The sequence below is a fragment of the Nanorana parkeri genome, unplaced genomic scaffold, assembly GCF_000935625.1.
Source record: "Nanorana parkeri isolate BGI_ZX_2015 unplaced genomic scaffold, ASM93562v1 scaffold48, whole genome shotgun sequence".
In the NCBI taxonomy this organism is placed as follows: domain Eukaryota; kingdom Metazoa; phylum Chordata; class Amphibia; order Anura; family Dicroglossidae; genus Nanorana; species Nanorana parkeri.
The window spans coordinates 935,117-1,006,087 of record NW_017306316.1 but is presented as its reverse complement, the minus strand read 5'-3'; the positions used below and the strand labels follow the sequence as shown (position 1 = coordinate 1,006,087).

Sequence of the window (70,971 nt, the reverse complement as noted above, 5' to 3'; positions counted from 1 at the left end):
GACATGACATTGGGAGGGTGCTTTTCCAGGGGGAACCCTGAATAAGTAGGGGTAACATTTACCCCTTACTCATTTACGTGGGGTGGGGACGGGATCTGGGAGCCCCCTTAATGAAAGGGGAAACCAAGATTCCTATAAGCCCCCCTGCCTGCAGACCCACGCAAACAACGGGCCAGGGTTGTGGGGAAGAGGCCTTGGTCCTCATCGGCATGGGGACAAGGTGCTTTTCCAGGAGGTCCTCCCCTTTCCTGCTCTGCCAGGCTGCTGGCTGAAATGGTGGATCAGAGAGTGTCCATTCCAATCAATACATGCCATACATTCTTGGTATAGATCATGCAAGTCCACCTATAGACCTTCTATACCTTTGAAATTGCACAGGTGTCTGTTTTGATGGTTAACTATCCATCCCTAATGCGTACTTTCAGGAATTTATGTGAATAACTTGTTTTCTTTTCTTATGCTGTGCATTGAAAAATGAAATAGTTTACATAAGTAAATAGCTATTTACCCAACATTACTTCCGTTTGTGCTTCGTGGGAAGATCTTTCAAACAAATAAACTCGCTGAATACATAGTCTTTTTGCATTATACTCTGACTGATTCACAAAATCTCGAGCAGTTTTATTTGTTTTTAATTTGACCGGTGAGAGGTAATTGGTTGCTATAGACATTTGCTCTTATTTTGCTCCCGTTTCCTTTGCCCCAGGTTTTGAAAATCAGCTCCACAGAGTTGGAATTGAATTGACAGATGCAGCTACTTTTTCTACTTTTCTTTAAAGTAATTATTGCTTTCATATGATTATTTTTATATATATATATATAATTGAAACTTCATTATACTTATGGAGCACAAATTAATGCAAACGCTATAAATTATGAATGTTGTTTTCGAAGAAAATCAATAAAAAGATATTGATCTCTCTCTAGATCAGTCGGCAAAGAGAGGAGATTAGAAAGTCAAGCTAGCAGATTAAATACAAGCGACAGTGTGGAAAAATAGCTTGAACGAGATGTCTTGTCTAAAAGCCGAGGAATGTACAACTGTGAATTTTACGGTTTGCTACATACATTTGAAAACCAGAAGATTACCACAAGGCGGGAACATACTGGAGCGGTTTTGTGTGGGGGGCTGTTAAGTGGCATTGCTAGGGGCCACTGATGAGACTCCAGCATGTGCATTGCAATAAACATTGAATAAAAGATGAGCACACAGACTCCATGCCAGCATCAAACTGGAGTACAGACCACAGAAGATAGTAACCCCCCAGAGAAGAGCTTACAGGCTGGAGTCATTTCAGGCTGCGTTGTAATGCATGTTTACTGTCCTCAAGAAGGAATACACAAGAGGATAGGCTGTCATGAAAGGGACATTATTCCCAAAGGAAGAAAGGGCTGAACTACCTTAGAGAAAAGCAAAGATTAGGAATATACAGTAGTAGAAGAAAATATAGTTTGTAGAATCTGTTCATTTAACCCATTGAATATTACAATGGTTCTCATCGTAAAGACTGGAGTAATGGAAAGGTGGTGGTTCAGATATGCGTCTTGAAACCAGCTGGTTAATGTAATCTGGTTACCGTAGCCAGCATCCTAACCTTTTTTACTGTTGTTTGTGCATGAAGTTCAGCAACCCCTCATCCTGCACCATCTCAGCTGTACAATACAAGTTGTGTTGTCAGTTGGGGTGTGTGAGGAGTCCGGAGCTCACACAGGCCCAGAGCTGACAACTGTATGCCAGGGAAAAGTGGGTTTTGACTAGGTGTTGAGTAGATAAGGTTCTCCGTGAAACACCAGTTGGCCTGTATCTCTGTGAAGGTTCTCATTTATTTGGTCATGGTATATCTTGTAGTAGTAGACACATTTGGACTTGTTTCGCAGCTTATCCAAGCGGCTTCATCAGCTTGGATAGGCTGCTAAATGTCTTCAGTAATGCAGAACAAGTCCTGTTGAATGTGACAAACTACTACAAGCTATACCAGATAGCCTGGCTGGCTTGGAAGATGAGTTCTTACTTATGTGTGCCTTTTCCAGGTGCCAGTACCAGAGGACTGTCAGAGCCAGCAGTATGGTTTATCCTACAGAGATTATGTTTTCGTCCATTAAGATAAGTTTCCTTGAAGAGAAGAATTCTGCACTGTATACATTTTCAGACAGAACTACTTCCCAGTTGTTCTGGATTTCCTTAGAAGGTCCCAGATTCCAGTGGTAGAGAACTCATGCTTTGGCCAAACAATTGAAAATGTTTGGACAGGGTTACATCCTTTGCCCCATGAGTTTAGGTAGGCCTGAGCAGAACCTAATTTGTTATGGGAAATACAATTATATTTTCTTCTTGTTTTGCATTGAAAATCTAAAAAATAACTAGGGAAATAACATAAGGTGTAACACCATATCTGTGCCTTGTATCTGTGGACCCCAGAATAATATTCATTATAAATAGGGTAAAATTGTATTTATACAAAATATTTTGAACCACCAGAGAAAACAAGACACCACACCCCTGAATTTACAAATCCAAAAACAAAACATACTAAATGATGCTTTTAAGGTGTCGTACCAAGAATGAATGGAATACAGACAAACACATCATATCACATATAACACATATTTTTTATCTTATTTGTTGAAAATACAAACTATATTAAAACATCTAAAATATATCCACTAATGCTAAAATATACATCAACAGCAGCTCCTATTACCATATTGTTTAAGCCTAAACCATGACATCACACCTCCCTGGACCGCACCAGCACATTATATGACAATCAACTCTTTTTTTAACATCAATTTTCCCATGAAAATAAACTGAACATATTTATTAATCATAATGTCCATCCTTATGTCATGCATTAATGTGCAGTAGGTCCAGCCATCTACGTGTTTCGGCAAATATTCTTCAGGAAGATAGGAGGCAGCCTATAATATTTGCATAGTGAACAAATACATAAGTGGTTACATCTTAACCTCGTAACTAATAAACGATGGGGAAACACACTTGCTACTTAGTGTGATGGGACAACAGGGAGTTCGAACAAGCCTCTAGGAACATCACCCCCTCCCAAGACACATTACAGGAGAGGTGATGTCCAAGCACAGACCATCCACCAAAGTGATCTAATGAGGGCACAAGGACCGATCACTCTCCATCCCAGGCGAGTGAGACAGTTCCCAAACATCGCCAATCACAAAAACTAATAATAATCAATATAATGATGTGAAAAAGAGCTGGCACTCATAGGAATCCTCTTAAAAGACAACTATGAGATGAGTGATTTCCACTCACCTCATAGTTCTAGCCGACCTGTGACAATGAGACTGTCACAGGTCGGCTCAGTAGATCGGGAGGTGAGCGAACAGATACCGGCGTTCGCTCACCTCTCGATCCTGTCACGGCTCTCTGCCGTGACAGGGGAGGGACTGGATTCCCCCCTCCGCGCTCCGATCCACCAGCGCTGACTGGCGGAACTGACGGGGGAGGGGGCGGGTACAGCTGGCTCTGCCTCTAGATAGGCAGAGCCAGCTGTCACTCACACAGCTGGGCGGATCTCGACATTGATATCGTTATCCGCTCTGGCTGCGGCGTCTCAGTATACCGCGAGCTGTAATTACCTAATTTGTTATGGGAAATACAATTATATTTTCTTCTTGTTTTGCATTGAAAATCTAAAAAATAACTAGGGAAATAAAATAAGGTGTAACACCATATCTGTGGACCCCAGAATAATATTCATTATAAATAGCTCGCGGTATACTGAGCTTAGGGTAACGGGAGGACGCTAGTTTGTGTACTCCCTTTACCCTAAGGAGAACTATGGGGAAAAGCCCTGACCCCATAGTTCTCCTTTTAATGATGTCTCTTTATTAAAAAGGCATAGAAGCAGCTACAATATAATATTTCAACATAATAATACTACAATGTACAGCATACACAATAATACTCAATGCCAATAATCCTGAATACAATCAGATATGGCACAAAATAATTTATATATAATAGATGTGTGTGTGTGCGTGTGTGTGCATGCGTGTGCGTGCTTTATATGATTATGAACTAAGTGTAAAATTTTAGGATTGGCCTGTTAAGTCTTTGTAAGAAACGTTATGCAGAGGTTTTCATCCGTTGTTTTTTTATTGCAGCTATAGGTAAAGAGAAACATATTGGTGTGATAAACAGAGGAAGTTGGATTCAAAAGGAGACCTTAATCTTTGCCACTTCTAGTACAGTGTTTCTATTCAAGAAACAACCATGCGTTCTCCTTTCCTTTCTTCTATTTGCTTCACAATAAAATACCATCTGGCATTATTTCAAATGATGGACAGATATTTTGTTGTTCATGTGGTCTATTTTCTACATTGCAGCTCTGCTTGCACTTTTACTGAAAAGAAATGAAACCTTGCCACTCCGCTTCCAAATAGCATCCATGCTTAACCCTGACCCACTATGAAAGTGCTGAAAATATTTTTATTCAGTTCAGCAAGTGAATAAAGCTTTTTCTTTTTATCAAAGTCAAACTTCAACTAATTAAGAAACCTAATCATTTGGAGAATTGTTCTATGTTTTAGCTAATAGTCCTGCCACCTATGGTACTGCAGAACAACTGCTGGATTGAAGTGTATGATGGAGCTAACTTGAGAGCTAAAAAAAAATAGATCAAGGTTATGAGCCTGCATTTAATGATAGGACAAACTAGAAAATGATTACACCTATCCTGAAACCTCATCATTTAGGCAAAAAAGAATATTACCTGAAAAGCTATATGTTAGTTCATCTAAACAATTTTGAGTGTTTTCATGAAAGATAGCCAAAGCATCACCCAAGGCTGGACAAAACCCAGAAGCTAGGTACGCAGTATACCATAAAAATCACATCTGCCTTCTACGCTTTTGAGGTGATCCTGATGAAATCCATTGAGAAGCATTGACTGCCTAAAATAGCCCTACTCATTTCACTGTTGGCTCTTGAAGTAGATGATAATTTTGGTAACTACAGTGATCACCGGACTGAGAAATGATGAAGATCCATAGTAATATGCTTTTTTTTTCCTTACTAATTCTTACAACAAACAACAAAATAGTCTCTTTGTGGTGGAGCTCCCCAAAACTTAGAATGTTTTTTTAGTAAAATAAACTTTAAATCAGCTGTAAACTCCAGCAAAATGAGATTTAGTTTGGTAAAGCACGGTGTATTATAAACACTTGCACATTTTTAAAAATAAAATTCTTGTTTTTACTGTTTTCACCTGCAGCCACATTGAAGCCACTTTCTGTCTATATAAATGCAGTCCAATGATGTGGGGGATTACCTGATATTGACAACAGTAGACAATAATCTGTTGAAACAGCCACTAAACAGCAGTCTCCATCAGAAGCCTGTGTGTAGGGTGAATCTCTGGGTCACGACCTGGAGTCAACATGAAGCAGAACCCATCTTCACCATAAGGATCTCTTGTGAACACCAGCCCTTAAACTCTGCACCTTGGTGAACCTTGAGCTACCTGCTCAGTACTGCAGCATTGGGCGTGCACCCAGCCACCTCTTGTACCCTGTTTGCTCTGGCTTTCAGCAGCCCTTTCCTGTTCCACAATGCCAATTCATATACTGTATCCTGTCTTTTTTTTCTGTGGCTTTCAACCTACACTGCCTGCACCCCTCCGATCACTCAAGGTGCCTCCGAACGTTTAGTTAGGGTCCACATCCTTGAGTCCAGATTCTGACGTGTGATAAGAAGGTGGAGGGGAGATATATTGGTAGGGTCTGTATCAAATATAATATGCTAGGGATTACGTTCATTTTAATTATATTGTTATGGCCAAACCATGTAAAGGCACATTTATTCCTTTTGGTGATGCCTTTGGTAATCGTTTGAGATAATGGGGAGAAGTTTAGGCAAAGACCCTTTCAATTTGCTTGGTATGGCAGTTCCCAGTATTTTATGTGGGATGAAGCCCATTTAAATGAAAAGTTGCCTATCAGATTGCCTACTAAGTGGAGTGGCATGGAAATTCCTATGGCATCTGTTTTGCTATAATTGATTTGGAGGCCCGAAAGAGAGAGACATTTCTTGAATGCTGAGACCTGTATAGGGATAGAGGTGGTTGGTTGTGTGAGGAAAAAGATTGTTATCCACGTATGTGGAGACCTTGTGGGAGCCCGAGGGTGTTTCATAGCCTTTGATATGTCTTGCCACGGATAGTGTGGAGAAAGGGCTCCATAGTTATTCTAAAATTTAGGGGGGACAGGGGGCAGCCCTGTTGTGTGCTGTTTGAAATAGTGAATGGCTCCAAAAAGGTCTCATACTTCAGCTTATGGATGTGAGTAGATGCCTCCGAGCCATTTCTGCATATGAGGGTCTAGCCCTATGTGAGAGATGGTGTTTTGGATAAAGGTCCAGTTAACCCAGTCAAACATCAAATGCCTTTTTTTAGCATCCATGTACAGAAGGACTTTGGAAGTCTGGAAGAATGATGTAGAAATAAAGACTATCCATGCAAATTAATTAAATGCAATAACAAGTAACTTTTTAATAAAATAATCTCAAATTCTGGTCATGTAAGGAATATAAACATTTTAAGCAGATATGTTTATGTTCCAGTCTTGTGCTGCGTGGGATGGAGGATTGCGGTGAGGCATAATATTTTCAAAATACATATTTTGACCAGGGTGTCCTGCACCCATGAATTCGTTTAGAAGTTGAGATGAACAGTTCCTGACAGTGTTTTCTGTGCCAACGCTCCAGGTCATCCCGATGATATTTACAGCTATTAAAACTGAATGTGATTCAAATGAGTTTGCCTAAAGCTGGCAAGAAAAGCCTTTTTTCTTATTATTGCTTCTGTTCAGCTTATACCATATACGCCTAAGTGATTATTTTTTGATCCAATTAACAAAATTGTACTTAATAGGGATGTCCCGATACCATTTTTGTAAGATCAAGTACAAGTACTTTCCCTCAGGTACTTGGCGATAGCAATTACTGATACTTTTTCTTTATGGGACATGCACCATTTTTTTCTAAAACACTAGAGACTAATGATTTTAGGGCAATTTCTCACCAGGGCTGCGTTTGCGTCTCACCAGGGCAGTGTACAGATGTCACCAGGTCATTCGTAAGGTGTATGGGCACCTTAAGTGCTTCACCTGAAAAAAGAATGAAGCCAGAACACCTAATCATACTTTTTTTTCCAGGCCTAGGTTTCTAGTAAAGTGGTGCAAAAAACATTCTGGCTGTTGGGCTTAGATGACCTGGGCTTATTTTCTTTTATTTCATCTCCCAGCTTGAGAAAATGAGATAAAATTGTAATATTTTAATATTTAAGCAGCTTTAGTGTAGAAAGTGTGGATACCCTTTTGATTAGATGACACAGTTTTTGTCATTGTATTGAATACAGAGATCTGTAGATTACACTCAGTTAGCAATTACTCCCTTCTTAGTGTCTGGATTGGGAGAAGCGGGAGTACATAGTTTTAAATGTGTTAGCTGACTAGAGCACGGCACTAGTGCCCCTAGATAGTGCTGACGATTTAGGAAATTCCTATACTGGTCAATGTCATCTAGGGGTGCTAGTGTCATCTGCCCGGCTTTATGTCAATAGAAAATTTGATAGATGAGTCCCATAGACTTTGTCAGAAGGAGCAGTAATTTGTTATGTAGCACTTTAAAGCAGGAAGCATTGCCATGGCTGCACCCATATACATTCTTAATTACAACCTATATACAGAAACAAGGATTTTAAACCAATAAATTGTAGGTGTGGATAAAACCTTTCTTTTTAGTTTGAGATGGAGTAGGGGTATGTTGAAATCTATGTCACTTTATTTTTAGCTTTGTCCATTGGTGTAGAGGAAATCTCTACATTGTGAGGGGCATTCCATATACAACTTTTTCCTAACTGCTGTTGAATTGCCCAAAATTCAGGCCACGGGTGGCCCTGTCAGCACCAACCCAGCACCATAAAAGAGGACTGAAATATTTATGGAGCCAGGTGGAAAATGGTCGGCCAAATTCCAGTGATTGCATCCCATCAGCGTGCACTGGCTGGCTAAATACAATGGTGGGCAGTGGACATACCTCTTGCTTTTTGGTGTAGATGGTAGAATCGAGTGATTCCTCTCATTTAGCCTACAGGGCTGAGCGAGAGAAGTCTAGCTGTGTATAGCTAGCCTTCGACAGTTGATAGTGGAACATGTATCACCATTGGAGGATTTCTGCTCACCTATTGTTTTGGTAACAACTGTAAAATGTAACATTTTATCTGTGACAGTGGTCACAAGGACAAATTGGGTGAATCTACCTAGTGGGGAGATGGACAATAAAACCCTTGTAGAGGTTCTAACCCTTCCCCAATTAAAAAATATATATAAAAAAACACAGCCTGCTAACATTTCAAACCTACAGCATCATGTAACAAATCTGTATCAAGGAAATGTCCTAGCTTGCTGCAATGTTATTTGCTAGACTGAGAATACTGAGATTTACTGCACAAACGAGATGAGGTTTGGAACATGCTGAAAAGTAACTGATAAAATCTAATGGTGGCCATAAATAAACCGATTATTTCAAGTCATGTTTCTGATATGAAGCATTGCTTGCGATAACTGCTCTTTCTGCTGTCCTAGGAGGCTAAATGGGATATTATGAAGCAAACGAAACGGTCAGTGTTGCAGATATATCGAATGCATTTGTTTTAGGATGAGTATTGCAGGGGGTCAGATTGTTAGAGGATGAGCAGATATCTCGCCAGCCACTGGCCACTGACAGATCAAGTATTGTACTGTCAGTGGCCACCCTAAGCTAAAGCTGACCAATGCAACCAGATCCTGAAATGATAGGTCTACTCACAAGTAACAATAAACCCTTCCACTCCAGAACAATAAAATATCAATGACTTCTACAATCATTTACCATTAGAAGTCAGATGTGCAGGCTTGGCAGTTCACTGTCAAAGCATATTACAGTAACCTGCCAGTCAATAGATAATACAAATGATAATTCCAGCCAATTTAGAAAAGAGGCATGATGTAATTGTATCCTGGCAATGGATTTCTAAAAACTAAAGAAGAAAAGGCTTATCCATATCATACTTGATGTATGGTGGCCTTCATAAACTTCAATGAAAAATTCCAGGAAAGGAGTATAGATTGCTTAAGTAATTCCCATACTCTAAAGTCTTTGTAATTAGCAAATATCATGTGAGAGACAGAGTATCCGAAGGGCTTGTGCACACCAATCGCGGTGTGTTCCAGAGCGGCAGCTGCTGGAACGCACCGCAATCACTCAAAAAACCTCTCCCTTCGTTCTGGGGCGGGAGGGTGAAGTCAATGGTACCGCAACCACGCCCCCCGGCCGCAGTGCGATCGGACGCGTGGCAAAACATTGCCTGCATTCCGGTCCACTGCAAATGCAAAAAAATAGAGCATGCAGCATTTTTTGCGTTTGCAGTGGAACGGAACGCAGGCAATGTTTTGCCACGCGTCCGATCACACTCTGGGCGTGGGGGGGGGCGTGGCTGCAATGCCACACCCCCTCCTGCCCCAAGAACAAGGGGGAAGTTTTGTGAGTGATTGCGGTGCATTACAGCAGCTGCCGCTCTGGAACACACCGCAATTGGTGTGAACAAGCCACAATTGTATAAATATGTATTAGGATAAGTCTTCATAGTTCCTCAATAAAGCATTCAGGGAAAAGATACATGACCATCAAATACAGCACAGCAGACAGTCAAGAGACAGCCGATATGAACCAGCTGAAAATGTGATAATTAGGATGTGTAACATTGTGGAGCTGCTCCATTAATACAGCAGGTGTATGCAGCAATCTACAGTATAGTACATAACCATCAGCCATACTGAGATGCCTGCCTGTATATCCTGAAATCTGATCTTATCCATGCCACCGTACATCTAGTATACGGCTTCCTATTTTGCAAATAAAAGAAAACTAATGCAGCCACCACATCTAAGTACAGGTAAGCTGAACTTAATACAATAATTTAAAATAAACACCCTTTAAAGCTAAACTCCAGGCAGATACAAAAAAATACACAAATGAATGCAGCTCTGTAATAATTAATATATAATTAAATTAATTTTTCAAATGCAAGAAGTTGAGTACCTAAATTTGACAGGGTACCAGCATCTTGCAGCCCCTGCATTAGCAGAGCTGAAGTGTGAGAGGAAGAAGCAGAGAGACAGGGAGATGGTCCCATCACTGTGCTTCTTCTCCTTTCACTGTCCTTTAGGGAGGGGCTCAGATGGTTGAATGATGCTGGCCATCAAACTGATGTCATCTAGTAGCAGTAAAAAGTACTGCAGGAGGAATCTCTGGATTGACAGTGAGTATTACAGCAAACACTGGTATTGTTATTGTGTCTTTGAATGGGATATTCATATTTATCTTATTATTTTTGGCTGGAGTTCTTTTCTGAGCACAATGCATGTGTTGCCAAATAGACAAATACATAACATGCAGAAAATACGTAAAATGCACGTATCATCTTATGAGAAGATTGTTGTTGAAATGAATAGTCTGCTAACAGGGTCTCTTTAAAGACATGGACCTGCAACAAGCGTTCAGATGAGGAAACCACAGAGTATTCTGTATATACATTTGTATAGTAACATTGATTTTGCACTCAAAGTTTCTTTTTTTCACTTTATTTCAGATTTCTGAGTGTTGGAATGGAACAGCCATGAATGGTGATGCACTTAATCAAGACTCTTCCTCCCAGCTTCCTGACTGGAAGGAGTTCTGTGAGCTTCATGCACAAGCTTCTGCTCTGGATTTTGCCCAAAAATTCTGTCAGTTTTTGAGAGAAAACCCTCATTATAATGTCCCCGGAGCAGAGACATCATTCTCTCACCATTTTGCTGCCAACTTTTTAGATTTCTTTAGTTTTGAGGTGAGCAGGGTATATGTTTCAGATTCTCCAACAAAATATAATATTGTTCCCTTTGTTGGACTACAAAACTGCCAGGTGCCTTTAGCAAGGGATTTTGTCCCCAGAAAAGAAGAGACCTCCACCGAGTCTTTAGACAGCATGGACAATCCGGTCACAAATAAATACTTAAGCCGGACTCAGGCCCGAGTCCACAAGGTCTCCTCCTATGGCCATTCACGAAGCTCTGAGGATGTTTCGGTTCATGGGAGCTCCAAGCCAAAATTTAAGAAGGGGTTCTCACTGAGAAACATGAGTTTGTGTGTGGTAGATGGCATGAAGGAAATGTGGCACAGGAAGTCTTCTCCAGAGCCAAGCTTGGATAATGTACAGATCAAGCGGTCAGAACGTGAAAGCTGCACATTGGGTAACAAGGAGCAAGTGGAGACACGTGAAAAATGGACTCACAAATTACGGCTGTCTAAAATGCAGGCAGCCAAAATCGATGTTGTAGACATTCAAAGGGAAGGAACTCTCAGGTACATGGTAGCGGATGACACAAACTGTGTTGGTAGCTCTCAATGGCAAAAATGTCGTTTGCTTTTGAGAAAAGCTGTGAAAATGGAGGGAGAAAGATTTCTACTTGAATTTTTTGTGCCTCCAAAGGTAAGATATCTTTTTTTTTATTTTTTTATGACTAATCACAATGTTGCTGTGCCATATGTAATCTAACAAAGAATCCTCTGGTGGTGGAGCTCTACTACATGATGGATAGATAGATAGATAGATAGATAGATAGATAGATAGATAGATAGATTAGATAGAATGCCAAAAACAAGAACTTTGAAAGATTGGGAATTCCTGGATTTTTTAAAATAATTTTGCTGGCTGATCCCTGCATGTTAAACAGGAAATATGTAAAAAAAAAATACGAAAAACCGGCTGTCCCCCAGCACCAGTACTCTCTACATCTTCTCCTCTTCTCTGTGGTTTCCTTCTTTGTCTACTGGTTCTTTGTGATTTGTAAGGGTGGGTTTTCTTTTGTTATTTTTATTACTTGTCCGTTTAGGTTTATGTTTATATGTTTACTCTTTCGCCAGATATGTTAAATTCAAAATGGTTACATCTCGTGGAGTGGGGTAATGTACCTGTGCCTTGGCTGTACATTTCCATTCCCTGTCAGGGTGTTTCAACTGTATATTTGTTACATTGTTTCATGATTATCCCCTGTCTGTGCTGCCATCGGGCGACCAGTTCCTTCAACTGTAAAAAAAAACAATTCCAGTAATTTCCCCTTGCAGCTCTGCAACACCGTCCTAGAGAGAATATTTAATGGTACTTGTGTAACATGTGCTTATACCTTGTTTACATCTAATGCCTCCTGCCTGGAAAGATGAGCAGCCAAAACCCAATTTCCTTTAGGTTGAAAGACATCAATATCAAAATGGCACATGAATTTAATGTCTTTTATTCTGCAGTTAAAGAGGATTTGAAGAAAGGGTGCAGAAAACACAGGTACATCAAATAAAGCAGAAGCAAGAAGATACTTGCATTGCAGGTCCTCAGTTACAGCTTTCTCTCCAGCAAGGAGAACAGTGAACAAGACAGTAGACCCTTCCAAATCTCACTCTAAGGCTCCATTCACGCCTAGGCATTTTGCAGCTCACAGCAAAGCCTGACAAAACAACCAAGACAAGGAATCTCATTCATTTTTATGGCCCCTGTTCACACCTGGGTGTTTTGTCACACAGAGTTTCCAATCTGAAGTCTACCGAAAAAGCGCTGTAATCTGCCAAAAAGTAGCTCATGTAGCTCAGTTTCCATCAACAAGCGTTTTTTTCTGCTTGCGAATTTCTTGAGCATTTTGTCATACTTACCTTTTGAGCGACAAAATGGCCAGGTGTGAATGGGAACTTAATCTCACAAGACTAGTAGTCAGAGGCAGCAGTGCATTAGAGGACATCACACTGCAGATATACTGCTATGAGGTTCAAGGCACGGGAAATGGAATTCCAGACAAACAGTATTTTAGGGTACTGCTTAGGCATAATTAACATTTCTAGATGTTTCCTATCACATAGCAAATCACTACTTTTTTTTAGTTCTGGTCCATTTAATAAATACCATGGTTGATTAGCAATTACTGTAATGACTGTACTGACAACACAAGGCCCAGTTATAAATGTGCTCCTTGGACTGTGAATTTAAAGCAGAACTAAACTATGGTGAAAATAGCACCCATGTAATTAGGAAAAGAGTGAACATATATAAAGGGGGGCTGGGCAGTGTTCAATCTTGGAAATACATGCGGAAGGAGTTAAAATTGCATTCCAAGGGACAGATTTCCAACTTGGCCCAGGATTGGAGGGCAGAGACAATAATTTTACAGAGTTAAGCAAACCATACTGAATTCAATATTGCATGCTAATTACAGTAATCCTAATAAAATACCAACAATATCAGCATTTTAAGCTAAAAGGGGCTACATGCTTTGTTCTTTTATGTTACCAACATATTTAGGCTAAAAGGGTCTACGCACTTTCTTCTTTCGTTGGATAGGATGCAATTTAAGTGCCGGGGATATCTCTCTGCCCATAAAACATCTTTGGATATTTTAAGTGTCTAATAAACTCTGGGAACATTTACATATTGTGATTAAACAACGTCATTAAGATGCTATCATTACTATCTGTGCTAGCCTTTTATTGACTTGCACTTTAGAATTGCCATCATGTGTTTTAAGCTGAAGGCTAAAAACATACATGAAATACACCATGGGAGCTGTTTTAAGGTGCCCATACACTTTACAACCCTCGCAAGACGCAAGTTGTAAAGTACTTTAAAAAACGTATGATCTGCCCATCTTGGACAGGCAGATCGTACTTGAGATCATCGCAAGCCTGCCCCCCTGAGAGGGGCGGCCTTCCGATGACTGTAATGAGGGGCGGGCTTACGATGACTGCAAACGGGCAGTGTGCGCGTGCGCACAACGGCCCGTTTGGCAGTCGTCGACCAGAAGGCCACTAACTCGCCGGGAATCGTATGATTCCCGGCGGGTTTTCTAGCATGCTATTTCGACGGAAGACGTGCGACCGTACAGTAGAAACGGTCACACGCCTTCCATACACTGCACGATTATCGTACGATCGCGGGATTTCCCTCGATTCTCGTACGAGAATCGTGCAGTGTATGGGCACCTTTACCTGCAAAAGTATCATATTTCTTATTATACAGGATTTATATAGCGACAACAGTTTGTGCAGTTCTTTACAATATAAGGAAGACATTACAGTTGCAAGAAAAGATGGTAAGGAGGGCCCTGCCCATGAGAGCTTATAATCTAATGCAAATGATTTGTATTTCTGACCAGCCAGTCCAGTTCCGAGATTTATACAGCTCTGCCACACAGGACAGTCCTGATTTTTCTCTGCTGCAGTTTAGTAACACTGACGGGTCTCCCCCCAGCCCGTAATGTATTAATGAATACAGAGCTGCATTATTTGGGTCTTCAGTATCTGCCGGGAGTTTAGCTTTAGGGCCCATTCACACCATTTCCATCCATCGCACGAAGATGGTGTGAACAGGCCCTTAAGGTTAAAGAGGCTTGAGCATCTACTGTGCATCTTTGATAATGCACAGTTTATTAGAGATTTGATCGAGAATTATTGGAGGTATGATACAACATTATCTGGCATTATCCATTTAATACTATGAAAATATACAAAACATCATTGTTGATTAGTAAATAATCGATGCATAAGAAGCATAGTGGAGCTATTATAACCTCAAGTTTGCTCTCTCCGTGGTACGCAGGGAATGTGTAGGGGATAGTTTCAAGGCGGGTCCTGGCTGGGAATTTAGAATATTATGAAGCCAAGGAGATCTGCATCCAGCTGCTGAATATCTGTGGACCTCCTACACTAGCCCCATAAAACACAGAGATATGTTACAGTGTGCTTTGTATAATAAGCGCATTATTTTGGGTCAAGTGTGTTGCTTGACTTGAAGATGATGTCACAATAACTGTGTGTTGCATGCTTCCAGCTTTACTGTCCTATTTGGAGCCGGAAAGAAACACAAAATTATATTATGAGTAAATAGACCTTTTTGAAATGTACTCAACACTTTATGATAAAAGATTTGTTTCTAATCAAGAAGAAGGAGATTGTTTTAGAATGAGCTACAGCAAGACATAACTTTGTTCCTTGTGAATATGTTACCCTTACATTCTGTCTTGCTCTTCTTAAGTGCATCCTGCTCACCATGGCTTTAGAAATACAGTTTCAAATTAATTATAAGTACTTGAAACCTTTATTTGCTTGCTGTATGCAGTCAAGGACCTGATACCCTAAATACGTGCGTGCCTGTGTCCATCTGTCCAATACATGAGTGCAGAGATATTTAAAGCTCAAGTGAACCCATGCTTAGAGGGCAGAGTTGTTGCTTGGATCAGTGTTTGGGGACGGACGGACATGTCAGCACATTGGAGAGCCGGGCTGCTGCTTTGTGTGTGAGAGCCTCATTCTGACTCTCCTATGTGCTGAGATGACAGGATGTTTTACACCTTCATGTAGCCCATGGCAGTAAAAAAAATAAGGGTGTATATATTACTGTATATACAGGCAGACTGCAATACAGTAATAAATAACAAAGGTTCAGTTGAACTCCAGGCATATAAAAAAATCAACCCTTGCAGTTGGGCTACACCAACACTGCAAGGGTTACATGCTCGTTTTGGGTCTAAAATAAAAAAAGATATATTCACCAGATCCTCAGTCCCACCTGGCTGCTAGACTGGCCCCACAGCCACTTCTCCACTGGCCTCCAGTGGTCTAAGGATCCGTGACGTCATCACAACCATTCACTTGAATTGGACGTGAGGACCCGAGGGACATTCCACCGTGGGACTGAGGATCGGGTGAGTATATGTTTTTTTAATTTTAGACCTTAGCCCAAACCGATCCCTTAACCCTTGCAGTGTGAGGGTAGCCCATTGCAAAGGTTCATTTTGTACAGCGTTTTTAAGACCTAGTCTGTGATGGCATGCTGAAAAGGAGAAGTTTTCATTTCTAATGGCTGTTCTGAATGGATGAAAGTTTAAGTGTATTATAAAGCTGGGTACACACGGAGCGAATTTCTGTTGAATTGGCCGAAATTTGATCTGTTGGACTCTATTCCCTCGTCAGAGGTTGATCATTCCCTCGTCAGAAGTCAATCGTGCATCATCAAACTAACCACTGAACTATCACCTTCTCAAACAATTCATCCCCACACAGCTACCTCCTCATGTATCACTTGCCCCTCCCTTTTAGATTGTAAGCCCTCACAGCCGGCTTCTGTCAGAATTCAGTGTACACAGTGGGAGCGCCATTCAGCCACGCTGTTTAGCGTGGATAGAGGAATCTGTCAAAATCTAACTGTGTAGCCATCATAACAGTTCTAGTTACAGTAGGTAAATAGTACATTTTTTTTATAGAAGTCCATGAATCAGACCAAAAAGAGGGACACCTGAGGAGGAAAGAGGAAAAGAGGGATTCGGTCCCAAAGTAAGGACAGTTGGGAGCGCCCTACGCAGCATTGATGATTGGAGCACTGCGCAGGGGGAGTGTCAAACCCCAGGAAATCCAAGCCGCTGTGTGGCCGGGCTTGCGATGATCGAGAGTACGATCTGCCTGTCCAAGATGGGCAGATCGTACGTTTTTTTAATCACTTTACAACCATCGCAAGACTAAGGTCTTGCGATGGTTGTACAGTGTATGGCCCCCTAAGTGCTTGAATCTCCAGGGTGCTGCCAGCATAGGAAAGTTTAGCAAAGGCTGCAGCACATAAAAAAAATACATGCCCCATACTAGTGTTTCATGCTTTACCGGTGACGCTAGTTGTAATGTTATAGCCTGGATAATGATTCCAACCATAAAATGGTTGCCTGCACTTTCTGAACAATATCATGTTAGTAGTGTTGAAGGATAGGAACAGAAATGTAGTCACAGTCATTTGTTAGTGTAGTGTACTGGGGGGTTATTGACCTCCTACTTGCAATATGTTCCATGAATTGTGTTCAGTAAATGTATCCGAAGACTCCTGGGAACCGAGGGTCATCTCTCATTCTTGTTCTGCTTTTATTTAACTAATTTACCATCTGCTGGCTCTGATTCACCACCTGACACCGCACTCTAATAAATAGCTCGCTCGTTTGTAGACATTCTCTCACATTTTCATATCCTACCCAAGTAGATTGCAGTATCTCTTAACAAATGTAAGCGTGTATGTTCTGTAAAAAATCTGCTTTTTACCCATTGCATTTTAGATGTGTTTTATTACACTGCAGTGTTAAATGCTTTGCCATTCATTTCCATGTAATGCTCATGTTGGTGCACTTCAAACCATTCAAAACCACACTGCACAAAATTGGTGACATTTGTTCCATTCATATGAATACATAACTCATGATGTGTTTTACATCTATTTTATCTGTGAGTATCAATGCAGGAAATGTGAATACATCCTAAATCGCTCACGCTGCCACTTGAATTTAAAAAAAAAAGAAGCCCATCCTGTGCCATTGGGTGAGGACTTAGGCAGGTGCTGGTGCTCTTGGAGCCCAATATCTCATTGCCTATTTTCTCAGGTAGATACTGGCCCACCTGTGGCCAGCTTTAGCAGCTCAGAAAACAATGAAGATATATAACCAGATTGTAGCTCTTCTCAGTTCATCATCTTTGCTTGCCAACACCCACCACAGTTCAGTTTTCCACAGACCGAAAGGTGGCAGCTCTATCTGTCTCCGTGTTGTCACTGGACAGGTACAGGAAGCGTGGGGAGGGCACAGACAGCAATGAAAAGCTTATGAAGGTTTGAATGCTTCTCTGCTCTTCTTTTTTTCTTTTTCCAGCATATACATTTGTATTTAGTCCTAACAAGAAGTAGAGCGGTACAAACGACCTGTATCACTCAGGGATACAGAGTAATAAAAGTAGTACAAGAGGTTACATCGTTGTATGTACATGAACCAGAAGATGCATACGATACAGAGTAACAATCAGTAGAGTAGAGTAGAGTAGATATGTCAAGCATAATTTTTTTTCTAATGGCTATCACGTTGGCATAAACAAGTTATAAGAGATATGTAAAGTAGTATATTGTATAGTAGTATTGTATGGCCCTTAAACTGTCTAATATAGGGGTGGACAAACTAAAAACTAATATGAAATTCAAGAGCCAGTCTGCCCAATCTAGGAGTCAGCAGGATGTTTTTAAGGAGCCAGCTCCATTGACAAAAACTAGAGAAAAACTAAAAAGGTGGGCGCCAGCTGTAATTTTCTGTAGCCTTGGCTACCTGGCTCCTGGGATTCCGGTCCTGGCATTGATAACTAATGTTTCTTAAAAATTACATCTGGTGCTTAACACAAGGTTTTCTACATTTGTTGTCACTGGAGCTGGCTCCTAAAAAAAAACCCCATCCTGCTGGCTCTTGGATTGGACAGAACAGCTCCTGACTTACATATTAATTTATCCACCCCTGGTCTAATGAGTCCCCCAATGGCCATCATTCCTAGACTACTAAAGAAAGAAAGAGAAGCAGCTGAGGTGACATATACAAGCCAGGAAATGACACTTTCTACATTTATTTCATAGCATACTATTTTAATGTATACATTTTTCTGAGATATCCTACTCCAATTAGCATGCTCTATTTATGATGTTTTCATCCGGTATTATTGGTAGGTCTGTTTTCACTCGGGACTAACCACGTAACTTGGGTTATAAATCTTCTGATAATGTGGGATATATATTAGGGCAAATAGACTTGCTTGACATTTTTTAAAGCCATCCTTGTCATGAATGAGGCTGAATCACACTGCTGTAGATCAGAATTAAAAAAATACAATTGTTTCATGCATCCGATGCCAAGCATGCGATGCCAAGCAAGCTATGAAAATTCAGCAGCTTTGTTGTCTTTTTAAAACCCTCATTCAAGCCAGAAAGTCCTTTATTCAGGTTTTATGACTGTCTGCCACAAACACCACAGATAAATATTCAAGATGGTTGCACCCACAGCACATTTTTATATTACTTTGTAACATTATTTAGATGCAGGCAGACTTAGCAGACATATGTTACTTTGCTGGGTTAATGAAGTGATGCCATTTCTTCATGGTAACAGATTACCTTTAAAGCAACTGTCAAAGCTGTGCCAAAAAGGCAAGCAGAGGGCTAAGGATCATCTCCCTATTACTGACATATCATGCCTTGTTCCATGCTGTGTTTTTGTACGGAGAGGAGCAGGGCTTTGCTTCCTCATGTCAGACCAAGAGTAAATCTTTCGAGTTACCGATTATGCACAATTACCATTTCTAGATGTTCCCTAGATGATAGCAAATCTTCACTATTTGAGTACAGGTCCACTTTACATTAAACTGTCATCCATTCTGAATATTAGAGACTAAAGGTGCTGCCAAAGACCAGGGATAACATTCTCTCCTATTACTTCCCTTGCCTAAAAAAAAACTGGTCAGTGCCCTGTCTGTGATTGCTTGATGTTTGCTAAGAAGGCATTGACTTTGGGTCTAAGCTTAGACTCTGGTGTTAAGCACCATACATCTACCACCATCCACCTGCTTTGTCTAATGCATATGCCCTTCTTTGCCTCGCTTCTCTGCCTTTTGGCTAAGATCAAGTGTAGTATCTGTTCTTATCAGTTTTCAGGGCATCGATCCACCGGCACGGAGAGATGCTTAGTATTCCCTGATGTGATAGGTGGGTGCTGGAGGGGCTTCCTTTCCTCCTTGGTTGATCCTGGTCCGGTTATGCCGGGCTTGTCCCCAGTTGTAGGCAGGAGGCTCTGAAGGTGCTAATGCCTCCTGAGGGAATGGGTGCGAAGCTTGGTCTGGCTGGAGGGTTGGGAGGCGGCAGAGCCCGGGGTGTTGTGTCCCCTGGGGGTGGCGTCCCAGGGGTGCTCAGGAAGCCACTTGGGTGTGGGACCCCCACATTGACTCACTGATCACTTGGTCACACACCACCTTGCAATTTCTGCACATCGCCTCTTGGACAGGCCTTATGGCTAGTCCAGGGCAATATTTTTGCACTCCGGCCCCTAAGGCCTGTCAGCGTGGGGCACTGGCACTCTAGATTCATTTATTGCACGATACATGATTGGCTTTTTTTTGGCATTGACCCACAGATGCAGCGGGTGCAGGTTCCTTCGGGGTCTTTTCCCAATGTGGGGAGGAGATTCTGTGCCCTAATATAGGGTTCTCTGTCTCCTCCCAACCGGGGGGGTCTCTCTTCGGGAGAGCCCCCCAACCTAGTACTGTGAGGGACCTGTTCCGGCAGGTCCCCAAAGGATCGGGCTCCACCGGCCTTCGGGTTGGTGGACCAGCAGTCTCAACCCCTGTCAGGAGCTTTGCGCCCCGGGGTCGGGAATCGAGGTCCCTTCTTTATTAAAGGACCAAGCACCCTTGTGCACGTTTTTGTGTGCTGTGATTTCACGGTTCAATTTTTTTGTTCACAGGGGGAAGTTTGTTTTTTCGATGCACGTTCCACGGGCTCTTAAAAAGAAAAAATTTGCCCTTCTTTGCCTGCAATGCACTCAGTGGACAGCGGTTGGCATCATGTAGATTATAGACACATACAGCAGGTTTAAACACTAGAAATTCCTTTTACTGTAAGGCTGACTGTGCCTGTTATCAGTGATGTGTGTTTAAATATCCAACAACTGTATATTTGGTCAAATCTATTATTTTTGATTGTTTGGCTCTGGCATTATAGGCTCAGGCATACGGTTGTATTCGAGCTCACACAAATGAGACAGATTTTCCCCCACACAAAGAAATACAGCCAGAATATTCAAATTGCTTGTCTTGGCATCAGCTGCACTCATGGAGCCATAGATGCTCAACCTTACTTTCCTTTGTGGTTAGGCTAATTGATCTGGGTGGGAGTACTATGAACTTAATGGCAGCCTTAACAAATGGAGGCTAAGAGGCAAGCCTGCTATTTACATTTCAACGTTAAAACCTGTTTTATCTCCCTTGTCTGCCAGATCATTAAGAAAATTGTACGGTTCTAGGCAGTGGAACATTTACCTTGCTTCAGTCACATCTTTATAGAAACAGAAACGGCCTAATTCGATTACATTTTGGGCATGTACCTGTAATAATTACAGTAATATTTTAAAATTGTATTTTATTAAGACTTGACTTTCACTTATTTGCTTTATTCTTACAATATGGAGGCTGATTTATTAGAAATGGCAGAAAGAAGATCCAACTGTGATGGCCAGAGCCACCAGTCTGTTGTTCCTGTTGCGCTCATGGGGAAAAAACAAAAGTCTTGTAAAGGCAATACAGATTTCGAAACCAAAACCCAGTATTCTTTTAAGCAGGGAAAATAGACCATTATTATAATCTTCCTTGCAAAATGACTAGTTTAAAGTTGAAGCACGTGTAATAGAAAAAATCCTATTAAAACAGTTATGTATTTATTTAATAATTAATTTTTTTTTAATTGTAGCTAGTTCAAGCTAGCTAGTTCAAGTGCCTGAATTGTGCTGGTTTTTAGCTTCTTGCAATTCCCTAAAGCTGGCCATACACCTTACAACTATCGCACAACTTTCGTTGTGCGATGTTTGTAAGATCATTAAAATTTCGTACGACCTGCCCATCTTGGGCAGGCAGATCGTACTTGCGATCATCGCAAGCCCTCCCCGCTAAGGGGAGGGCTTGCCGATAATTGCAATGCTAAACGGGCAGTGTGCGCTTGCGCACACTGGCCCGAGCGGCTTTCGCCTTCCGAGCGCGCTGCCAACCTGCTGAAACTCGTAAGATTTTCGTCAGGTCTTCCAGCGTGCTAGGAAGACAAAAGTCGTGCGACCCGTACAGTAGATGCACCCGCGATTATCATACGATAATCGCCAGGTGTATGGGCACCTTTATACATCAGTGCTCAGACAGGGAGAGGGAGGGAGAACACTGGAAGCCAATCAAGTGTGTTGCATACACATGTGCTGACAAGAAACATTCTGACACAAGGTGAGAGGAGAACAAATAATTATGCAGCTGCTACTCCTTCATTGTCCAATCACAGGCTTGGTGCAAGGAGGTGACCAATCTGTATTGCCTAAGGGCCCATTCACCCTATGTGTTTGGGCTGTGCTGGATGTTTTTTCCAGCATATCCTGAATGCAAGACAAGGCAATTTGCAGTGTCATGGGTGGGCACATTTCAAACCACCATGATCCGGTGTTGTACACTTCAAAAAATGAATGGCATGCAGTACTTTTTTCAAAGCGGACCTTTACCCATATCTTTAAAATAACAACAAACGCACCTTTAGAAATGTTTAGTAATAACAATCTGCAAACAGATACTTCTAGATCATTGCCGGCTGTGTATTCTTTGCATATCTTATTTCTCTTTTCTCCCCCAGTCTTTTGGCAGTGGCCATGTTTACTAAGGGCAGATTACTAGCTCTCCTTTTACTTTCTGGTTTTCTGGCACATGTGACTAGACATGTGACTAGGACATGTGACCATGCACATCATCTCAGGGAAGGAAATTGCCTTTCCCTGAGATCTCCTGAGATTACAGATGAGTTTTCCCAGCAATGCTCTGCTGATGACACGGCAATCCCAGTGTGCAGTGCTTTGGCAAACTGAAGTCATTTTGCCCTTTCAAAGCAATAAGTAAATGCTCTGCAAGTGCAAGTATTTAAAAAAAAAAAACAGCATTTGACACCTGACATGTCTATGTTCTTAATAATCATCATACATAGAGGGATGCATTGGTAGAATTTGATTTTTGAGTGTAAAGGTCTGCTTTAAACGCACCACAGCAAGGCGCGGTGCAACCGCATCGCACTGTGGTGCGCCCAAAGAACGTAATGAAATGTCACCTGTGATATTTTAAAAAAGTTCTAACAGAAAAAAAAAAAGAAAACATGCAATGCAGCGTAATTGCATTTTTTTGTGTCCTGGCACACACACACCAGCAGCCATGTGGTTGTGTGTGGCTGCTGGTGTGAACAAACCTTAAAGCTGAACTCTATGCACATATAAAAGACACAAATGAATGTAGCTCTGTAATCACCAATATATCAATAAAGTACCTGAATTTGACCTAGTATTGGCCTCTTGTAGTCCTTGTACAGCAGGCTGACGCATGAGCTGACGTGTAAGAAGAAGCAGTACAAGCAGCCAATCGGTTCATGTGCTGACAAAAAGCATGCTGATAGGAATACAATATAACAATACATTGCTTCATTATATGTACTCAATAACTTTTGCAAACTATCTGCAAGTGTCATCTTGTAGAGGAGCGGCTGCATTTTGAGAAGCCGTCCTGCTATGTAATAGCAGTTGGTAATTGTATAGTAAGTGGGGTGGCAGCAGAGGACGAGGAGCTGAACGTAGGAGATACATCCTGGAAACGTTGATGTCTTTTAGGACATATCTCCTTTGTTTAAAGATCTGCAAGTGGTTCATTAACATGGAAGTATTCAGTTCTGAGCTTTACAGGGTTCAGACGCAATGTGACTCTTTGTCCCTGATTTCCAGGGGCACATAACAGGGACTCTTTAGACACCCTACGTCTGCATAAAGAGGACCTATCACTCCCTGTGTGAACAGTCATCAGAATGCTTCTCAGCGCACTGGTGACACTAATAATAAATAAAACATATGTAAAATGTAAGTGTATGTTAACCCTAACAATAAACATTTCTTTTTTTTGCTCCCTTTTGGTCTGTTTAATGTACCATTGGAAGCATTTTGTTTTATTTGTTTGGTAAGTGCAAGAAAAAAACAACCTGTTGATCTAGTCAGAAATTCAGAACTGCCCTGTGTCTTCTGCATACTTTCTGTGTCAAAGAGCCCTCCTAGTTCCTATATTGGACTACAGAATATTTATCTTTTTTGTTGTTGAGATGAAAGAGTAGATCGGTCCCTTCAGCCTCCCTCCCCTTTCGCTCCAGGGATCTAAGGTCCTGTTAGTCATCACGTCCAATACAGTTTATAGGACATGAGGACGCTGAGGGACATTCCATCACCAGAGCCGAGGAGGAGTTAGGCTGAAGGGACCGGTCCAGCAGCCAGCCAGGATCACAGTTCTGGTGAGTATATCTCTGTTATTTTAGGTTTGGCAAATTAAGCACTTAACCCTTGCAGTGCGGGGGTAAACCCACCGCACTGTACACTGCGGTGTACAGATTGTTTCCAGGTTGATATATTACATTGAATTGTTTGACAGTTTTTCGAAAATGACAATGGGTAACCCCACTGCGAGGGTTAAGATTCTATTTGCCTTGAGTTTTTGCCCTTCTTTAATGCACAAAAATCCTGTGTGTTGTCAGCCTACAACAGGACTTAGAAGCCGTGTGCATTTCTGGCACCTCAACAGGTATTTTTCTGTATTTGCAAGGGATAAAACATAGGAAATGTGTACAGATTGCAGAGATGAACTGGGCATCTGGGCATGTTTTTTGTTATTTTTGCCTTGATATTCGCTTTAAAGGAGAACTATGGGGTCAGTGTTTTTCCCCATAGTGCTCCTTAGGGAAACGGGAGGACACAAACTAGCATCCTCCCGTCACCCTAGGCTCAGTATACCGCGAGCTACAGCTCGCGGTATACTGAGACGCCGCAGCAGATCCCGACGTAGATGACGGGATCCGCCCAGCTGCGTGAGTGACAGCTGGCTCTGCCTATCTAGAGGCAGAGCCAGCTGTACCCGCCCCCTCCCCTGTCCGTTCCGCCAGTCAGCGCTGGCAGATCGGAGCGGTGAGAGGGCAATCCAGCCCCTCCCCTGTCACGGCAGAGAGCCGTGACAGGATCGAGAGGCGAGCGAACGCCGGTATGTGTTCGCTCACCTCCCGATCTACTGAACCGACCTGTGACAGTCTCATTGTCACAGGTCGGCTAGAACTATGAGGTGAGTGAAAAGCACTCACCTCATAGTTCTCCTTTAAGTAAAACGCATGAATTGATTTTCTTATTGCACTTATTCAACAAGCACATTAGCTGCTCAATCCCCCCCAAAAAAACACACTACCTGTACAGTTTATTCAACTGCATATAAAATATATTCAGACAAATCTAGCACAGCAGTCGTATAACTAACTGAAAATCATTTTAAAATTGGCTTTAAGATTTAAGATTTTACTAAAAGGCGTTTCTTCCTTTAAGTCTCCCTTGCAAAGCAAATAATCACATTTACAGCTACATTTTCTATAGTTTTAGCAGACAAAAACTCATCACTCTAAGATGAATAAATCCAAACTCTGGGATAACCCCCGCCACCTGTATGTTATGCCATGTTTTCTGGCCATTCCTTTACTTTCCTTTCTTCTGATGTCTTTTGGAAGATCACTAGATGCACTGGTTCCCATGTGTGGGCGGTTCTGGATGATATATAGAGTGGTGCGGACATAACGGGAAGAATGCTGCTGGCCGCTGTGCTCAAAGAGCGTAGTCACGATGCCCTGTGTTGACAGACTTTCCCAAGTCTCCTAGGTTGAGTGATGCTGGGTCTCATTCAACATGGAAGACTGAGGACATGATGTGCCAAAGAAAATGTAGTGTGGGGAACAGCTCTAGATTAAAACTCCACTGGTTGAGAAAAACAAACAATTCTTTCTGGGTGATCAATGTACATTGCGAGGATTGTAACAAACCTTTTGCAGATTCCTACCTGTTTATGTTCTGATGTATAGATGTTTTCTGATGTCGTTTCCCGCCTGATTCCTGAATAGGAAGGTCAGCCTTCATTATATAAAATATCAGTGTTCTGATGAGGAAAGCTGCAGTGCCTGTGTCCATTTAGAAGTAGTTAACCTTTATGGAATATCTAGAAAAAACCCTGAAATTCCTGTTGCAGGAGATGGCTAATGTTTGACGTGTACCGCTTGCAGACATCTGGGAAAATCAGTGAGCCAATCACACAATGGGGGAATGACATTTCTGGGGGCTAACGGTGTACAGATTGTTTCCAGGTTGATATATTACATTGAATTGTTTGACAGTTTTTGAAAATTACAATGGCTGCAGTTTGAAATTGAAAGGTCATTTTTATTAACATTAAATTAAGAAATGGCTTGTGTAGTAATTGTCTATGCTATGTTATTTTAGTTTTTCTCGTCTTGCAGCCAGAGCTTCAATTTTTTTTTTAAACCTCCAGGGAGACATTTAAAAAAATTAGCCCAAAGTTAGGCTTTAAAGTCATTCTGTTTCTTGTGATATTTTATGTTATGCCCAACTGTACTAATTATTACCAGTTATGTGCTAAATTTTCTGATGTGCTAAATTTTCTCTTACAGTCCTCCAAGCCTAAAGTAAGCATTCCGCTCTCTGCAATTATTGAGGTCCGCACTACAATGCCCCTGGAAATGCCTGACAAGGACAACACATTTGTTCTAAAGGTAACTTTATTGTTACATGCACATTTCACTATAAATTAGTATATGTTGCTGAATAACAAAAACATACAGTTCTCCAGCCCATGTCACCCCAAGTTTTATGGGTGGTAGCACTGCAAAACACCAGCAAAAACCACAGTACACTATGATGAGCTGGTGAAGGGTAAGAGCAGCCCCTTCATTTAACAGGTGGAATCATGGCATCTTCCTTCGTGGATGTATACTGCTACATGTTGCGGTCTTTCAGGAATTGTTGTCAAAAGAGTAGCGGCCACTTGAAAAGTCTACTATACAATACACTATTGCGATAATACACTATATAATACAGTGTGCTACACGAGACCATGCTAGGGATATATAGAGAGAGAGTATGTGTGTGTGTGTGTATATATAATTAAAGCTGGAGTTCTGCTTTACCATCAGGATAATCAGTTACTGTTATCAAGCCTTTTATGACAATTTGCCATACTGTCTGTTCATTATCCTGACTGTTGTCAATCAGACATCGGTGCAATCTCCAACCCCCTCAACATATGAAAACAGGAAATTCTTCCTAAAAGAGTTCTTTAGTCCCAGCATGTACTATCCTGTTGTGACCTTAGCATTGTAATAGGAATACATACTAGAGCTGTTTTCGATAATGCAATCAAAGCTTACTTGAAAAAATCCCTTTCATGTAGTGAGTGCTGCCTTCTGTCTGCCCATCACTTTCCACATTCCCAGTGTGCTTTGCATCTCTTTCCCTGCTGCTTGAAGTGATGCAATCATGATTTCTCAAGACTACATATCCCATCATGCATTGCTTCCAGCAAGCAATGATAATATTACATTGTTCAGACATTGAGTTGTAGTTCAGGAAGCAGGCTCTGTGAGAGTTGTGATACGGGGCTGAGGGAAATTGTGTCAGTGCATTGAGGAAGTACATCCTGTGGGCATCTTCAATAAGTTTACAAACTTATAAGTTAATATGGGCAGACATCCCAAATCATCCCGGATGATAGCGGCTCCCGCCCGCCCGGGAGAGAAGCATTTTATCCCGGAAAGGTTTACTCTGCTCGATCTAGCAGAGTAAACCTTTCCTTGCTGTCTGTTTTTTTTTGTTTTTGTTTTTTTACTCTGATATCGGAGCCGCTGTCCGCCGTCAAGAGTAAAGAAGAAAAAAAAAGACAGCATAGAAATGAATAGCTAGATTGCTATTGGCAATTTGAATTTGCAAAAGCCAATAGCAAACTAGCTATTGCACCTGCCCACTGCTGCTGTCAATCAGCAGAGGTGGACCTGTTTTTTTTTTTTTTTATCCTGACGGCAGCAGCTGTCAGAATACTAAAAAAAACCCCAGCAGATAGCACGGGAAGCATTAGTTGGGGCAGAGGGCACCTCCCTGAAATGAGAAGGGCACCTCCCTGAAATTTAATTTTTCAGGTTGGGATCCCTGTATGGCTATTATGAGAGGGATAAAACCTATGGAAATTCAATATAGAAATACATATTTGTATTTGTTTTTATTTTCTGATCATAGACACCCTTTAATATTCACTCTCTGCCTCTAGTGTCTGTACATCGCGTATATATGCAATAAGTCATCATTTGAATGTACTACGTACTGTTCACTCTGTGGGTCACATTTTATTTAGTTACTATACCGTCCAAGACGTTTCATAAATCAAGACCATCATCAGGATAAATAAAATATGTGAATTTCTGACAGCCAGTGATTGAATAGTGGACCAGGCTAAAGATACTGATGTTCTTTAGAAGTGCAGAGCCTTGGCAGCTTCTATCAGTGCTTAGCACCTGGGGACTTCGAGCCAGACATGCCAGCCGCACGATAGTTGACCAGCCAGGCCTTTGGTGAGCAGAGGAATGGTCACACACTGGCATTTCCTGATGTGTGAAAGAGCCTCAACAAGTCTTCAGGGTGAAATAAGGATAACCCAGACCACAAAAACCTTCATCAGAAAATGAATATGCATAATATATCCAACATGTAAACAGACTGAAATATATCTGCTGGCTGCACAGTTGTTATTATTATTTTTATTATGTGATGTGATGATATTATGAATATTACTACATCTACTACTACTATTACTACACACAGAAAAAAAAAACTTGTTTGACTGCAGACAGAGATGGTCAGTGTTAGGGATCCGTAGAGCCGGGGCTTCATCTGAATGTGGAATGTTGGACCTAAATGTGCTGTTTATTGACTCTATATTGCTGTCCTCCAGTGTCAATAAAAACAGGGCCAGGCCCATCTCCTACGTCCTTGTCAGGATACACCAAATCTGCTCTTCACATTCTGCATATCGATAATGGCATCTGCCCAGTCCTTGATAAAGGTTCTCTTTATAAAAACTCTTGGTGGTCACTGCTGTACGTCTTGAGTGGTAAAGATCTCCATAATCAGCATTAGAAACAGCTTTACTTAGAGTGGATTTGGTCTACTAAGTGTATAAAGAAGAACTCCGGGCAATCAAGATCCAAAACATGTTACATGCCACAGGCAAAGGTTAATTTTGTAACTGCCCAGAATTCTTCTTTAAACACTTACCAAACAGTAGAGCACATTTGCTCTAAGTAAAGCTGTTTCTAATGCTAATTATGAAGACATTTACTATTCAAGAAGTGCAGCAGTGACCACCTTCTTTTTTTTTTTTCACAAGTAGGACTTTATTGTTTTACAAAAGTATCAAGTTGACAAGCTATAACTTTACATACAAGGGAAAAGGGTCAGACGAGTTAACAAACATCGCAGTAAGGCAATATAGTACATACAATCATCGTTTAAAGAGATATAGGCTAACACATGTTTCTAGGGAACCAACCTCGCACCTGCAAAAGCCTTGCAGTATAGGCGGGGGTTTATTATTTTTATTTATTTTTTGGTTGAAGCTGCGTTATATAGGCCCTCTGTGGGGTATACTTTGCGTGTGTGAGCCCGGCTGTTGCTATAAAGTCACTTCAGTTTGTATAGTCATAAGCGTTAGCCAGGGGTACGTTATAGCGATGGGCAAGGTTTGGAATAAATAGAGAAGTCTGGGCAGGATAGTCATTTTTATGATGGCCGCTCTACCAAACCAGTGACCACCTTCTTTAATGTCAAGCTCTCACACTTGAAAATAATTGCCAGCCTCTGATACTGTACATCATACATGTATTCAGAAACAATAGCACAGCCATTTTTGTAGGTAGTAAGGAAGTAGATGCTAAATTATAAAGGCCTGCGGTGTTGATGCCCTAAATCATCAAGCTGCAATATCACTTAAGGAATGCTAAATGGCACTCAAAGTGCAGCTCCACTTTTGTAGTCAAATTTGAGATAACTCCTCTATATGTTTGTTATCTGTTCCCACTCACACGGCATACATAAAAATAATTAAAAATACGTATATGTTTAACCTTTTTAGATGTTTATTTGGCGGGGGCCCTTGTGCAGATTCTAAGCAGTTTGAAAGTGAATGTACAGGGACAGACTCTGCTTCTTCTCATTAACCTTCAATGCTCCTAAGTCTTTAACCCTTTACTAGTTTGCAAATCTAGTTTACAGCTGATACAATCTAACAGCATAGTACACACAAGGTTAATTACAGTAAACATAACTTCCCAGCCCCCTTCTTAATGTTACATGGGGGAAGCGTGGTGCACGGTAGGATTTTTAAGCACGAAAAAAGCCCTTAAAAATGTAAGCAGCCTTTTTTTTTTTTTTTTTTAAAGCTATGCAATGTGAATGGGAACATGTAACAACATTTAAATCGGTGTTATCCCAATTTGTCTTCAAAAGTGGAAAAACACTTAAAGGCATGCCAAACTGACATACAATATTATAGGTTAAAAGGCCACTTTAACATGCCTTAATTGTACCTAAATCAATGAAGTCTATACAGTACTATTGCAGTCTGATGAATCAGGGCCTTAGATTTTACAAGTTAAAAACGAATAGCTGGAAACTGATGGTATTTCTGATGTTACACAGGATTTAATGCACTAATTGCAGTGCTTTTTCTAACTTTACATAGAAATAGATTACTATTATTTGTTATTATTATTATTATTATGAATATTATTATTATTTGTACTCTTTTTTGTTTTGTAGGTATAAAACAGTGCAGAATATATCTTAGAAACTATTGACTCTCTCCAGAAACATTCTTGGGTTGCAGACATACAGGATTGCATCGATCCTGGGTAAGTAGGTCTTAACGTGCATATGAAAGTTTGAATGGCTTACTCCAATACCTCCTCTGGGGTGCAGGTATAAGGTATTGAATGTGGCTTGAGTGTTCTTATCTTGGATTCTACAAACACATGGTCTGCAAGGAACACAGTGCTTGTGAATGGGGAAGCAATGTTTTTAGCGAATGGAATAAAGTCTTGAAATTTGACTTTCATTTTGGGGGTGCTGAACATAGTTAGCAAACTTAATTAGGTGTGCCTTGAGACCTATGCATTTTTACCTTCATATAGAAGAGCCCCACATACAGAATACATATCCGTTTATGCAAATTTCCATAGTTTCAGCTTTAGGAATGTTGAATAGAGGCTGATGTAACCAGCACCATACTTTGATTGAGAATGCCATTTAGGATGGAATTAACCACTGCGTGGTATACTTATTACTTTGAAGTGATGACGTTTGTTTTAGAAATGTAAAGATTGCTAAAAAAGTTAATAAAACATTTTTGAAAAAAAAAATACAGAAGGAAAAAAAAAGAACGCCATTTATTGTGCAGTTATCTTGCCATGCAAGCTGGTTTCAAAACATAGTGAATGGCCATGGTTGTTTTGTGTATCAACAGTTTAAAAGAGAAATACAAAAAAGTGCAAATCTCCTCTCTGGCTGAGGGCTATCTACAAGGAGTTTGCATGTTCTCCCTGTGTTTGCGTGGGTTTCCTCCGGGTACTCCGGTTTCCTCCCACACTCCAAAGACATACTAGAAGGTTAAGTGACTCCTGTCTAAAATTGTCCCTGTATGCGTGTGTGCAATAGGAACCCAAGACTGTAAGCTCCTTCAGGGCAGGGACTGATGTGAATGTGCACTATGTAAAGTGTTGCGCAAATTGTTGGCACTTTATAAAATACCTGTAGTGATAATAGCAGCAGGGGTTTCCCTTTTCACACAATCAATTGTAAATTACAATAGGGCATGCCTCCTACTACCTGACATTGCAATACAGTGGATCTTATAGAGGACATAGGAGGGGTTACTTCCACTACCCATATTTTGTGCTGCATTTCACCAACATGTGGTGCTTCAACTGAAATCTGTAAATGCAGATGCTCCAAGAAAACAGGAAACCTGTCAGAAGGAAATCCCCTTTACTTTAATGTGTGCATATTTTTCCCAAAATTGGCCTTTTATTTGATACTCAACAATGTAGTAAATGCAGTTTTTATTCATGCATTTACAGTCTAGGTAAAAAAGTAATACTGAACTGGATATACCTTTCAACCTGTGGCCTCACATTGGGTGGCCTCTGACTATGTATCTCCTGTGCATGCTCATAGGAGTTACATTGCTCCCAGCACCCAGCTCTGTTTCCAGGCACCATATAGATGCCAGGAAGGAGCCGTAGTGTACACTGCATGGCACATTAACCACTCGGTGTACACAGAAAATAAAAAAACTGCTACTTTCTTTTTTACATTAACTTCCACTAATATGATTTCAGATAGACTACCATGTCTTTATTTCAAGTGAAAGCAAGTAAGCAGTTCTAAAAATAAATTATTCATTGCAAATAATTTTTGCTCCAGTTACAAAAATATTATCCTGAAAATTAGCTGACACACTATTTGAATAGATTCAAGTACTGTGTGTCTGGGCTCGGTGAAACAGAGATCACAGAATAGATGAGCAAATGGCAAAGAGTTCAAAAATGGTTTTATAGAAAAAAACTAAAACTTGGCTGTTCTATACTGTATGTCTAGATTAACAGCCTTGACAGATATGTGGGGTATGACTGGGGTATAACCTAAAGCCAATTAAAGTCACACAAAAGAAATACATTTAGACTGATCACCAGAGTTAGACCCAGTGCTCTCAACAGTTGGCACTCAGTAATAGGCCTGGTGTGTCTTCCTCTGCAATCAACGCCTGTGTGCTGACATATGATGAGGCGTGTGGCTGTTTGTCAACTATGCCACCACAGCGCACTACAGTGGGAGGCAGGAAGCAACATTGTCATCGGGGGTAAAAAAGGTATTTAAAGAAGAAGTAAAGTGAGGGATAGGAGGGAAAAAGTAACACCCCTATAGAGCTTGTAGCCATGTGCTGGTATGCACAGCATATTAGCACATTATGACAGACCTACTTTCCAAACCCCTCCAGCAGTGCCCTCCTCCCTTGCCATGGATTCCATGTTCGCCACGGTCTTCTTACGGGTTCCAATTCTTTGGCCGCTTGGTTTACCAGGCCTTGAATAAGTAGTTGCCATGCATACACAGGAGTTACTTCATCTCAGCATGCCGAGCCTGTGCACTGAGCTGTGCATGCATGGCTCTGTTTACAGGAAAAATAAAATTGCTGATAGACAGCGAAAAGCTTTTATGGCAGAAGAGACCTACTTAGTCTACACAGACCCATTTATTCCCGGAGGTGAGCTGGTGTTCATCAATATAGTTGGGGTCTTCTACTTAGTGTATGAAGCATTAAGGTTGAAAAAGAAAACACATGCCTTTTAAAGATAATGAAGACCATTTTGTGGATCCCTTTCCCTTTATTTTCACTCAAATGTTACATTACATTAGCGTGCTTGGTTACAGCTATCTGTTAATAAACTCTTAGAATATAACATGTTTAGCAATAACTGTTTTCTTGCAGGGATAGTGGGGATGACATAGAACTATCTTCTTGTGAGCAGGGAGCATGTCTGCCTAGCCGAGTCTCATCATGTAGCTGCGAGTTTCTTGCTGAAGGTAAGTACAGAGCTGGAACCATCCTCCATCCAAACTCTGTAAGATTCTTACATACTGTAGTTTACGCTTTTTCTCAGTTCAGTGCCAATCCACTAGTTTGAGTTTTCACCTTATTCCCCACAGGATCTTACCGTCCTCTGGATATGTGTGGTCAGGATGCAGTATCTGCCACGCCTACAGCTGCTGCAGCTCCTCACACAAGAGGCCGAGAACATGCTACAGTGGAGCATCTCATACATGTCCCCCTGGAGAACTTCCTCCAGTCCTTGGAGACTGCAGCACCCAGCCATGGGCCAGGTAAACTATGCAATACATAAACTCACAACGTATACTATGCTGAATCAAAAACTACAGAAGTACCAGACTGAGAAGCTTCAAATATACAGCTTGTCAAATTACAAACCAGATATCCATTTGCATCATCTTTCCGCTCAGTATGAGGCATTGCAAGACGGGCATTTACAGGCATGACTCCCAGAGGCATGTTGGGATTTGTAGGTAAAGCACAGCTGGAGAGCTGGAGTCACCCACCCCTGTGCTGGAGCAATAAAGATCTCAGAATAATCTTAACTGATATAGGTTAGTGGGTGAGATATTCCATTAACATAAGTGGAATGTTTAGTGGTCTAAACCCTCAGAATGAAGTCAGAAAATGAGTTGATCTGATTGTACTGCCTGACTGGCTGGGAAAAAGTCCAGCCAGTACTCGTGCTATAAAATGCAGCTGCTGATGATCAAGGCACACCAGAAATGTATAGCTGCATAGATAAGCATTGTAGTCGCATGCAGCAGCAACTCTGTATCCAGCTACAAATCTCCAGACAAAATAAGCAGAGAAATGTATAGCTGCTGCCTATCTCCGCTACAAAGTTGCTAGTGCGACATGATGTTAAGGCTGCATTCACACCTAAGCGACAACTATTACGCACATTTTTTTGTGAGCATATTTTGTGCGTTTTTACAAGCAGATTGTGAGCAGATTGTGGTATATTAATGTGCATGGGTAAAACGGACTGAATCTGCTCAAAAATAATCGCAATGTGTGTTTTTCAAGCGTTTTCTATTGAGTCAATGGGTAGATAACGCACTGAATTTCCCCCCAAAGCAGCTCATGTAGGATTTCGTGCAACAGGCGTATTTCTGCGTGCGACAAAACGCCCATGCGTGAAAAGGGGCCCTAGAACTAAATGGGATTCCTGGAGTCGAGTGTTTTGTCACGCTGATTGATGTGCGACAATACGCTTAGGTGTGAATGGGGCCAAAGGGAAGAGTTATTATCCTCACCTCTCCAGCAGCCCAAGTGTACTACCTTCCCTTTGTCTCAGTCACTTCCGGTAGTGTTGGATGCCTGTGTTCCCAACTGCGCTAAGGTTCCTTCCATTAACCGTTACATAGCTACAAGATTTAGCATTGACATTAGTCGGAAGAATGAGCCACAGAACACTGCCGGGAACACAGACTTTTCCAGGAAGAAGCAGACATGGGCCACTGGAGAGGTGAGTATAATACCTCTCCTTTAACACATAGCATTTATTTGGATTTTTAATCCAACCCCTCGACAGGTTTTCAAGCCTAATTCCAAATACATATAAAAAAATGCAATTCAAAGCAGTTTGGCATTCCTTTGAAAATCATTACATGTATTTTAAATACTACTTACAGAAATACCTAAGTCTGGCTTGGTATTCGCCTACTGCTATCCCCTGACCAGCAGCACTCAGACTGGGAGAAGAAGGGGCAGAACTAGGAGCCATTTATGCGCCCTGAATTCACATGTTGATGATTAGTCAATGTGCTGCTGCTTCTTCATTGTCCAGTCAGAAGGCTGCAAGCAAGGAGGTGACACCACTTTGTTTCAAAGATAGTAAAATATACTCTTCTCTTTGGTGTGGGACATTGCAGTTGTCACACATCGGTCTTATGTACTGAGAGCTGAGCAAACTTGTAACTGCTGATCACTGAGCTCACAGTTTTTTCCATGCAGAGAGAAGGGACTGTCAGTCACTGCTCCCTGCAGGTATTCCCCCTCCCCTCCCTCTTTTCCTCCAGAGCTTATTGGAGGAACAGACAGTGGAAAGGGTGGACACAGCTGGTGCTGGATCTAGAGAGGCAGGTCCAGCTGTCAATTAGATAGTCAGATAGATCCTGACAATATTGTCAGGATCCTTCCTGGCTGCAGAATGGCGCAGTCAGCATATAGTGGGCATTAGCCCGCTATCTGATGATTTTGGATCTCAGGAATACATTAGAAAATGTCTCCTGTGACCCAAAAGAGAAGTAAAGCCAAAAAACGGTTTGGCTTTACTCTAATTTTCATTACAATACATGTATTACATATACTTTATGTATATATGAGTTCTCTTTTGCTGGGGTCACACTTCTGTAATAGTTAATGAACCTAATCCCCAATGTTTATCTTTGTTCCTGGTGTTTTCATCATAATGTAGTTCTGATTCACACATCGTGGAACTACCCAATTATTTCTACCTTTTGGATCAAATTATTTAGTTACGTCTATATTCTTCAAAACAGATCTCCATATTTATAGCAGGAACCATTCCCCATTGATATCTAAAAAGAACTCTAACCAAAACATATTTTTCAATGGCTTTAGGAGCGGTATAACCTCCATCAGGTTTGTATTGCTGTCTTTGTTTTCCTCACTTCTTTTCCAAGGACAGTGGTCACCGAGACAGGAAGTGAAAGGGAAATGTCTTTGTTGTATTTAGACAACATTTAAGATACATTAATTTTTATTAGGTGGGAAAAGGTTAGAACCACTGTCAGGTTTTTATTGCCGTCTCCCTGCCTGTTAGATTTCCCTGACTTCCTATTCCTGTTTAAGTGATCAGTGACAAAAAAGATCACATATGAAAAAGGCGTAGGTTACCATAGGCTACCATAAGGAGCTTTGGTGAGAGCTATGGAGTCCTTATTAAAATACCAATTTGTATAATTAATCTCTGATTGGGTATTTAGTACACGCATACACATGGCCTTTGAATATTAATCAGGTTGTTTCACTTTAAGGTTTTAAGGTAACTTTCATCCTTTAGTCCTGGTAATGAGAGTCATCCACACAAGCCTAAGGCAGCGTGATCTCTCATGCAGCCCTGACTAAATAGAAACATGATTATATGTTCTCATTATAGTTTGGTCACCAACAGACACTGTTCTGTTGCTGCCCATAATTGACATAATGCACTAACAGGAAAATAACATTAAACCTGAACTCTAGGCAGACACAAATTAATGCAACTCTGTAGTCATTACATCATTAAATTTATTTTTTATTTTCAATACAAGCAGTGTAAGTACCTGAATGTGAACTGGTATCAGTCTCTTGCAGTCCCTGTATTGTAGAGTTTAAGTGTTTGAAAAGTAGCAGCACAAGCCACTCCGTTCATTTTTTTTTTTTTCCATTTAAAATTTTTCTTTTTATTGAGCAAATCAAACAAAGAAATTACAAACAATGTGATCAAACATATCACATAAAACATATCACCTTACATCTTCAAGTGGGCAACCTCCTGACTGTGAGGCTGTTGGGTTAAGCCACTAAACATTGCAGGAAAGTTCTCTCATTCGGCAATTCCTGCGTAATCCGATAACATTGGTACACCATAATAACATCTGGCATAGCACATAGGGCATTAGAGAGGATAGGTCGGCTTGGAAAGATTTGCGGCCTTTCAGGACACTAGCCTGCGACCAGCTGGCCATGACCTTGGCCTATGGTAACTCTCTTGGTCTATGATAAGTAACCACAAGGATTGGTGCAACTTAAACAATACGAGAAAAAGGTCAAAGAGAAGTATAGAGAAAGTGGAGGCGAAAAACCAGAAGGAGGAGTCCCCAGTGGTGAATCCACCAAGTGCTCCAGGGCAAGCGGGGACATGGAGGGTCTTGGAGGAAGATCCTAAAGTGCTCCAGCCGGAGCACCCACCCGTGGGGCGTGTCATCCTCCACCTTCACCTAAAGGGGCTTCACTAAAATGTAGTATGTCATCAGCGTGTGTGTCAGTCTTCTACGTGGGTGTCTGCATGAGTTCCTCGTATGTCTTTCCCTGGCAGAAGTGGGTCCAAGGCGCCCATAGCCTGGAGAATTTGGTAAGTTTATCTTGTTTGGTGAAGAGGAGTTCCTCCATTTCAGCTATGTAGTTTACCTGTGTAATCCATTCGGTAAGGGATGGGGGCCTCGCCTCTCTCCAAAGTCTGGGTATCAGTGCTCTAGCTGCATTGATCAAATGCTGAGAGAGAGTTTTTTGAGGTCCCTCAACACCTTCCTCTCGGAAGTGGAGCAAGTACACCCCGGGGTGAAATGTAAATTGTTCCCCTGTTATGTGCCCGATAAGTTAAGCCACTCCGTTCATGTGCTGACAAGAAGTGTGCTGACAAGAAGTGTGCTGTCAGGGGGAGAAAGCAGAGTGACAGAGAGATGAGCTCATCCTTGTGCTGTTTCTCCTTTCATTGTCCAATCACAGGATGGGGTGAGTTCAGGATGAGCTGGGCTCAGAGGAAGTCAGTTGAATGATGCTGGCCAGCATACTGAGAACAACTAGTGGCAGAAAAAAGTTAATATTTGGATTGAAACTAAATATTGCAGCAAACGCTGGTTTTGTTATTTCATATTTTAATAGTTTATCCATTTTTATATTATTTTCTAATTTAAACTATAAAATCATTATAAATAGGTTTGCACTTTGCAGGCTCTAACAGAAATGTGCAAGTAACAAAATATGTTAATTATGTTTTGTCATTAGGTGATGATGAGAAAGCTGAAATTAACCTCTTTGATTACCCTTGGTTCCACGGGACCCTGTCAAGGATCAAGGCTGCTCAGCTTGTGCTTGCTGGTGGAACCCGAAGCCACGGGCTCTTTGTTATCAGGCAGAGTGAAACCCGCCCAGGAGAATATGTGCTGACATTCAACTTTCAAGGCAAAGCAAAGGCAAGTATCCTGTTTATACATCATTCGAAAAGCCTCTACAGTACATAAATGTTTATTATTTTTTATTCCTCATAGTAAATACTACACAAACAATGGTAGGTGGTCCATTTATTGGATCAATTTTTGTCCTAGAGTGACACGCTCTCTCAATGAATTGTATCCTTGGAGGAACATCTTTGTTACACCTGTACAGGTATTATGTTAGGACTACAGAACACCTCTCACTATTTGCACTTGCAAAGAGATATAACAAAACACTTTCAATAGTATATTGAATAGACCAAAAATGAGCAACAGAGAGAGGTTAATTGTTAGGGTTTACATACACATTAAACTGAACCTATACCTTGGCAAAATAGTGAAAAGCGTTACAGGAACATAAGGTACATATACTTACTTTGTCCATGCTCCCCTCCCATGCTGATTCCAGTGCAAGTTTGATTCAATTGGACATTCAGGCAAGTTCTGCATGGTAGAGTGCCAAGGGTAGCCAGGGTAGTGTGAGGTGTTCTCCCACATTGTGTAATACAGTTTAGATGCAAAACCATCCAGAATCTTATAACATTCAATCTGACTTTAGGTAAGGGAAAATCTAATTTTTTAATTCTCCGGCACCTGATTAAATGTTTCAGTAGAGCACAGGTCCCCTTCACTCAACTGCACTTTAACTGGCTTTACAATTCGGTCCCATTGAATTGTTTCTGAAACGTAAGATCAAGTATTGTAATCTATTGGCCCTGGTGCAATGGTCAAGTCTTGATTAGGAAAAGCGTCATACCATTGCTATAGGGAGGACTGAATTAACACAGGAGTGTTAAGCTTTATACGTACCATTGTTTTGTTTTTAGTCCAGTTGTGTCACATCACAGCCCTCCTCGCATCTTCACCCTCCTGTTCCTCCATTGATGGGCGGTAGAGAGTGGCGCTACCTTTTGCCGCATTTGCCTCTAATCCCAGGACAAGGGGCAGGCCCTCTATGCCCTGGCACACAGGAAGTAGGTTGAATGACAGCTGTCATAGATGCTGGAAGAGAAGCATGACTGGAATGGTGAACAGGTGAAACGGCTTGGGACCATGGTAGAAATATAGTGCGTATTGCAGCTGTAGCTGTTATTTTTTTTTTAAGAGCTGCTAGGGACTGTCATTTTGTTTTTTTTGGCCAGCCCAAGCTGGACTTTAACGTTCATAACAATTCTACACCCAAAAGGGTCCTGAAATTGAGAAAACACATGCCACTGTATTTCCTTGTTCCAAACACTACCCTCTATAGCTGTCAGGATCATGACAAGAGGCTTTGTAACACACTGAAAATATTGCTGAAATGGACCACAGTGGATTTTATACAACTTGACAAACTGAGTTGAATTTAGCAGAACTTCATTGATTACTGGATACAACATATTTGTGATTGCATTTACTTGTTGTAGGGAATCAGCTATCTTCTTTGAAGTGATGTGTGTGTATATTGTATTTTACTTTCCAGCACCTACGGTTATCTCTGAATGAGAATGGACAGTGTCATGTACAGCACCTCTGGTTCCAGACGATTTTTGATATGCTAAAACATTTTCACTCTCATCCGATACCCCTAGAATCTGGTGGCTCAGCTGACATCACCCTGCACAGTTATGTTGTTCCACAAAATCCGATACCTGGTAAGGCTTTTCTTTATGCTACTGTTCTCTGTACAGAGGCCCTGATATTCAAAGACAAGCTATATGGGCAGGGTCACATTTATCACAGTTGCTCGGGATGGAAATATAGATTGAATTTTTTATTGTCTCATATTGATTCTCAATTTTCTGTAATAGCCCAAAATTACTCAAATTGTAACTGAAAGGAATATGAGTTAGGGTTGTGCTTTAAAAATGTTTTGATTTAGGTTGGTTGTTTTTTGGTAACAGTTGTATCAAGGCAGTACTTCAAGGCAAGTTATATGAAGGCAGTATGTGCCTCCCTTCCATCCACAATCAACACCAGCTTACACTAGCATAGAAAAAAAGAGAAGTGCTACAGAGCATCATCTATACATACAGAAAAAGAACAAATACCGAGAATTACACACAACATAATGAAGAAAGGAAAAGGAACAAAAACAGAGAAGAGTATTTATGTATTTAGTGTTTCTAACCAAAAATAGTGCTATGCAGTGTCCATATGCAAATGTTGTCCAACTTTTGAGCAACCAAAATAGCAAAATACAAATTTTCTGTATTCTACACTCATGAGCATATCAGGTCTTGCTAAATATGGGGCACCTGAGAACTATACAGATAAGAGAGCAGGTCTCTGGTAAATGACAAAAATCAAAAGAGAGTGGTGAGTTGGGTAAGTAAACTAAAAGCAGAACTCTGGGCAAATCAAATCTTAACCCTTGCAGTGGGGCTACACCCATACTGCAAGGGTTAAGTGATCACTTTGTCTATGGAGCTAAAATAACAAAGTTATACTTACCCGAATCACGACCACTCTCCCTCCTCTCCAGTGGTCTACAGTCCTGTGAGTCATCACGTTCTATACAGTGTATAGAATGTGAGGACGGTAAGGGACATACCATCTCTGGAGGGAGCGGTGTAGAAGCCAGGTGGGATCATAGTCTGGGTGAGTATAGCATTGTTATTTTAGCTCCCTAGGCAAAACGAGCACTTAACCCTTGCAGTGCAGGGGTAGCCCCACTACAAGGGTTAAGATTTGATTTGCTTTAAAGTGTAGTTCCACTTTTGCAGTTAAATTTGAGAAAACCCCACTATATGTTTATGTGTTCCCATTCACACAGCATACCCACAGAATTTCTTTTTCTTAATATTTACAGTTTCGATGTTTCTTTGGTAAAGGCCTTTGTGCAGATTCCAGGCTACTTTGAGCAGTTTAAAATTGAGAATAGATAGACAAACTAAGGGAAAAATCTGAGCTTCCTCTTAATAACATCGAATGCTTCTACGTCTTTAACCCTTTGTTAGGACAGACAGTGTTCAGATCTAGTTACAATTGATAATGAAATCTACAAGCACAATACAGACAGGGTTAACTAGAGTAAACATAACTTCCCACAACCCCTTCCTTAACATTATGTAGGGGGAAGCGAAGTAGGATTATTAAGCAAGTAAAAAAGCAGCTCAAGAAGAACTTCACCCATATCTTTAGAATCTGTGTATAGCGACCGTGAAGAAACTGGTTACATATTACATAATGCATCTTTTCTATTTTTATGCTCTAGAGCCTGGACCCGCTGTTCCTAGTTTCCAGCAGCAAAGCTGCAGGACTGACACTCAATCCCAGCACTACTTCTCCAGCTCTGGGGCAAGTAATATGCAGCCTGTGACTCCTCCAGACAACCCCACTTCCAGCAGCCACCCAGCATATCACAGAGTGGAAGGGACCCTTGCTGCCAGAAGCCGAAGCAACAGTGCAGAGCTTCTGCTAGAATCACCAAATGGAAGCACAGAAGACTACCATGAAAGCGAAGGGTCTCGGAGCCGCACAAGAGCCGTTGAGAACCAGTATTCTTTTTACTGACAAAAGCTGTTTTAAGCCACATCACTGCTAGTTGTGCTTGCATCAGATTTCAGCATTATGGCTGATATATACAAAGTCCTTGGGTGCCACAAGAAGCCTCCCAACAACAGATGCTGTTATGACTTTATACACAATCTACTTCCCAAATAGATAAACACGTTGTGGTAAGGGAACCTTTACAGGAAACCAGTAGAGAGAGAAATATGAAGGCTGCCATTTCTGGCCACCTTCTGAAAATGATAGTTTTCTAGTTGTCTCTGGGTTAAAGTGTATCTAAAGGCAAAACTTGTGTTTTAGTTTAGGATCATTTTTTGCCATCTGTTTTTTATTAGGGAGATTTCCCTTCACTTCCTGTCGAGTAGACTCAACAGGAAGTGAAAGGATATCATTCCATTGTGGGATATTTTCTTTTAGACCATTGTTATGGAAACAAGTGTTCCCATTACAAGGTCTCCCCTCTGTTCCTGTTACGATGGCAGAACACCATTAAAGAGAGTAAATCTCCCTGACAGGGACACAGACATCAACAGAAATCTGACAGTGGTTCTAACCCCTCATCACTCCAAATATCATCCCAAATATAAAACAAAAAGATTTGCCTTTTAGTTTTACTTTACGTACTTTTGAAGTTTTGGACTGAAGCAGGCGTGCATATTAGAAATCCAGAGTGACAACACTGAATTCCTAATCTGCCTACTTAATGTTGGTCAGTGACTTAAAAAGAACTTAAGCCATTGAATCTGCCAGACTGCTAGCATTTTCAGAAGGGGAGGTCAACAGTAGCAGCATACCTATTTCTCTCAGTGCTGGTTTCCTGCACCCAAAGCTATTAAAGGACCACTATACTCCAGACCTAAAGGTTATAGTGTGTTCATTATGTGAAAGAAAGTCTAATTACATTTACAACCATCCTATCCTATATATAGCTGGCAAATTACACTCAAGGGGGAACCAAAATTACATTTAATTTTGTGTTGCAAAATATTCATTTTGGATAAATTGCTAAAGCATTTACAAACTTATGCATGACTAATATTATTACAACCTCTTTCTCATAAATCAATTTATGAACATTTTGTATAGTGGCCATTTCATTTTGCTTTGGATGCAGGGATGATAGAGATACACGGTGTGTAATTTCATGCAAACCTTTCACAGGCCTCTGCAATTCAAACTAAGCATATGATGAAAAAACACACAACCAGATGTTGTCTTCATGTCAAAATGATCTGTAGAGCAAAAGGTATGTTCAGCTGAACATAACTCTGGATCTTCCACCACCGAAGCCTGTGATGTGTGACCTCTTGGGTCAATAGGGAGACTTGGATTGTGGAAGGGGATACGGCCAGGGTAGACTTTTACAGGAGTAGTCAGGGTTTCTACAGAACTTCAACTCTCTGACTGTTTGCATTTGTATTCAATGTACGTTAACGATCATGCATTTATTTCACTGTATGCTCAAATTGAATTTCCCAAGTCTGTAACAGGTTTTCTTTAACTCTGCAGCCCTGTAAAGATTCGGCACTGACAGTCTGTTTACATTGCTGCTTGCTCTCTTGTTTCCTGTGAGTGTTCCCCATTGCTTGGGTCAATGTAGCTGACACCAAATTCTGTGTGATCATAGATTACTTCCAGAATTGTACAGATGGGATGTGTATATGCTTTCCTGCTACTGGCATTAAGGGGTTGAAAAAAAATCCCAAAATTGGTCTCTAGTGTGGAAATCTTTACTCAAATTGGCTTCTCACCTCCACCCCTTGCCTTATCTCAAGTTCTGCTGTTAGTAGACTCTTGAAATGGCACATTTTAAAAGCTATTCTTGTTTACCATTGTTAGTGTTGTTTTCACATTATCTTACATCATTGCCTGTCATTATTCAGTTTGAATACTTACATATATTTCCACGTAATAATGACAGTCCAACAAAATCAATTTTCATATCTTTACCCTTTTAATGATTTATCCTTTGTTGGTGTGCAGATGTTCTAGACAGGAACTGAACACGAAAGGTCAAGAAATGTTCTGTGCTGCTTTGTTTTCATTTTGCAGCACTTTCTATAGATAGAACATAATAAATATAAATACAAGGAGAAACTCAGATTAGTAGGGTGACCCAGTCATAGAAACGTTAGCAACTACGCTAATTAGGGTTAGGGCAAAAGTATGATATCTGACTTCTATAGAGGTATTTTTAGGCTTTATATATGTGGCTGTATGGGTACCATATGTGCAGTGACTGGAGGTAGATACTTTCCTAAACTATGTATAATAAGTTTTGTTTAGGTCCACAAGATACCCAGACAGGCTAAAGTGACACTAAACTCAGGAGTTAAATCTTAAAAATGCATTCAAGTACCCTAACTATAAAACATAAATGTATCTTATTTGTGTATCACTCGGCTGTGGATCCTCAAATCATCTCTGAAATGACACTGTCCTCCCTTCTGGAGGGTGGCTACTTTTTGTTCCCCATAGTCCCTGTGTGTGTTGTAAAGTGGCCCCCGCTCCAAGCTCGCTCCCATGATGGATTACAATCTCATGTTTAGTTTACTGATTTGTAGTGAGGTTGAAGTCTATCACTGGAGCAAGCTTGGAGCGGTGGCTACTTTACAAAACACACAGGGATTATAGGGAACAAAGGCAGCCACCCTCCAGAAGAAAGGACAGCATGAATTCAAAGATGATTTGAGGATCTACGGTCGATAGGATCTACACAAATAAGCTACATTTTTGTTAATACTTAGGGAACTTGAATGCATTTTTACGATTGAACTTTTGAGTTTAGTGTCACTTTAACCAAAACTAGGCTGTGATGCTTCCTGACCACATGAATGCATGCATATCATGTAAAACCCTTTACACCAAATTTTTCAACAATCATCTGCGTAAGTGAGCTCCCAAAAAAGCAGCCATTACCCAGTTGACAGTACTGTTTTCAGAGCAGTGACTGAGTGAAAAGGGTCTGCTTCTATGCCTCTGAATTTGTAAACATTGAATACTGAATAGAGAATAGATGTTTCCTTCAGAGCTTTCTTACATAGGTGTTTGAGTTTGTGAGAGATTCTCATGCAGCAAAAAACAGGTTCCCTTTATTGTCCCCCTTCCCAGTAGCACATACCTTTCCTTTTCTACGTGCCAATTCAAGTTGCTTTCTGGCAGCAGAATGGAAGTGCCATGTAAGCTGAGTTGTTGCTTACACAGGGTACCCCATCTGGGCCTATTACCAAGTACCATGACATAACAGGGAGGGTGTCACATGCTCCTTCATACTGAGTACAGAGCAATTTTCTTTCCTTCAATGGCTGAATGGAGTGGCAGGGAAGTGAAGGAGTGGTGTGCTTTTGGCAAGGAGGGCATTAAAGAGAACTATCTGATTTCCCCTGGATGGGCAAAGCACAGGAATTTTTTGTTTTTAATATCAAAGAATTTAAGAATAAAGGTATCAGAAAGGCATGCTACCTAAAGCACTGTACACAATACATATGAATTGACATAAACATATCTGCTATGGAATCACAAAGTATGTCATCCCTTCAGCAATGATCTTCTGCATCAGTCAATAGGTATCTTTCTTCATTTCTACTAGAAAAATGTGCACATTCCATGCAGAAGAGTGGTTGGGAATCTTATTGAAATCTGTTAGCTCTGTAACTAACTCTTATTGAGTCACACAACCTGTACCCCTTTACCTGCTGTATTGATTGAATGGCCCAATGTGTGGTTAACTCTTAGGAGGTTAAGCTATTCTAGTGTTCCAGACACATACTATCACTCACAGAATGTTTCCAACTTGCTGGAAAATCACCATGTAACCTGCCTCATGGTCCCTTTTCTCTTTTGGGAAATAAGGTGTTAACTACATGAGCATCATTTCAGTCTGCCAAGTAAGTTGCATCATTATCAGTGGCATGGTCCAGTGCTACAAATGACAAGTAGATGTCTCCTCACCCGACATTATTATCCAGACCCTATAGTTCTCTTTATGATCATTCCATCAATTGATCAATTTTTCATATTCTGAACAAATATAGTCATTATTGATCATTTTCACTACCATTTCAATTGCTTTTCAATTTTACATGAATCAATGATTAAAGAGATCACATGGCTTGGGAAATTCTGAATGTATTGTAAACCAATTGTGTGGCGTATGTAGCAATCAATTGATTCTGAAACCATCTATCTGAATTTTTCTTTATTGTTTCCAACGTGTTTGACACTAAAAGTAATTGGATTGATGCAGGTAAATTTATTGTTTGTGCAGCATTGAATTTCAAATATGCGATCAGTTAATTGAATTGGCTCAGATGAAAGTCAATACGATTATGGGCAGAATTAAGAAGATATCTGCCTTCCATTGTTTGCACAAGATCAGTTCACAAATCTCCTACAATACTGAAACTGCTACAAACTACCTACCCCACTCCCATTTATATAGATATGCTATGCAGTATATCAATAAAAAATATTATATACTGTAGTTCTCAAGATTTGTAGAGTAAGAACCTGACCTGGTCTAAAACATTCTTAAAGTGACCACAGTGCTGTAATTTTAGTGCTTTTGGTACCTGGAAGCTGTTTGCGAGTCTCCAAATTAACTCCATGACCCTGTGGAGCCCCCTAAATCCTAGGCCCAGTATGTACATAGGGCCTTGTGGTTGTGATTAAGATTGTTGAATGTTGCTACCTTACAAATGGTTAAGACCCCATCAAGTTCATTTGAAATGGGCAGTCATCTTAAGAGTAATAATCTATTTTTCATTGGCTGAATTACCACTTGTCTTCTCTTGTCAGACAAGATGCCAGAAGTGAGCCACCTCACCTGCCCACCACCACAATCGGCAACCCCATAATAATCATCAGTGGATATTATATATCAAAGCTTCAGCATTAAGACTTTCAGATTCTACCTGCTGTTTCTAGGACATGGCCACTGCTATGGGAACATAATGAAAGTTCTTAATACTGACACTTGAGGCCTATTACATGAAACCCTCTCTTACCTCAACCATACAGTCGTACTCCTGCTGCTACATTCGACATTGCAGTCAACTGAGTAAAAACACAAAAGAAGCACACAGTCCCTTCATGATAGCAGCAGCAGATAAGCAGAAATGGCAATTGGTTATGGAGATATTGTTGCTGGAGCCCTCGATAGGTTTTAGAATTGATGTCATTCAATCTGCAACATTTGTTGCAGATTGAATGACATCTGAACTGAAAATTGGTTTTGGATGGCATTCCCCGTTATGGTTCACCATGTGCTGTAATTTTGATGACTAATTAGGCAATTGTATCCATTTTATACTGAAAATTACGGTGTTCTGCTGGAAATCTGCAGATTGCTGTGACCAGTTCATTTTCTGAATGGTGAAGAATTGCAGACAGACATTCATCAGCCATAACATTATAACTCGCCTAATATTAAGTAGGTCCCCTTTTGCCACCAAAACAGCCATGACTGTCAAAGCATGGACTCCACTAGACCCCTGAAGGTATGCTGTGGTATCTGGCACCAAGTTGTCAATAGCAGATCCTTTAAGTTGCGAGGTGGGGCCTGTTTCACTCCCCACCTGCATCAGTGAGCCTTGGCCGCCCCTAACCCTGTTGCCAGTTCAACGGTTTTCCTTCCTTGGACCACTTTTGTTAGGTCCTGACCACTGCAGACCGGGAACATCCCACAAGACCTGATGTTTTGGTGTTGCTATGACCCAGTCATCTAGCCATCACAATTTGGCCCTTGTCAAGGCTACTCAAAATCTTTATGCTTGCCCATTTTTGCTGCTTCCAACGCATCAACCTCAGGTACAAAGTGTTTACTTGCTGTCTAATAGATCTCACCCACTTGCAGGTGCCATTTTAACAAGATAATCAATGTTATTCACTTCGCCTGTCAGTGGTCATAATGTTATGGCTGATCGGTGTATGTATGCCAAGGGAGTAGGACTTTGCATATGACATATAACTTTAGATTACCCTATCACTTACAAAAACAGGACCATATGTTCTTGTGGTTTTTGCTCTAAATTGGTGTAAAACAGGAAATGTAATCAAACTGTGACTAGGATAGTTTCTTTGCTTCGTTATGTCGCATTCAGTTTCATAACTGCTTCCTGACAACTCCAGCTAAGCTTTCACTATGATACATATTGCCCAATAAAACTAACTTATTAGAAAAGGTATTTCCACAACCCACTAAATCGTATATCATTGCCATCTTTTACCCAGTAACCTTCACTTGTACACATCAGCAAAAGGACTTTGTAAAAGATAAATATAGCACACAATCACCCATGCGGAAGAATGCTCACTACTATGACTACGCGAAGCTTTAATATAATATGACTCCTGAATTGCTCCCTACCCAGCTTTATGGTATAAATATTGTTTGTTCAGATGTGTATCACTGATTGAATGTTAGATTCGTTAATACTTTAGCACTACTGCCAGTTATCCCTGACTTCTGATTTGATTTAGTATGAAATGGTTTGCTATTATGTGCTGCTACATGAAACAAAAAATGAGAAAAGGCCACGGATAAATTAATACAGCCCTTATTGTAAGTGTGTGGTGAGGGGGAAGGGGGCTGGGATATTTATTGCCCTGCTGAACACAAACAGGTCAACGTTACTGTCCTTAGGGTATAGGCCACGACACAAGCGAATCACATTGACTATGTAAACATGTGCATGGCTCAATTGTGCCACCTTATGTTTTCTGTGTTAATTAAAATATTTTATGGTAGTAGTGGTAGAAAATGATTCTTTAGCAGTGGCTTCTGTAACTTGTAGCTCTCCAGCTAGGACACATAGAGGACCAGATGGCACTGCCAATAACCTACTGGCAGAGGAAGCTGGAACTTTTAGTTCTGCAGCCTCTGAAGAGTTGCAGCTTGAAAAAGATGCTCTGCTAAGTAGTGATCATTGGAAAGGAGTTATGAGAGTACATGTAGTTTGTAACGTCCTATGTTACCCATCATTTAGACTGAAAAATCAGGAACTTAAGGGCCTCTCGACATGTCCCTTATAACAGGCGGTTCTTAAACTTTTCAATCTGAACACCCAAATAAAATTCTTACCATACTAGGACCCAAAAAAAAATGTTCCCAAAATGTTATCAAAAATAAATAATGGCCATGTAATAAAAAAAAACAAAAAACACAGTCATAATTCAGCTCTGTATTCATAATACATGAGGTGTGGTGCAAGGATGACACAAGGAACACTGTAGAACAATGTTGCCTAAACTGGTGTATGGTGTTAGTTAGCTACTCATAGCTACTGTTTTACAAGCTGATTAAGCCTCAAACAACTTAGCCTTCCTTGGTCAAAACACTGTATTTTCATTACTTCAAAATTCTTGACATTGCAGGCACTATTCTACATTTCTGTAAGCTTTAGTAAACCCAAGAAAAATCAAATCTTCATTTTATTTAATTCTATCAGTGGACATTTCCAGCTAGCGTTGGGTTCACCTCACAATCTTGTCTGGGCAATTGCCTCTGCCCCCCACTCCTGCCTTGCACAGGCTTGATTTTCCGATACGTGTTTGTCCTGTCAATCATAACCAATGTTGTATCACTTACCAATGATCTGCTGATTCGTGCTTGGCCACGAAGCCAAGTGGTGATCCATCCTGAATACATCCATGACCCAATTTAGGTCCTGACCTATAGTTTAAGAAGCACAGCCTCATACTGTATCCAATAGCAGACTAGTAGACAGTGTGCAGTAACAAACTGCAATTGGTAGACATCTTTAAATGTTTTAAGTACAATAATGAGAAATCTGGTTGGAGCTGAGTTATGCCCTTTGCATTAAATCACTACTTACTCAATTGTGTTTCTAAAGAATCCCATAGTTATCAAATCCATGATAGTTTATGGCACTCATGCCAATAGAAAGAGAGACTCATGCTGACTCCCAACCTCATTCCCCTCATGCTCAGTTGACTTATTTATCCTGTAGAGGTGAACGTTTTTGGAAGAGTTTGGTTGAGAAGGTTTTGAAATTGCGGAGAATCAATAAAATATATATCATTAAAACAGTGTTAAATTCCCTCATACAAATTCACTTTTGTTACTCGCTGACAAGCAAATGCACCTTTGATTTTCCATACAAACTATGTATTACCGCAAGGAATTCAAGAGTACCTATACATTTTCTTTATTTTTAGATAATCTTGTAAACATGTAGACTAAGTGTATACATTTATTTGTGTTGTAGTATAATTGTTACATAATTTAAAAACTGCCAAAATACACACAAAGTAAGAAATAAAGTCTATAGGTTTTGTTAATGTAATGAATATTTGTATGTTTCCTTTCCTTTAGTGGAAGCCCTTAATAAAAGATGCTTAAGTACGTCTGTCTCATTTTACATAGCAAACACCCATTGTAAGATAAATTAAATTGCTTATGTGGAGAATACAGACGTTATCTTTCTGTGTTTATACAGTATGTGCACAATTATTATGCAAGTGAGTATTTTGACCAAATCACCATTTTTATGCATATTGTCCTAACTCCAAGGTGTATAAACTTGAAGGCTTTAAGCATATCAGGTTATGTGTATTTGTGTAATGAGGGAGGGTGTGGCCTAAGGAGATCAAAACCCAATATCAAGGCGTGCATAATAATTAGGCAGCTTCTTTTCCTCAGGCAAAATGGGCCAAACAAGAGATTTAACTGACTCTGAAAAGTCAAAAATTGCAAAAAGTATTTCAGAGGGGTACAGCACTCTTGAAATTGCTAAGATATTTTGGGGCGTGATCACAGAACCCTCAAAATCTTTGTGCAAATAGTCAACAGGGTCGCAAGAAAAGTGTTAAGAAAGAAAGACGCAAATTAACTGCTGCAGTTTTGAGAAGAATCAAACGTGAAGCTACCAGGAACCCACTATCCTCCAGTGCTGTTATATTCCAGAACTGCAACCTACCTGGAGTGCCCAGAAGTAGAAGGTGTTCAGTGCTCAGAGACATGGCCAAGGTGAGGAAGGCTGAAACCCGACCACCAATGAACAAGACACATAAGTTTAAACGTCAAGACTGGGCCTAGAAATATCTGAAGACAGATTTTTCAAAGGTTTTATGAACTGATGAGATGAGAGGGACTCTTGATGGACCAGATGGATGGGCCTGTGGCTGGATCAGTAACGGGCACAGAGCTTCACTTCGACTCAGACGCCAGCCAGGTAGAGGTGAGGTACTGGTGGGCTGGTATTAATAAAGATGAGCTAGTTGGACCTTTTTCGGGTTGAAGATGGACTCAAAATCAACTCCCAAACCTACTGCCAGTTTTTAGAAGACACTTTCTTCAAGCAGTGGTACAGGAAGAATTCTGCATCTTTCAGCCAACAGATGAAGAAACTGACAGACTCCATGGATGGAAGGCTTATGACTGTTATTGAAAAGAAGGGGGGCTATATTGGTCACCGATTTTCTTTTTGAAAAATGTCAGAAATGTTTATTTGTAAATTTTGAATTTGTTTGTTTATTCTCACTTTAACAGATGAAAATAAGATGAGAAAATGTTCGTTTTCCATTTAGTTGCATAATAATTCTGCACGATATAGTTGCCCAATAATTGTGCACACAGATATTCTCTTAAGAGAGCCAAAACCTCACTTTTACTTTCTTAATAAATCTCAAACCTGAATATTTAACATTTTGGATTGACCGAGAGCACTGTAGTTGTTCAATCATGAAATTAATCCTCAAAAATACAACCTAATAGACATGTGCGATTCGTTTAGTTCCGAATCGAAATTCGGACAAATTTTCGGAAATTCGGATAATTCCGAATTACAGATATAACGAATGCAAACGAATCCGAATTTCCGTTTCCGAAATTCGGTAGCGGTAGTTCGTTCGAACGTTCGTTTCGTTTTCGTTTCGTTCGTTGGAGAAAGACATTTTTCCTCCTCAAATGTCACTTTGCTGCAAACGAACTAACAAAACGAATAAAAAACGAAACGAACGTTCGAACAAACTACCGCTACCGAATTTTGTCCGAATCCGAATTGACTTTCACACCCGAATCCCGCAAAACGAAATAACACAAATCCGAATTTAAAACGAAACAAATTTTTTGGCAGTGCACATGTCTACAACCTAATAATTGTGCCTGCAGTGTAGTATGATTAGTAGGACTGGATCAATTGGACTATTTGGGCCATAGAAAAGCTTAAAGCCCCAATTTGGGATGGAAAAAAGAAACCCTTGCAGTGGGAGCCCTCCTCACTGCAAGACTTAAATGTTTGATAAAGAGGCTGAATTAGTTAGGGTATTCCTTCTCCAGCAGGCTCTGGTGCTCTCCTCTTCTCTCCAATGCTCCAGTCAGTCCTTTGGCATCATCACATACAATGCTGGACTATTAGTTATTTACTGTATGTGAGGAGGAAAGGCAGGATAATGAAAGCAGCCCTGTATTGGCTGCTAAATTAAATCAATTCAAATCTACAGTAGTGGTTTACCCGACAGCAACTAATATACTGTAACAATTGTGTAGAAATCACCAGTACTATGCAACAGAAGTGTGTTCTACTGTTCAAAGAAAGGCATGATGGCCCCCACATTTGAAGTACTTGCTACTTTCTTTCAAGAAGGTAATTAATGGTCGACTAATCCTAGACCAAAAAATACAGATCATCTTTAACGTCAGTGGAATGTGAAAGTTCTTAACTTCCTGTAAGCAATTAAGAAGAATCAGAGGAGGTGGAGGAAATGCTTATACAAGGTGTGGATTTACAACACAGCTTCCCACATCCACCATACATGCTCTAGGAATTCCATAACATTATTCATACCTTTCTTATCAATATTCCACTTCCTCCTCCATTCCCCTATCTGTTAATGATTCATTGCCTTTTCTTTGATGTTAGCATGTACTAAAGCTTTACTATCACTACACAGTTACTTGCCGAACATGCTGAGCATGTTCGACCGACCCGAAGCCACACGAAGCAGGCCGATGCACGGCGGATTTCAGCCGATTTACGGCTGAAATCAGCCGTACCAGCCTGAAGTGAATAGCCGAACAGTGTTCGGCTCACTTCACTTCTGATCGGTCATTCACTCGGCTGCCCTCGGCAGCATAGTGAATAGACCCCATAGTATAGATGTATACATACATATATATATATATATGTGTGTGTGTGTCACTCTCTGGATTTAGCTAAGCAATTAGGTAAGAACCTAATTGATAAGTGTTATGATCTGGGGTTGCTTTATTTGGTCAGATCTAGGTTCAGCAATGTTATGTCCCCAAACAAATGAGGTCAGCTCTACCTGAAAATCTTACAATGTATGGCCACCTTTAAGCTCCACCTACTTTATAATATTCATATCAAATCTTTCACATTTATCTCACTGAAGTGTAGAAAAGTGCGTATTTGCTCCCTTGTTAAGGGACCCTAGCAGGGAATGAAGAAAGGATACCCAACATGGGAAGTTTGGATTGCAAATGGAGATTAAAAAGTTAAATGCGTACAATGAAACCATTTTTACCTGTGTTTTTAATATATATTTTTTTAACTGGCAACCTACTTGTCACACCTGAGAGGAAATGTATTAACCACTTCCAGGCCACAATACGTCTATAGACGGCGGCCGGTTAAAGTGGTTGAAACAAGAAAACGGCTGCTGCAGCAGCCGTGTTCTTGGTACCGCTTTTAACAGCCAGCGATTGCTGATAATGTACAAGCGATCCAGCGTCTGTACAGCCGCCGGATCGTTTGTACCGCGCGGTGAAAGAGATTCAGCAGCTTCCAGCCGCTGATCTCTCCTCCGATCACTGGACTCGGAAGTGATGTGGATGACATCACTTCCGGTGTCACTGTACACAGTCTCCAGCTCTTAGAGCCAGGAGATGAAGCTGGGGAAGCAGATCTCTGCTTCCTCAGCTTCTTTGGGGGTCCCTAGGTGACATTAGGGGTCTAAAAGACCCCTGATGTCTCCATAAAGAGGACCTGTCACACCCTATCTGCTATTACATAGGGGGCTTGTTAGCTTCCTATGTGATAGCAATAGGGTTAGTGTAAAAATAAATAAATAAAGTCTTTAAAAGTTATTAAAATTAAAGTAACAAAAGAAAAATGAAAAAAAAAATGTTTTAAGTCCCCCACCCCCTACGTGCATGCACATACACGCAAACACGCGTCGGTGCGCCTACATGCGAAAACGACAATTGCGCTACACATGTTACATATCGCCACGAACATTGGAGTGAGAGCAATAATTCTAGCCCTGTCAATCACTGATAACACTAAAAAGATGAGCGGTAAAAGTGTTTAAAATGTTCCATATGGGACATTTTGGGTATTGACATATATCATTGTTTGGGGGTCTGAAGCTGTTTTCTAGCCAAAAATGTATATTTTATCATGTGTGCGCAAATAGTAAGAAAATGCCCCGGACAGCAAGTGGTTAAGAACTTAACTGAACCCTCTCCTAGGGGTGCTATGGAGCCTTATGCCTGTCAGCACTAGGCATCAATGTTTTGATGTTTTTCTTGGGACCAATGTCAAAGCATCACCTCCATACTGAAGGTCATATGGGCAGGACATATGCTGCCCCCTTGCAATCGGTATACATATGCCTGGTATACCAAGCCAGTAGGGTAAAGGTGCCCATACACTGCACGATTATCGTACGTTAATCGTATGCGATCGGTTTTTCGTACGATAATCGAGCAGTGTGAACGGAGACGTGCGACCATTTCTACTGTACGGTCGCACGTCTTCTGTCGAACCAGCATGTTCGAAAACCAGCCGGGAATCGTACGATTCACGGCTGGTTAGAACGGTGCTCGGAAGACAAATGCCGAACGGGCCGGTGTGCGCACGCGCACACTGCCCGTTCAGCATTGCGGTCATCGGAAGCCCGCCCCTCAGGGGGACGGGCTTGCGATTATCGAGAGTGCGATCTGCCTGTCCAAGATAGGCAGATCGTACGTTTTTTTAATCCCTGTACAACCATCGCAAGACTAAAGTCTTGCGATGGTTGTAGAGTGTATGGCCACCTTTAGGAGGATACACAGTAGAAAATATCAATATGATGTCATCTACAGTATGCCTGGTAATGTTTAAAAATTTTTCATGCTCAGGTTCTGCTTCCAGCTTTGCAGTGCTACAGAATGGTAAATCTAGAGTGCTACTTCATAAAATGCACGTCTCTAAGTTGGGCAGTGCATTGATAGGCATGCGATGCTTGTCTGGCTTAAGTGTTATCTCAACAGTTGTTAAGCAAGGAGACCAAATTAGTCAAATACTTAACTCCCTCTCATGTTTCACTTTCAAATCCTTTTTTTTAGGCATGCACCGATACCACTTTTTTAAGACCGAGTACCGATACTTTTGATCAAGTACTCGCAGATACCAATTACCGATACTTTTTCTTAAAGGGACAGGTCACATTTTTTCTAAAGCAATACAAGCTAATGCTTTGTCACTTTCTTAATATTATGATTCATGAGATGACGAGGGAGCATGAAGCCGGCGTCCCGGCCAATCAGAGTGCCGGGCGCTGCGTCATTACACGCGCCCGGCTTCCGGATTAACTAGCTTCCTGACCAATCGGGAAGCCGGGCAGCGCGTCATTGCACGCTACCCGGCTTCCTGATTGGCCGGGAAGTCGGCTCCATGCTCTCTCATCACAAGTGACGAGAGAGCATGGAGCCGTTTCCTGCCCAATCAGGAAACGGGGCAGCGTGTAATGATGCGCTGCCCGGCTTCCTGATACAGGAAGTACACGTGCTAGGTATCGGAGCATTTGGGTGAGTACGAGTACTCACGCAAATACTATGTATCGGCACCGATACTGATACTAGTATTGGTATCGGTGCATCCCTACTTTTTTTAATAAAATGTATGTGAACTTTTTAGTGGACTTAGGGTGTGCTTACAATGGTGGTGTGATGTACGCTGCACTGGATGGCACCACAGATCACTGCAGGGCAACACACCATGCAGAGACCTGAATAGAATGTACACTTTGTGCACTCTAAATCAAGTAAAAAAAACAGTAAACAGCAGTATGATGTGCTGAAACAGTGCATCACGCTGCCACTTACCGGACCTCACTCAGCATCTTAGCGTGCAGGCTAGTGTGAGCAGGCCCTTATACTTAGGCAGCAGCTGTCAGAATACTAAAAAACAAAACAAAACCAGCAGTCCTGAAATAGCTTTTTTCAGGTTGGGATCCCTGTGTATCCGGGTACATTTCATCTGTCATAATCAGGTCCATCAAATCGGAACTCTGTTAATTTTTTTTGTAGGACCTAGACAGAGTCGGGCATAATTGGATGTAAATGGACACACATCCTTTTCCATCTGACTGCCTATAGAGTTACACTGGACTTCCTATCAGATCCACCTTAAAAAATGACAGACCGATCGGATCAGACGGCCTGTGTGAAAGGGGCCTTAAAGTGAAGATGTTGCTCCACCCTGCATTGGCAAAGTACGGACTCGCTTTAAGGTTATTTTAAATAATGAGTATTGGAAAGCAGTGGTAAAAGGTATAACACATTGCTGTGTTACTTGACCATTGAATATTTCATAGACCCAGGAGTGTGACCGGAATATGTTTGCCCAAATAGTTTGCGGTAAAAGGACTCCATCTTTCCAATCACAGAAAATTACTAGGCATGAAATATTTAAATTTGTGTACTATTCAACCTAAACTATTTAACATGTGGCCAGCTTGAGGACCCAATAATGTGGGAGCACATTGCGCATCCTGGGATTCCTGCAGCAAGAAACTACCTACGCATTTCTGTTCAGATGCAGCCGCTGTACCAGTTTATGTACCACCACTTATGGCTCTTAGGCAGGTTTGCCAAGTGTCATTTCTACACCTTGCCCAGTACAATATAATTGCTCCCCTAAGGAATACAAATGTTTGGCAAATACGCAAAAAAGCAGACATTTATGTTTTAGAAGCATATTTAGAAGGGAAATTCCAGCTATTGCAAAAAATAAAGTAGACTTCTACATATAATTTAAAAAAAAATTAATTTATTATTATTATTTATCATTAGCGCCAGTAAAACATTGCAGCTGTGATAGGTGGATCATGGGTGCAATGCTCTGGCTCCTGCAGGCTCATTCTCCTATGTCTGTACCTCAGAAATAAAAAAAAACCTGGAACCTGTCACACGCACACACATTTTTATTTTTTGGTAGTTTGCTCTGAGTCAGACATTTTGTTGAGGACTAACGCCGCCGAAGTCACGCGGTCTCCGAAAAAATGGCCTCTCCGAATTTGCAAAGGAGACGCCTCAGGTCCTCTAACAGGAAGCTCTCTGATAGATGCGTGATGACGTCATCAGTTCGCGCCGATGTAAACAAGCAGTGGATACTATGGCGGCAGACACAGGAGCTTCGAAACCAGCTCGCCCAAAAAAAGAGCCCCAGCCGCTGGTCATACCGAGAAATGCCACCGATGAGCAGAGGCTGAAGCTGGAGCGGCTGATGAGGAACCCGGTAGGTGTACGGCTGGAAATGATGACTATAAGTAAATAGAAGTGCTCCTAGTACATCCGATCTCTGACTTTTACATGATGACAGCCTGAGTCAGTAATGGATCCGTAAACACGGAAAGAGTCTCCTTTTATACCTGCAATACATTTATTTTTAATAAGATCATTTCCAGAAGAAGCCAGCTCAAAAAAGTATATAATATATTGCAGCTTTCCAGTGTATATGTGGTGCTGCATTAGGTTTTTTGTTTTTTCTTGATTTGCCATTTGTGATCCTACCAGTAACGCACTTCCTTTGCTATGGTGACACTCGCCCACTTCATACAGGGGGGAGGTGTTATGTAGTCCTAATATACAGTACTTCCTAATCATATTTTTTAGATAAGACTGCAGAGCGCACAGGAAAACACTGGATTTCTGGGTCTACAGGTTTTTTCCCTTGTAAAACAGATATAAAATTAATATAATATTACATTGACAGAGACACTGTCACTTTTCCCCAAATGTGTCTTTTTGAAGCTATAATCTGAGATAAATAAATATTGTCTATATACAAGAGCCATGTGTAGCCTTGTGTGTATTTCTCCCTGGTCTGTATCCAGCATAAAACAACTCTTGTACTTTACCTTGTATTTTTTTCCCCCTGTAATACAGACCAGTCACTGCTGCTCTCTCTCCTTGTGCAGGGTGACTAGTCTTGTCTCCACCTCTCTTGTAGTTCTCTGCAGGTAGCCTGTAGTGGGTGGAGCTTGCTGGGTCTCTCCCACAGCTCTGCTATCTGCACAGATTATGTACAGCACAGTGATGATGTCACCACTCCTTTTTTCTTCTTCTTTTTTTTTAATGTAATTTCTATGTTTTCAAAAGCATTTGGTGCACAATAAGTGGATTTATACTCCTTGTGGCGAATGAAGAATATATTTAAATAAAAGTCAGCTTTAAAAATAATTTGTTAATATAATATCTGAATGAGGTTGACATGTAACACCAGAAATATTTTTTTTCCTAAGTTTACAAATGTACAGAACATTTCTATGACAAATATTTGTGTATAAGCCTTGGACTGTCCCCGGAAACCAGAGACAACTGCAAAATCATAATTAAAGCTTAGCAACATCATCAAACCCTCTTGCCTAATCTGGAATACTATCCTCTGTGTTACAGGACAAAGTTACTCCAATAGCTGAAAGGCCAAAAGACTGGAACCCAAGAGCTCCACCAGAATTTGTCAGAGATGTCATGGGTAAGCATTCTTCTGAATTGTTTTTAGTTTTCTAGCTGAATATTGTTGCATTGTTAAGTTAAAGTGTAAGTTCATGTTTGGTTGACTTTATAGCATTTACATTACGTGTTAATTCATTTGAATGGTCTGCCTAACACACCACAGCGGCTCATAAAACAGACCTGCTGCATTTTTATATTGCATCGCAATGCACTGCATAACTACACATTGTGGTGCACTGCAATGCAGATGCATTGTAAACAATGAATGGCCACTCGGTGCACTAAATGTATTCTGCGTGAGTTGCTGCAGCATAGTAGTGTGAACAGGCCCTTACTGACAAAAAACAAGAAGCCTTGCTGAACTCCTTACCGGAACATCAGAGAAACCCGTGCAAACGGGTGGGTGCTTGTAGTGACCACGGACGGTACCGTGATTAACACAGAAGAAGAAATGATGTCACCAGCACACCGTATGATTAATTAGCAAAAGTCCATTTAATGACACATTGCCATTCAATGTGCTGGTGACATCAGGCCCTTACTGAGACTGACAACATTGCAAAGCAATAGAGCCCTTGGTGGTTACTAAAAGGGTAATTCCACTCTCCCAGGTGAATTTGGGAAGATTGAATTACCCCCTCCAATCTGGCCCCCTCTCCCACCCTTGCTATACTTACTTTTGGGCGAACGCTTCTTCCCCTCCGCCGGTGCAGGTGTATTATCTGTACCCTGTACAGCCATATAGAGCAGCCCTGCACTCTGAATTTTGAAGTTCGCTTGGAAATGGCCAGCACTGGGTGACCGTGCTGACCACTGAGTGCTCACCATTTGCAAGCGAAATTCAGAGTGCAGGGCAGCACTACATGTGGCCATTCATTGTTCACAATGCATCTGCATTGTAGTGCACCACAATGCGTAGTTATGGAGTGCATTGCGATGCACTGCGCTATAAAAAATGCAGCAAGTCTGTTTTATGACCTGCTGTGGTGCGTTAGGCAGACCATTCAAATGAATTAACACGTAATGTAAATGCTATTAAGTCAAGGCCTTGCCTCAGGACTCCTCAAGAGCCTTCAGCCCTAATGCAAGCAGTGGGCTGGCTCCTGGGAGGAGTGGAGCAAATATAAAAAATGCCTTCATGAGTGAATGTCAGTCTGGAGGAGAGGCCATTCCTAGGCATTTGCATTCCAACCGCCCTAGTTAACACCTACATTTGATACTGTACCTCCATGATTGAAATAACTGAAATATAATGAATGAACAGGGCAGGCCAGGCACAGAAAGGCTGTGGGGGAAAGCAATAGATTATGCTGGATGTCCAGCCAAAAAATCAGATGTGCTCTATCTTACTAGAGTAAGCAGTTTCAGTACAGGAGAGGAGCCTGTACAGCTGTGTAAGGCTGGAGTTCAGCTGTAATGCTTTTTTTTCCCCAGTGTATTATTTTATATTCTCTTGTTTTTCTAAAGCGTAGCTGTAACCTCTAAAGCTGTGGCAGTGTGTCAAATGTGCATACTTACACATTACCAGAGACTTTCTTTTTATAAGTGTTGTATCCCAGAAATAAATTGAAATGCTCCAAATAAAAAAGGAATACTTGCACATTTACTTTTCTAGGTTCCAGCGCTGGTGCTGGCAGTGGGGAATTTCATGTGTATCGCCATCTTCGTCGCAGAGAGTATCAGAGACAAGAATTCATGGATTTCATGTCTGAGAAGGTATTTTATCTTTCCTTTTAAACAAATAAGTGACCTGGTTTTTGTCAAAATGGTTATACAGTCAAACTGGACTTACAAACTGCATTCTCTCAGCATTAGGCTGATAGCAGCCCAAGGTTCATTAGAAAAGTGGGAAAAAGATAAGGGCGGCTGTATGTTGCGCTTTCCTGCAAACCCCACATTTGACATTCTGCCCAACCAAGTACTGATGGGGTGGTCATAATAATCTGGCCACTCAGTGCACATGTGCTGTTTTGGTATGCTTTGGAGTTGCTAGGAGTTAATGAACTGTGAGTTTCTTTATTAATCTCTTTTGGTAAATAATATAAATAAGTGATGTAGGGTAAAAATGGCCTGTGCTATTAGGATGGACAGATGTGTATCAAGTTACTGGAATTCATGTATAAAGTATATTACTTCCATGTTCAACACCACTGTGATTGGTTTGACTGCGTATGATGAGGAAATCCAGACATTTTTATTTTCTCAATGTGGAGAGCGGCACGGAGAGTAGATGTAGTGATATAAATGTATAGTTTACAGATAGAGTATTTAACTTTAAAACAAATCTTAAGCCTATAGACACACTTGGCGCTACTGGATCAGTTTTTGATACTCCAATAAAGGGAAGCGACTATAGGCCAGAGAATCCTAATCAGGTCCCACCTCCACCCTTACCAAAGGTTTTTTTGTATTTCTTTCCCCCCTCGCCTCTTTGACTTGCCCCAACCTTATTCTTCCAGACCTTTCCCCCTCTTTATTTTATATACCAGGGGTAGGCAAACTCCAGCCCTCAAGCTGTGGTGAAACTACAACTTCTGGTGTGCATCTGCATTTGGGAGTCATGCCCGTGGTTGCCAGAATCTTGCAATGCCTAATGGGATTTGTAGTTCTACAGCAGCTGGAGGGCCAGAGTGTGCCTACCAATGCTATATACCCTCACCCTCCCAACTTTTATTCTCTACCACATTTTTCACCTCCCATCTTAACTCCACTCATGCCCTCCCTTCCATCCCACTTCAGCCCTTAGCCCTACCTTTGACATAAAGCTCAACCCCCCCATCCTTACTGTTCTATATGATGTTCGGTCTTACATTGTACTTTTTCAGTGGTGTTAGGTAAAATCATTTAGAAAAATATAGTTTGACCAATAAAGCATATATTATAAAACACACTTCTTTATCAAAATGTTTATGTCATTTAACATATTGCAGCAAAAGCTAGATGAAGAATTTCAACTAAGAGTCAAGGAGAATGAAATAAAGGCAGAGGAGAGAACAGCAAAACGCAGACTAAAAAGGTAATTGAGTTCTTTATTGATGACCTAGAAGCTCATTCGTCTGGGTATATGACTAGGACCCCATATTGTACAATAAAACAAAGGTCCCCTGGCCATGTCCCTACTCCATTTTTGGATCACCCTCTATAGCATTTGCTATTCTGTATACATGCACAATGCACTTTCACCTGCCCTGTCCTGCTGGACAGACATACCCTTTACTCTTACAGGGTTATTCACAAAAGGGTGAAGAGTTTGGAGAAGGCAGGAGAAGTGACCAATCTAGGACAACATAGCTGAACTGGAAAGTGAGCTGAATTGGAGAATTTTTCCAAACAAGCTATGTTGTCCTAGATTGTCCACTTCTCCTGCCTTCTCCAAACCCTTCACCCTTTTGTGAATAACCCTGTTAGTCTTTGGCCTGGATGTTGTGGGTGCCGCTCATATAAGTAAACACAGAATATTGAGCTTTATCAGTTGTTTTGGGGGTTCATGTACACAGGCTTGTTTAACACACATTCATGTTTCCTTGTATGGCTGATTAAACCGGTTTATCATTTAGGCCCAGTTCACACCTGGGCGTTTTGTAGCGCGTTCAAACGCTCTGCAAAACGCTCAAACACAGAAATCCCATTGTTTCCTATGGGTATGGTTCACACCTGGGCGTATTTCAGCCCGTCTGAACGCGCTACAAAGCGGCCTACGCCCAAAGAAGTACATGAGCTTCTTTGGGGCGTTTTTGTCGCGCGTATCCATTGGGATACAGCCAGGTAGCCCTCTGAAATGCGCGTTTGTTGCGCGTTTTTTTTTTACAACGAATCGCGGTAAAAACGTGCGGCAACAAACGCATTTTCGACACGCCTAGGTGTGAACCCAGCCTTAGGCGTTTTTTTTTACAGCAAATTGCGGTAAAAGCGTGCGGCGCGACAAACGCGCATTTTTGATTCGCGGTAAAACAACGCACGACAAATGCGCGTTTCCAAGGGCTACCTGGCTGTATCCCAATGGATACGCGCGACAAAAACGCCCCAAAGAAGCTCATGTACTTCTTTGGGCGTAGGCCGCTTTGTAGCACGTTCAGACGGGCTGAAATACGCCCAGGTGTGAACCATACCCATAGTAAACAATGGGATTTCGGTGTTTGAGCGTTTTGCAGAGCATTCGAACGCGCTACAAAACGCCCAGGTGTGAACCGGGCCTTACATTAGAAGGAAATATAGTTCATCATCTATTTTTACATAATTGTATGGAACTATATATAGTGATTTGACCTTTAATGTTCATTACAGACAAAAACTAAAGGAGAAGAAAAAGGCTAAAAAAGAACAACAAGAAGACAAAGGTTTGTATCTTTTTAGTGAAATATATTAGATTTATGATTTACTATAAATGATAAATCACACTAAACTAAACTGAACTCCTAAAAACTATCCGCACCACTCTTGATATATAAGTAAAAATAATTTTGTTAATTTGAAATAGAGCTATAAAAAATGACTCCTAGAAACAGGTGTACAAGGTATCACAAAACACTCTCTTATTGGAATACATGTCCCAATATATTAGAGGTGCACCGAAATGGAAATTTCAAAACCGAAAAAAAAAAAAAATTTTATCAGGCCAAAACCGAACATGTTTTTTATTTTACTTTTTTCTAATTTTTCAATTTATTTTTATTTTATTTTTGTATAAATTGCTTAATTTTTTTATGTATTCATTTTTTATTAAATATTTTTATTTTTTACTTTTAGGGGCTTCTGGGAAATATTAGGGGTCTAAAAAGACCCCTGATATTTCCCTTTTAAAATAGAAAAAGAGATTTAGAACACAGAGTCCTCAATCTCTTTTTCTGCAGCCCCTGTTATCAATGAACAGGAATCCTCTATGAGTGTTCCTGTTCATTCATAACTTGAGAACGCTTAGTGTTTGCACATAATTGAGCACAGGATATGTTTACTATAACCACAATCATGAATGAACAGGAGGTGATGTAGATCACTCCCATTCATTCATAATTGAGGATATAGTAAACATACTCTGTGCTCAATTATGTGCAAACACTCAGCGATTGCTGAGTGCTTGTACACGCTCTCCATCCTGACTCGCTGCCACAGGAGGCTGAGCGAGCATTGCAGGGAGGAGAGCTCAGCCTCCTGTGACATCACGGCCTGTCTCTGCCCACACACCGCTCTATGATAGGAGGCTGAGCGGTGTGGGAGGAGAGACGCCGGCCGCTCACAGCGCTCTCCTCCCGCAGTGCTCGGCCGGCTGTCACACTTTCTGTCCCCGCTGGGACACAGAGCAGCGCCCAGCGGGGAGGAAAGAAAGCAGGGATGTGCCGATGTATCGGCAGGAAAATGCCATTTTCAGCCGGTATGTTTCGGCGGCCGATAGATCGGTGCATCCCTACAATATACACATAAAATCATGATCCCCCTACCAATAAAAGCCAGTCTCATAATCTCATTTAAAAATGCAAACCTCAGGTAGAATTCTGATATGGTCCTGAAAATATCCTATACAAATCTTGAGTATATACAATGCCTCCAACGTGCAATTAAATAATCAATATCACAGCATGAAAACCTTTTTATACATGCACAAATATCTATGTAAAAATGTATCTGAATGCTAAGAAATCTGTTACACCACTCTCCGATAAAAGTGTCAGTCACCATCCCTTTATGTTCCTACACCTGAGTGAGCTAGAGGGAGTGCTGCAGTTCACGGGTGTTCAGATGTCACTATAAATAATTATTACCTGCCGTTATGTCAGAATAACTTGTAGATTTATCCCAAATAAATACACATTTGCAATATGTCAACTTAAAATACATCTAAACAAAATGTAATATATTGCATCTACTAGATGCAGTGGCTACATTGATTCTTTTCCAGGCTTGAAGCATGAGTATACCTGTCTGAATTGTTTCCCTTAAAGTGATTCAATGCTTGTATGTTGTGTTCCCTGTCTTTACCTCAGATAACACACATTATTATCATATGTCTTCACTACCCTTTAAAGGAGAACTATGGGGTCAGAGCTTTTCCCCATAGTTCTCCTTAGGGTAACGGGAGGACACAAACTAGCGTCCTCCCGTCACCCTAAGCTCAGTATACCGCGAGCTACAGCTCACGGTATACTGAGACGCCGGAGCGGATCCCGACATCGATGTCGAGACCCTTCTCCTAAGGGTAACGGGAGGACACAAACTGGCGTCCTCCTGTCACCCGAAGCTCAGTATCTTGCGGTATGCTGAAACGGATCCCAACAATTGTCTGGATCCACCCAGCTGCGTGAGTGACAGCGGGCTCTGCCTATCTAGAGGCAGAGCCAGCTGTACCCGCCCCCTCCCCCGTCCGTCCTGCCAGTCAGCGCTGGTGGATCGGAGGGGGGAATCCAGCCACTCCCCTGTCACGGCAGAGAGCTGTGACAGGATCGAGAAGTGAACGAACACCGGTATGTGTTCGCTCACTTCCCGATCTACTGAGCCGACCTGTGACAGTCTCATTGTCACAGGTCGGCTAGAACTATGAGGTGAGTGAAAAGCACTCCCCTCATAGTTCTCCTTTTAATACTGGATAATAACTAATATTCACACAGTTTCTGCAGAATCTGTGACTTGCCCAACATTACACTTTTGCCTTTAAAATGGATGGAATATCCTCCCTTTTTTTTAATTTTTAATTTTTTTAATATATAAAAAGATCACGTTGAATACAATTATTCTGTTTTTTTTTGTTTGTTTTCAATCTACTGCACATTCTGCAACCACAAATTTAATACAATTTTCCAACCTTCCTGATTATTGCCCACGTCTATGATTCAAATATTGCAACTATCAGATTCGAACCATTATACTGAAATGTGTGGACATCTTTAGCGAGAATATGATCTGTAGAATTCTCTCTCAGATTTTTTGTTTGTGATGCGTCAAATGTTAATGAAATGGTCATACACAATACACAGCAGGGGTAGGCGAGCTGTGGTGAAACTCCAAATCTTTCAGAGTGATGTCTGTGAGAATCTTGCAATGCCTCATATGATTTGTAGTTCCACAACAGCTGGAGGGCCGGAATTTGCCTACCTATGATACACAGACAAATTTAATGTAGCTGGAAGCAACATTTCAATACTGTCTAACACTCTCGTGTGTACTGTTTTGATCTTTTTGGTTGTGTAACAATGGTTTCTCCTTTATGCCTTCGCCTTACTACATAAACCTGAAGATGATTCAAGTATGAGGTGACATGAAATACTAGGCAAATGTTTGTATTTTTCATTTTGATTCACCACATCTGTCCACCATTAAAGAGGAACTTCAGGAAGTCACAAAATTAACCCTTGCAGTGGGGCTACCCTCGCACTGCAAGGGTTAACTGCTCATTTTGGCCTAGGGGCCGGAATACAGAAGATATACTCACCTGATCCTCAGTCCAGTGGCAGTCAGCGTTGACCTCTCTCCCCCTCCACTCCAGCTGGGGTATGTCCCTCAGCAGCCACACTTCTAATGCAGGTGAATGGACCTGCATTAGATGTGATTACGTCAGCGGGGCTTAGACAGTCAGAGACCAGGGGAGAAGAGACTGCAGGACCGGTCCCTCAACCAAGCAGGATTGAGGACCAGGTAAGTATGTCTTCTTTAATCCAGCCCAAAATGAGCAATTAACCCTTGCATTGGGGTGTCCCCACTGCAAGGGTTACTTTGGTTAATTCCTGGAGTTCTTCTTTAATGTAATTTTTTTTATTAATGTAATTATTATTATTATTTTTTTAAATCCTAATAATATAAATTTAATTAGTTTGACCTATCTTGACCCCTGAATTCTTAATATGCTATGTGCATTTTCATTTAGGAACACAGAAGAATCCTCAAAAAGTGGAAGATAAGGAGCTTAGTGCTAAAGATTCTGAAGAGGATGAGTCTGATGAATAGACATTGCATTGTATTAGGAGCCATTAATAGACTTTACCTCCCTGGAGTGAACATTTTCCATAAATAAGGATTTCAACATTTTTGGAATTGGAACAACGCCAATGTTTACAACTGGATGATAAAAAACCGCCAGCACATATTCTCATGAAGAGAATGCCGGATCCAAAATGTATATTTTTTTTTTTGTAGAGGTTACAAGTGATAATTGTATAGGAGAAGCCATTTTCAATTAAGTCCTATACTATTATTGAGTCCACTGTTCATGCACAAGACAGATCTGGTTGATTTTGACTTTGCATTGCTGCGAGAGCCAGTCACAGTTGGGCTGACAGTTCAAATTCATGATCATTTTTGTGTGTGTGATGTGATGTAATAAAGGTTTTATTTTATATATTGGATATGATGATTTTATTGAATGAGATGCAGATTGGCTTCCTGGGGTGTTATTAAACATACTCTGTATAATATATGCTATAAAAATTGTGAGCTTAGATTAGTCAGTTTGATGATCAGTGCAAATAAAGGCTGCCCATACACTTATAGCCCATGGGTCTGGACTCGCGATTCTCCCATCCATGCTAACAGGGGGTGGATGTGGGAATTATCCACCCTGCCAGGGTATTGTATTCTGACAGCAGCGGGTGTGTCACTATCAGAATACTCAAAGACGTGACTGCATCTTGGCCAAAAATTTCCGCCCGCCTCCTTTGATTTTTTTAAATGGCTGGCGGGAGGCTACTGATAACTGCCCGAAAGTCGCTCCATGTAAGGCCAGCTTAAAAATGCTGTACCATCATATGATTACAAGACCATTGGGTTCATTTACTAAAGCAATAGACTGTCAACTTAGTAAAGTGAATGAGTGTAAATATAATAAACCTGTGTTTACCTTCATCAAACAATGTAACAACAACAAAAAAACTGGATTTTTAAGGTTCCTCGCACATGGTTAGGTATTTCATATGTTAGTAGATAGCTTCTACTCTTAAAAAAACTAGAGTTTTGGGGGGGTTTTCCCCCCATAAATGCTCGATTTGCCCATACGGGCTAAACAGCGTGAATAGGGGAATCTCCTCTGCCAACTATGGTATTCAAACAGCTGCACCTGCCACTGTTGGTGACTGCAACAGTGACTAGCTGATTGTTCATGCAGCCATCACCGGAGTGCATGTAGAAAGGGAAGTGGCTGCAGAAGACTAGCAGGACTAAGAAACATCGATAGACATTTATCAATTCTTTCCCACAACAAGGACATGCTAAACCGGAACAGTGACAGGTTTACTTCAAGGTTACAGCTGGAGTCATAAATTCCTCCTTCAGCTCCTGTTCTGTCTCTGTTGGTTGGCAATGGGCAAAACAAAGCTGAACCAATGGCATTTACCTCGCTGCCGTGACTCCGGTGTGAAAAGAAGATACACCTAGGTGACAAGCATTTTCAGAGAAGGCTGCTAGGTGTACTTACCTTTTTGAAAGAAAACTAATGACTGCAGTATAAATGATTTCCTGTTATTGATTACACCCCAGTCAGAACCTAAAGATATAAAAATAATGCGATGGAATAGTCTACCTGCTGAAAGCCTCTGCCTTCTGATCTAGATTTTACCAGTCCTCCATATATTTTCTATTGTCTGTGCGTTTTTCATATTGGAATTGATGACATCGGGTCCAGTTTTAAGGTTTTGTACAGAAGTCCATCAGAAGGGAGTGTTTAGCATGTATTCCTGGTGCACCCCGCACCTCAGCAGCTTTGCTTTTTATCTGCATGACACCAAACGCTTTGTACTGCTTGAAAACAAGTGTCCTGCTGTAGGTTCACTTCCATTCCAATCCAACCCTCACGACTACAAATCCTAAAGATGAAAAGCTTATCCCAAGGACGAGCCCAAATGTAAAGCTTGGCCAAACTTTAATTTCTATTTTGTTGTCTGTTCTTGCAGTAAAACTCAAGAAAACTCACCCAATAATATTTAAAGTACTTTACTTGGTGAAAATGCTGCATATACAAACTTAGTTACAGGAAGAAAAAACATACATACAGGCTGCTACAAACAATCACATGCACCAACTACACAATCCTTCATGTACATGTAATGGTTTCTAAGAGAGGAAACACTAAAATAGTACTTACCTTAGAGGCTGCATATTCCATACATTCCATAAAGAACAAGACTTCTAGGCAATAAAGCGTTTGCAGGAAAATGGCTTCTCGTTGCAGTCTCTGGAGTCCTTTGTTTTAGATTTCCTTGATTAGTCCTCTCTAGAAGTCCTCTCTCTCCTTTGGGCTGCTGGCTGTTATTCAGAGAAAATGGCATCCCACCTGTGGGTTGGGCCCCTTAAGACTTGAATAAGAGCGAAATACGATGTATTTCACTTTCCCACCGCAAGGTGGAAGCAGAGCATCAAGAATTGCCATAAGCCTTGACCAGTCTAGGTGTGATTGTTTACACAAGGTTTCCCCATAACACCATCCCATTGTGATACGAATAATGGGGAAACAATACAGGGCAACCATACCATTGTCAAAAACCAGTTTGGTCTGTATAGAAGGCACCGTCCATTGTGAGAAAGTTCCCTCGCACCATTCCATCCCCACCATTTCCATGTCACAGCAGAAATACAGATACGTCACACCAGGAATCATTTTCCAATCTCCATGCAGTTCCAGTCGTCTTTCCCTACAGTCGTCTTATTATGGAAGTTCCAACTGACTGATCAGGGGAGCAGCTCTGACATGAGGAGGCATAGTTCTGTCTCTACCAAGATGGCCGCCTCCACACAGAGACACAGGCATGGTAGGTCATTGCTGAGGGAAGGATCAGCTGCATGGAGTCCACAAGCAATAGTGCTGATAAGTCATCTGTCCTTTGTCTACCGTTTCTTGGGCACAGTTCAGGTCTTCTTTATGGCTATTTACTTAAATGAGGTATCTCGGTGGTTGCCATAGGCAACAAGGGTTATTTGTCTTTTGAACAGCCTTTAAACATGAGGCTTAATATGTCCCGCAGAGTTCTTCACTAATCCATGTTTAGCAACCATTTCCCCTGAAAACCCAACACTTCTGTGTTGCCTGTCAGTACGGCGGATGTCATGTTGTTGTTGTTTGTACACATCCATAATGGTTACAGAATGTAATAAAGTGACATATTATGGTATAGGTGAGCGTCAGTGTAAAATAATGGTTTAGTTTTACTGTGCTCTTATAATGTATATTTGTACCTCTGCTTCCTGCTTCTTTTCAGTTTGTAAGTGTGATGGTTTGCATGGCCTCAAATGACAGTTGGAGCCTGGCTACCATTTGCCCAGTAGCTCCAGTACTGAGCAGACCTCTGCAGATTTGTTGAGTGCAAAAGCAATTTTTTGGAGAATTTCATTCAGAAGACAACAGATTTTAAAGAGAGTGACCTTGTGAGCAAGGTAAATTAGAAAATACACCAAAAATGGGGGAGGGGTTATGTGGATGGGAGGTGCTATGCAGGAAGGGTTGGCTGAATGGGAGTTGCTATGTGGGAGGGGTTAGGTGGATGGGAGGTGATATGGGGGAGGGGTTAGGTGGGTATGAGGGAAGTGCTGTGTGGGAGAGATTAGGTGGGTAGTGGAAAAGAGGTGATGATGGGGGATGGGAGAGAAGTGTTGTGATCAGGAGGCCAATATCTCCATAAGCTTCTATCAGAAAAAATATTTTGCAAGTCCAGGCAGCAGAGACGTATTCTGCTCCATAACTACCTCATTGCCTCTGGCCAGTGATGTAACAAACGGGGGGCAATGGTGCGGCTGCTCTGGGCACAGAGATGGGAGACTAACACAGTGGTAGATCCAGGGGGCAATAGGGGCAATTGGCCCCCAAAGAACATTGCTACTCCCTGCATCTGCTGCTGCTCTGCCGGCACTGCCAGGCACCTGGCCGCCAAAGAGAAGGTGCTGCAGGTGAAGCAGGTACTGAGCGGAGGAGGTTTCTGGGTGGGTAGGTGAAGGTTGGTATAAGGGGGCATGGGTGGGTAAAGACTGAAAGAGCTGGGGCTGTCTGCTGGAGAGGGTAAAGACAGGTACAGGGGGGCTGGTGGTATTCTATATTGTTGTGTAATGTATTGCTGGGATTTATAGTCCTCTATATAGTGGTAGAACTACCAGGGTCATAGCGGTCCCAGGTGAGACCAGGCACTGGCATTTCACCACTTGGGGGGGCCCAGATAGGAGGAAGGGGGCCCTGACAACTGCCGACTTTGCCGGTTACTGGCCCCCCCTTCTTTCAGTCTGGGTCCCTCCATCCTTCACACTGTGCCTGGATATAGCTCCACAGCAATAAAACTCACAGTAATGTGCAGCGTGGATGACAGACCCATTGTAATAAACAGCAAAAAAGTTTTCCCAGTACACTCGCCAGCCAGCATGCAAAGCTGGTAACAAATTGATGAGTGCGTTTGCCATTTGTTTTGCTGGACCCATTGTAATGACAGGAATGTGCCAAATGTTGTCTGGTAGAGATTCCATCCCTGCACACAAAAGTGTCAGGATGTGTAAGAAAAAAGGCACAATGGCTGTTCTACATAACAAACAACTGCAACATCATGTATTACACAATTCTGTTCTGTAAGCAACACCTTATTTTCTGGCAGTGACCCTCCCAAGACTAGACTCTGGATCCGCCCCCGGGCAAACACAAATAGGGA

General features: G+C 41.2%; 2 protein-coding genes across 2 annotated transcripts; both read left to right on the top strand.

Moving 5' to 3' along the window:
* The first annotated feature begins 10,688 nt into the window (after nt 1-10,688).
* Nucleotides 10,689-41,761, top strand: SH2B2 (SH2B adaptor protein 2). Its single transcript, XM_018573708.1, is given in 9 exon segments — nt 10,689-10,910; nt 11,016-11,543; nt 26,187-26,288; nt 30,382-30,473; nt 33,110-33,204; nt 33,328-33,501; nt 37,967-38,154; nt 39,638-39,809; nt 41,372-41,761. Coding segments are annotated over 9 exon segments (1,869 nt in total). The 5' UTR covers nt 10,689-10,691; the 3' UTR covers nt 41,671-41,761.
* Nucleotides 41,762-57,009: 15,248 nt separating this feature from the next.
* PRKRIP1 (PRKR interacting protein 1 (IL11 inducible)) lies at nt 57,010-66,382 on the top strand. The gene is made up of 6 exons (XM_018573767.1): nt 57,010-57,152; nt 58,313-58,391; nt 59,988-60,088; nt 61,303-61,388; nt 62,657-62,709; nt 66,225-66,382. Exons 1-6 carry the CDS (start codon nt 57,030-57,032, stop codon nt 66,302-66,304), a joined length of 522 nt encoding a protein of 173 aa, XP_018429269.1. The 5' UTR covers nt 57,010-57,029; the 3' UTR covers nt 66,305-66,382.
* The last annotated feature ends 4,589 nt before the right edge of the window (nt 66,383-70,971 follow it).

What these genes read in the sequence shown, in the direction of transcription:
- PRKRIP1 (XM_018573767.1), top strand. Translation starts at nt 57,030, where the DNA reads ATGGCGGCAGACACAGGAGCTTCGAAACCAGCTCGCCCAAAAAAAGAG. An exon ending in ATTTGTCAGAGATGTCATGG is followed by an intron (nt 58,392 to 59,987) that starts GTAAGCATTCTT and finishes TTACTTTTCTAG; the next exon opens with GTTCCAGCGCTGGTGCTGGC. An exon ending in AGAACAACAAGAAGACAAAG is followed by an intron (nt 62,710 to 66,224) that starts GTTTGTATCTTT and finishes ATTTTCATTTAG; the next exon opens with GAACACAGAAGAATCCTCAA.